Here is a 72,089-nt window from a genome sequence, read left to right as displayed (position 1 = left end):
AGTAGTAATTCAGAGGAAATACTAATGAATATCATAGAATTTTGTGAGAACAAGTGGAAAACCATCAAAATGTAAGTTTCTAGGCTAGAAAGGATGTTGTACACTGAAGAAATCCTTGAAATAGAGTTAGTTCACATGAAACCAGTGTTTCAAACCATGGGAATTCACTGAAAAGTAGTATTCAACTGTAAAACAGTTGAAAGACAAGTTTATATAGATTCACAAGTTCAGAGAAGAATATACAAAGTTGTTTCCACATGTGGTGAAGTCCCACAAGTATACCAGAAGGCCCATTATAGGACACTGCAAGAAAGCATTAGTAATTCAGAGCAAATACTAATGAATATCACAGAATAGTGAGAGAACAAGTGTAAAAGACATCAAAATGTAAGTCTCTAGTCTAGAAAGGATGTTGTACACTGCAGAACTCCTTGAAATAGAATTAGTTCACATGAAACCAGTGTTTGAAACCACCAGAATTCACTGAAAAGTAGTATTCAACTGTAAAACAGTTGAAAGACAAGTGTGTATAGCTTCTCACGTTCAGAGAAGAGTGTATAAAGTTGTTTCTACATGTGGTGAAGTCCCACAAGTAGAAAAGAAGGCCCATTATGGGAAACAGCTAGAAATCAGTAGTCATTCAGAGCAAATACTAATGAATATAACAGAATAGTGAGAGAACAAATGTAAAAGACATCAAAATGTAAGTCTGAAGTGTAGAAAGGATGTTTTACACAGCAGAAATCCTTGAAATAGAGTTAGTTCACATGAAACCAGTGTTTCAAACCAACTGAATTCACTGAAAAGTAGTATTTAACTGTAAAACAGTTGAAAGACAAGTTTACATAGTTTCGCAAGTCTAGAGAAGAGTGTATAAAGTAGTTTCTACATGTGGTGAAGTCCCACAAGTAGAAAAGAAGGCCCATTATAGGAAACAGCTAGAAATCAGTAGTAATTCAGAGGAAATACTAATGAATATCATAGAATTTTGTGAGAACAAGTGGAAAACCATCAAAATGTAAGTTTCTAGGCTAGAAAGGATGTTGTACACTGAAGAAATCCTTGAAATAGAGTTAGTTCACATGAAACCAGTGTTTCAAACCATGGGAATTCACTGAAAAGTAGTATTCAACTGTAAAACAGTTGAAAGACAAGTTTATATAGCTTCGCAAGTCCAGAGAAGAGTGTATAAAGTTGTTTCTACATGTGGTGAAGTCCCACAAGTAGAAAAGAAGGCCCATTATAGTAAACAGCTAGAAATCAGTAGTCATTCAGAGCAAATACTAATGAATATCACAGAATAGTGAGAGAACAAGTGTAAAAGACATCAAAATGTAAGTCTCTAGTCTAGAAAGGATGTTGTACACGGCACAAATCCTTGAAATAGAGTTGGTTCACATGAAACCAGTGTTTGAAACCAACAGAATTCACTGAAAAGTAGTATTTAACTGTAAAACAGTTGAAAGAAGTTTACATAGTTTCGCAAGTCTAGAGAAGAGTGTATAAAGTAGTTTCTACATGTGGTGAAGTCCCACAAGTAGAAAAGAAGGCCCATTATAGGAAACAGCTAGAAATCAGTAGTAATTCAGAGGAAATACTAATGAATATCATAGAATTTTGTGAGAACAAGTGGAAAACCATCAAAATGTAAGTTTCTAGGCTAGAAAGGATGTTGTACACTGAAGAAATCCTTGAAATAGAGTTAGTTCACATGAAACCAGTGTTTCAAACCATGGGAATTCACTGAAAAGTAGTATTCAACTGTAAAACAGTTGAAAGACAAGTTTATATAGATTCACAAGTTCAGAGAAGAGTATACAAAGTTGTTTCCACATGTGGTGAAGTCCCACAAGTATACCAGAAGGCCCATTATAGTACACTGCAAGAAAGCATTAGTAATTCAGAGCAAATACTAATGAATATCACAGAATAGTGAGAGAACAAGTGTAAAAGACATCAAAATGTAAGTCTCTAGTCTAGAAAGGATGTTGTACACTGCAGAACTCCTTGAAATAGAGTTAGTTCACATGAAACCAGTGTTTCAAACCATGGGAATTCACTGAAAAGTAGTATTCAACTGTAAAACAGTTGAAAGACAAGTTTATATAGATTCACAAGTTCAGAGAAGAGTATACAAAGTTGTTTCCACATGTGGTGAAGTCCCACAAGTATACCAGAAGGCCCATTATAGTACACTGCAAGAAAGCATTAGTAATTCAGAGCAAATACTAATGAATATCACAGAATAGTGAGAGAACAAGTGTAAAAGACATCAAAATGTAAGTCTCTACTCTAGAAATGATGTTGTACACTGCAGAAATCCTTGAAATAGAGTTAGTTCACATGAAACCAGTGTTTTAAACCACCGGAATTCACTGAAAAGTAGTATTTAATTATAAAACAGTTGAAAGACAAGTGTATATAGCTTCTCAAGTTCAGAGAAGAATGTATAAAGTTGTTTCTACATGTGGTGAAGCCCCAGAAGTAGAAAAGAAGGCCCATTATAGGAAACAGCTAGAAATCAGTAGAAATTCAGAGGAAATACTAATGAATATCATAGAATTTTGTGAGAAAAAGTGGAAAACCATCAAAATGTAAGTTTCTAGGCTAGAAAGGATGTTGTACACTGAAGAAATCCTTGAAATAGAGTTAGGTCATATGAAACCAGTGTTTCAAACCACCGGAATTCACTGAAAAGTAGTATTCAACTGTAAAACAGTTGAAAGACAAGTTTATATAGCTTCGCAAGTCCAGAGAAGAGTGTATAAAGTTGTTTCTACATGTGGTGAAGTCCCACAAGTAGAAAAGAAGGCCCATTATAGGAAACAGCTAGAAATCAGTAGTCATTCAGAGCAAATACTAATGAATATCACAGAATAGTGAGAGAACAAGTGTAAAAGACATCAAAATGTAAGTCTCTAGTCTAGAAAGGATGTTGTACACGGCACAAATCCTTGAAATAGAGTTGGTTCACATGAAACCAGTGTTTGAAACCTACAGAATTCACTGAAAAGTAGTATTTAACTGTAAAACAGTTGAAAGACAAGTTTACATAGTTTCGCAAGTCTAGAGAAGAGTGTATAAAGTAGTTTCTACATGTGGTGAAGTCCCACAAGTAGAAAAGAAGGCCCATTATAGGAAACAGCTAGAAATCAGTAGTAATTCAGAGGAAATACTAATGAATATCATAGAATTTTGTGAGAACAAGTGGAAAACCATCAAAATGTAAGTTTCTAGGCTAGAAAGGATGTTGTACACTGAAGAAATCCTTGAAATAGAGTTAGTTCACATGAAACCAGTGTTTCAAACCATGGGAATTCACTGAAAAGTAGTATTCAACTGTAAAACAGTTGAAAGACAAGTTTATATAGATTCACAAGTTCAGAGAAGAGTATACAAAGTTGTTTCCACATGTGGTGAAGTCCCACAAGTATACCAGAAGGCCCATTATAGGACACTGCAAGAAAGCATTAGTAATTCAGAGTAAATACTAATGAATATCACAGAATAGTGAGAGAACAAGTGTAAAAGACATCAAAATGTAAGTCTCTAGTCTAGAAAGGATGTTGTACACTGCAGAACTCCTTGAAATAGAATTAGTTCACATGAAACCAGTGTTTGAAACCACCAGAATTCACTGAAAAGTAGTATTCAACTGTAAAACAGTTGAAAGACAAGTGTGTATAGCTTCTCACGTTCAGAGAAGAGTGTATAAAGTTGTTTCTACATGTGGTGAAGTCCCACAAGTAGAAAAGAAGGCCCATTATGGGAAACAGCTAGAAATCAGTAGTCATTCAGAGCAAATACTAATGAATATAACAGAATAGTGAGAGAACAAATGTAAAAGACATCAAAATGTAAGTCTGAAGTGTAGAAAGGATGTTTTACACAGCAGAAATCCTTGAAATAGAGTTAGTTCACATGAAACCAGTGTTTCAAACCAACTGAATTCACTGAAAAGTAGTATTTAACTGTAAAACAGTTGAAAGACAAGTTTACATAGTTTCGCAAGTCTAGAGAAGAGTGTATAAAGTAGTTTCTACATGTGGTGAAGTCCCACAAGTAGAAAAGAAGGCCCATTATAGGAAACAGCTAGAAATCAGTAGTAATTCAGAGGAAATACTAATGAATATCATAGAATTTTGTGAGAACAAGTGGAAAACCATCAAAATGTAAGTTTCTAGGCTAGAAAGGATGTTGTACACTGAAGAAATCCTTGAAATAGAGTTAGTTCACATGAAACCAGTGTTTCAAACCATGGGAATTCACTGAAAAGTAGTATTCAACTGTAAAACAGTTGAAAGACAAGTTTATATAGCTTCGCAAGTCCAGAGAAGAGTGTATAAAGTTGTTTCTACATGTGGTGAAGTCCCACAAGTAGAAAAGAAGGCCCATTATAGTAAACAGCTAGAAATCAGTAGTCATTCAGAGCAAATACTAATGAATATCACAGAATAGTGAGAGAACAAGTGTAAAAGACATCAAAATGTAAGTCTCTAGTCTAGAAAGGATGTTGTACACGGCACAAATCCTTGAAATAGAGTTGGTTCACATGAAACCAGTGTTTGAAACCAACAGAATTCACTGAAAAGTAGTATTTAACTGTAAAACAGTTGAAAGAAGTTTACATAGTTTCGCAAGTCTAGAGAAGAGTGTATAAAGTAGTTTCTACATGTGGTGAAGTCCCACAAGTAGAAAAGAAGGCCCATTATAGGAAACAGCTAGAAATCAGTAGTAATTCAGAGGAAATACTAATGAATATCATAGAATTTTGTGAGAACAAGTGGAAAACCATCAAAATGTAAGTTTCTAGGCTAGAAAGGATGTTGTACACTGAAGAAATCCTTGAAATAGAGTTAGTTCACATGAAACCAGTGTTTCAAACCATGGGAATTCACTGAAAAGTAGTATTCAACTGTAAAACAGTTGAAAGACAAGTTTATATAGATTCACAAGTTCAGAGAAGAGTATACAAAGTTGTTTCCACATGTGGTGAAGTCCCACAAGTATACCAGAAGGCCCATTATAGTACACTGCAAGAAAGCATTAGTAATTCAGAGCAAATACTAATGAATATCACAGAATAGTGAGAGAACAAGTGTAAAAGACATCAAAATGTAAGTCTCTAGTCTAGAAAGGATGTTGTACACTGCAGAACTCCTTGAAATAGAGTTAGTTCACATGAAACCAGTGTTTCAAACCATGGGAATTCACTGAAAAGTAGTATTCAACTGTAAAACAGTTGAAAGACAAGTTTATATAGATTCACAAGTTCAGAGAAGAGTATACAAAGTTGTTTCCACATGTGGTGAAGTCCCACAAGTATACCAGAAGGCCCATTATAGTACACTGCAAGAAAGCATTAGTAATTCAGAGCAAATACTAATGAATATCACAGAATAGTGAGAGAACAAGTGTAAAAGACATCAAAATGTAAGTCTCTACTCTAGAAATGATGTTGTACACTGCAGAAATCCTTGAAATAGAGTTAGTTCACATGAAACCAGTGTTTTAAACCACCGGAATTCACTGAAAAGTAGTATTTAATTATAAAACAGTTGAAAGACAAGTGTATATAGCTTCTCAAGTTCAGAGAAGAATGTATAAAGTTGTTTCTACATGTGGTGAAGCCCCAGAAGTAGAAAAGAAGGCCCATTATAGGAAACAGCTAGAAATCAGTAGAAATTCAGAGGAAATACTAATGAATATCATAGAATTTTGTGAGAAAAAGTGGAAAACCATCAAAATGTAAGTTTCTAGGCTAGAAAGGATGTTGTACACTGAAGAAATCCTTGAAATAGAGTTAGGTCATATGAAACCAGTGTTTCAAACCACCGGAATTCACTGAAAAGTAGTATTCAACTGTAAAACAGTTGAAAGACAAGTTTATATAGCTTCGCAAGTCCAGAGAAGAGTGTATAAAGTTGTTTCTACATGTGGTGAAGTCCCACAAGTAGAAAAGAAGGCCCATTATAGGAAACAGCTAGAAATCAGTAGTCATTCAGAGCAAATACTAATGAATATCACAGAATAGTGAGAGAACAAGTGTAAAAGACATCAAAATGTAAGTCTCTAGTCTAGAAAGGATGTTGTACACGGCACAAATCCTTGAAATAGAGTTGGTTCACATGAAACCAGTGTTTGAAACCTACAGAATTCACTGAAAAGTAGTATTTAACTGTAAAACAGTTGAAAGACAAGTTTACATAGTTTCGCAAGTCTAGAGAAGAGTGTATAAAGTAGTTTCTACATGTGGTGAAGTCCCACAAGTAGAAAAGAAGGCCCATTATAGGAAACAGCTAGAAATCAGTAGTAATTCAGAGGAAATACTAATGAATATCATAGAATTTTGTGAGAACAAGTGGAAAACCATCAAAATGTAAGTTTCTAGGCTAGAAAGGATGTTGTACACTGAAGAAATCCTTGAAATAGAGTTAGTTCACATGAAACCAGTGTTTCAAACCATGGGAATTCACTGAAAAGTAGTATTCAACTGTAAAACAGTTGAAAGACAAGTTTATATAGATTCACAAGTTCAGAGAAGAGTATACAAAGTTGTTTCCACATGTGGTGAAGTCCCACAAGTATACCAGAAGGCCCATTATAGGACACTGCAAGAAAGCATTAGTAATTCAGAGTAAATACTAATGAATATCACAGAATAGTGAGAGAACAAGTGTAAAAGACATCAAAATGTAAGTCTCTAGTCTAGAAAGGATGTTGTACACTGCAGAACTCCTTGAAATAGAATTAGTTCACATGAAACCAGTGTTTGAAACCACCAGAATTCACTGAAAAGTAGTATTCAACTGTAAAACAGTTGAAAGACAAGTGTGTATAGCTTCTCACGTTCAGAGAAGAGTGTATAAAGTTGTTTCTACATGTGGTGAAGTCCCACAAGTAGAAAAGAAGGCCCATTATGGGAAACAGCTAGAAATCAGTAGTCATTCAGAGCAAATACTAATGAATATAACAGAATAGTGAGAGAACAAATGTAAAAGACATCAAAATGTAAGTCTGTAGTCTAGAAAGGATGTTTTACACAGCAGAAATCCTTGAAATAGAGTTAGTTCACATGAAACCAGTGTTTCAAACCAACTGAATTCACTGTAAAGTAGTATTTAACTGTAAAACAGTTGAAAGACAAGTTTACATAGTTTCGCAAGTCTAGAGAAGAGTGTATAAAGTAGTTTCTACATGTGGTGAAGTCCCACAAGTAGAAAAGAAGGCCCATTATAGGAAACAGCTAGAAATCAGTAGTAATTCAGAGGAAATACTAATGAATATCATAGAATTTTGTGAGAACAAGTGGAAAACCATCAAAATGTAAGTTTCTAGGCTAGAAAGGATGTTGTACACTGAAGAAATCCTTGAAATAGAGTTAGTTCACATGAAACCAGTGTTTCAAACCATGGGAATTCACTGAAAAGTAGTATTCAACTGTAAAACAGTTGAAAGACAAGTTTATATAGCTTCGCAAGTCCAGAGAAGAGTGTATAAAGTTGTTTCTACATGTGGTGAAGTCCCACAAGTAGAAAAGAAGGCCCATTATAGTAAACAGCTAGAAATCAGTAGTCATTCAGAGCAAATACTAATGAATATCACAGAATAGTGAGAGAACAAGTGTAAAAGACATCAAAATGTAAGTCTCTAGTCTAGAAAGGATGTTGTACACGGCACAAATCCTTGAAATAGAGTTGGTTCACATGAAACCAGTGTTTGAAACCAACAGAATTCACTGAAAAGTAGTATTTAACTGTAAAACAGTTGAAAGACAAGTTTACATAGTTTCGCAAGTCTAGAGAAGAGTGTATAAAGTAGTTTCTACATGTGGTGAAGTCCCACAAGTAGAAAAGAAGGCCCATTATAGGAAACAGCTAGAAATCAGTAGTAATTCAGAGGAAATACTAATGAATATCATAGAATTTTGTGAGAACAAGTGGAAAACCATCAAAATGTAAGTTTCTAGGCTAGAAAGGATGTTGTACACTGAAGAAATCCTTGAAATAGAGTTAGTTCACATGAAACCAGTGTTTCAAACCATGGGAATTCACTGAAAAGTAGTATTCAACTGTAAAACAGTTGAAAGACAAGTTTATATAGATTCACAAGTTCAGAGAAGAGTATACAAAGTTGTTTCCACATGTGGTGAAGTCCCACAAGTATACCAGAAGGCCCATTATAGTACACTGCAAGAAAGCATTAGTAATTCAGAGCAAATACTAATGAATATCACAGAATAGTGAGAGAACAAGTGTAAAAGACATCAAAATGTAAGTCTCTAGTCTAGAAAGGATGTTGTACACTGCAGAACTCCTTGAAATAGAGTTAGTTCACATGAAACCAGTGTTTGAAACCACCAGAATTCACTGAAAAGTAGTATTCAACTGTAAAACAGTTGAAAGACAAGTGTGTATAGCTTCTCACGTTCAGAGAAGAGTGTATAAAGTTGTTTCTACATGTGGTGAAGTCCCAAAAGTAGAAAAGAAGGCACATTATAGGAAACAGCTAGAAATCAGTAGTCATTCAGAGCAAATACTAATGAATATCACAGAATAGTGAGAGAACAAGTGTAAAAGACATCAAAATGTAAGTCTCTACTCTAGAAATGATGTTGTACACTGCAGAAATCCTTGAAATAGAGTTAGTTCACATGAAACCAGTGTTTTAAACCACCGGAATTCACTGAAAAGTAGTATTTAATTATAAAACAGTTCAAAGACAAGTGTATATAGCTTCTCAAGTTCAGAGAAGAATGTATAAAGTTGTTTCTACATGTGGTGAAGCCCCACAAGTAGAAAAGAAGGCCCATTATAGGAAACAGCTAGAAATCAGTAGAAATTCAGAGGAAATACTAATGAATATCATAGAATTTTGTGAGAAAAACTGGAAAACCATCAAAATATGTTTCTAGGCTAGAAAGGATGTTGTACACTGAAGAAATCCTTGAAATAGAGTTAGGTCATATGAAACCAGTGTTTCAAACCACCGGAATTCACTGAAAAGTAGTATTTAACTGTAAAACAGTTGAAAGACAAGTTTATATAGCTTCGCAAGTCCAGAGAAGAGTGTATAAAGTAGTTTCTACATTTGGTGAAGTCCCACAAGTAGAAAAGAAGGCCCATTATAGGAAACAACTAGAAATCAGTAGTCATTCAGAGCAAATACTAATGAATATCACAGAATAGTGAGAGAACAAGTGTAAAAGACATCAAAATGTAAGTCTCTAGTCTAGAAAGGATGTTGTACACGGCACAAATCCTTGAAATAGAGTTGGTTCACATGAAACCAGTGTTTGAAACCTACAGAATTCACTGAAAAGTAGTATTTAACTGTAAAACAGTTGAAAGACAAGTTTACATAGTTTCGCAAGTCTAGAGAAGAGTGTATAAAGTAGTTTCTACATGTGGTGAAGTCCCACAAGTAGAAAAGAAGGCCCATTATAGGAAACAGCTAGAAATCAGTAGTAATTCAGAGGAAATACTAATGAATATCATAGAATTTTGTGAGAACAAGTGGAAAACCATCAAAATGTAAGTTTCTAGGCTAGAAAGGATGTTGTACACTGAAGAAATCCTTGAAATAGAGTTAGTTCACATGAAACCAGTGTTTCAAACCATGGGAATTCACTGAAAAGTAGTATTCAACTGTAAAACAGTTGAAAGACAAGTTTATATAGATTCACAAGTTCAGAGAAGAGTATACAAAGTTGTTTCCACATGTGGTGAAGTCCCACAAGTATACCAGAAGGCCCATTATAGGACACTGCAAGAAAGCATTAGTAATTCAGAGCAAATACTAATGAATATCACAGAATAGTGAGAGAACAAGTGTAAAAGACATCAAAATGTAAGTCTCTAGTCTAGAAAGGATGTTGTACACTGCAGAACTCCTTGAAATAGAATTAGTTCACATGAAACCAGTGTTTGAAACCACCAGAATTCACTGAAAAGTAGTATTCAACTGTAAAACAGTTGAAAGACAAGTGTGTATAGCTTCTCACGTTCAGAGAAGAGTGTATAAAGTTGTTTCTACATGTGGTGAAGTCCCACAAGTAGAAAAGAAGGCCCATTATGGGAAACAGCTAGAAATCAGTAGTCATTCAGAGCAAATACTAATGAATATAACAGAATAGTGAGAGAACAAATGTAAAAGACATCAAAATGTAAGTCTGTAGTCTAGAAAGGATGTTTTACACAGCAGAAATCCTTGAAATAGAGTTAGTTCACATGAAACCAGTGTTTCAAACCAACTGAATTCACTGAAAAGTAGTATTTAACTGTAAAACAGTTGAAAGACAAGTTTACACAGTTTCGCAAGTCTAGAGAAGAGTGTATAAAGTAGTTTCTACATGTGGTGAAGTCCCACAAGTAGAAAAGAAGGCCCATTATAGGAAACAGCTAGAAATCAGTAGTAATTCAGAGGAAATACTAATGAATATCATAGAATTTTGTGAGAACAAGTGGAAAACCATCAAAATGTAAGTTTCTAGGCTAGAAAGGATGTTGTACACTGAAGAAATCCTTGAAATAGAGTTAGTTCACATGAAACCAGTGTTTCAAACCATGGGAATTCACTGAAAAGTAGTATTCAACTGTAAAACAGTTGAAAGACAAGTTTATATAGCTTCGCAAGTCCAGAGAAGAGTGTATAAAGTTGTTTCTACATGTGGTGAAGTCCCACAAGTAGAAAAGAAGGCCCATTATAGTAAACAGCTAGAAATCAGTAGTCATTCAGAGCAAATACTAATGAATATCACAGAATAGTGAGAGAACAAGTGTAAAAGACATCAAAATGTAAGTCTCTAGTCTAGAAAGGATGTTGTACACGGCACAAATCCTTGAAATAGAGTTGGTTCACATGAAACCAGTGTTTGAAACCAACAGAATTCACTGAAAAGTAGTATTTAACTGTAAAACAGTTGAAAGACAAGTTTACATAGTTTCGCAAGTCTAGAGAAGAGTGTATAAAGTAGTTTCTACATGTGGTGAAGTCCCACAAGTAGAAAAGAAGGCCCATTATAGGAAACAGCTAGAAATCAGTAGTAATTCAGAGGAAATACTAATGAATATCATAGAATTTTGTGAGAACAAGTGGAAAACCATCAAAATGTAAGTTTCTAGGCTAGAAAGGATGTTGTACACTGAAGAAATCCTTGAAATAGAGTTAGTTCACATGAAACCAGTGTTTCAAACCATGGGAATTCACTGAAAAGTAGTATTCAACTGTAAAACAGTTGAAAGACAAGTTTATATAGATTCACAAGTTCAGAGAAGAGTATACAAAGTTGTTTCCACATGTGGTGAAGTCCCACAAGTATACCAGAAGGCCCATTATAGGACACTGCAAGAAAGCATTAGTAATTCAGAGCAAATACTAATGAATATCACAGAATAGTGAGAGAACAAGTGTAAAAGACATCAAAATGTAAGTCTCTAGTCTAGAAAGGATGTTGTACACTGCAGAACTCCTTGAAATAGAGTTAGTTCACATGAAACCAGTGTTTGAAACCACCAGAATTCACTGAAAATTAGTATTCAACTGTAAAACAGTTGAAAGACAAGTGTGTATAGCTTCTCACGTTCAGAGAAGAGTGTATAAAGTTGTTTCTACATGTGGTGAAGTCCCACAAGTAGAAAAGAAGGCCCATTATGGGAAACAGCTAGAAATCAGTAGTCATTCAGAGCAAATACTAATGAATATAACAGAATAGTGAGAGAACAAATGTAAAAGACATCAAAATGTAAGTCTGTAGTCTAGAAAGGATGTTTTACACAGCAGAAATCCTTGAAATAGAGTTAGTTCACATGAAACCAGTGTTTCAAACCAACTGAATTCACTGAAAAGTAGTATTTAACTGTAAAACAGTTGAAAGACAAGTTTACATAGTTTCGCAAGTCTAGAGAAGAGTGTATAAAGTAGTTTCTACATGTGGTGAAGTCCCACAAGTAGAAAAGAAGGCCCATTATAGGAAACAGCTAGAAATCAGTAGTAATTCAGAGGAAATACTAATGAATATCATAGAATTTTGTGAGAACAAGTGGAAAACCATCAAAATGTAAGTTTCTAGGCTAGAAAGGATGTTGTACACTGAAGAAATCCTTGAAATAGAGTTAGTTCACATGAAACCAGTGTTTCAAACCATGGGAATTCACTGAAAAGTAGTATTCAACTGTAAAACAGTTGAAAGACAAGTTTATATAGATTCACAAGTTCAGAGAAGAGTATACAAAGTTGTTTCCACATGTGGTGAAGTCCCACAAGTATACCAGAAGGCCCATTATAGGACACTGCAAGAAAGCATTAGTAATTCAGAGCAAATACTAATGAATATCACAGAATAGTGAGAGAACAAGTGTAAAAGACATCAAAATGTAAGTCTCTAGTCTAGAAAGGATGTTGTACACGGCACAAATCCTTGAAATAGAGTTGGTTCACATGAAACCAGTGTTTGAAACCAACAGAATTCACTGAAAAGTAGTATTTAACTGTAAAACAGTTGAAAGACAAGTTTACATAGTTTCGCAAGTCTAGAGAAGAGTGTATAAAGTAGTTTCTACATGTGGTGAAGTCCCACAAGTAGAAAAGAAGGCCCATTATAGGAAACAGCTAGAAATCAGTAGTAATTCAGAGGAAATACTAATGAATATCATAGAATTTTGTGAGAACAAGTGGAAAACCATCAAAATGTAAGTTTCTAGGCTAGAAAGGATGTTGTACACTGAAGAAATCCTTGAAATAGAGTTAGTTCACATGAAACCAGTGTTTCAAACCATGGGAATTCACTGAAAAGTAGTATTCAACTGTAAAACAGTTGAAAGACAAGTTTATATAGATTCACAAGTTCAGAGAAGAGTATACAAAGTTGTTTCCACATGTGGTGAAGTCCCACAAGTATATTAGAAGGCCCATTATAGTACACTGCAAGAAAGCATTAGTAATTCAGAGCAAATACTAATGAATATCACAGAATAGTGAGAGAACAAGTGTAAAAGACATCAAAATGTAAGTCTCTAGTCTAGAAAGGATGTTGTACACTGCAGAACTCCTTGAAATAGAGTTAGTTCACATGAAACCAGTGTTTGAAACCACCAGAATTCACTGAAAATTAGTATTCAACTGTAAAACAGTTGAAAGACAAGTGTGTATAGCTTCTCACGTTCAGAGAAGAGTGTATAAAGTTGTTTCTACATGTGGTGAAGTCCCAAAAGTAGAAAAGAAGGCCCATTATAGGAAACAGCTAGAAATCAGTAGTCATTCAGAGCAAATACTAATGAATATCACAGAATAGTGAGAGAACAAGTGTAAAAGACATCAAAATGTAAGTCTCTAGTCTAGAAAGGATGTTGTACACTGCAGAACTCCTTGAAATAGAGTTAGTTCACATGAAACCAGTGTTTGAAACCACCAGAATTCACTGAAAATTAGTATTCAACTGTAAAACAGTTGATAGACAAGTGTGTATAGCTTCTCACGTTCAGAGAAGAGTGTATAAAGTTGTTTCTACATGTGGTGAAGTCCCACAAGTAGAAAAGAAGGCCCATTATGGGAAACAGCTAGAAATCAGTAGTCATTCAGAGCAAATACTAATGAATATAACAGAATAGTGAGAGAACAAGTGTAAAAGACATCAAAATGTAAGTCTCTAGTCTAGAAAGGATGTTGTACACGGCACAAATCCTTGAAATAGAGTTAGTTCACATGAAACCAGTGTTTCAAACCACCGGAATTCACTGAAAAGTAGTATTTAACTGTAAAACAGTTGAAAGACAAGTTTATATAGCTTCGCAAGTCCAGAGAAGAGTGTATAAAGTAGTTTCTACATTTGGTGAAGTCCCACAAGTAGAAAAGAAGGCCCATTATAGGAAACAACTAGAAATCAGTAGTCATTCAGAGCAAATACTAATGAATATCACAGAATAGTGAGAGAACAAGTGTAAAAGACATCAAAATGTAAGTCTCTAGTCTAGAAAGGATGTTGTACACGGCACAAATCCTTGAAATAGAGTTAGTTCACATGAAACCAGTGTTTGAAAACACCAGAATTCACTGAAAAGTAGTATTCAACTGTAAAACAGTTGAAAGACAAGTGTGTATAGCTTCTCAAGTTCAGAGAAGAATGTATAAAGTTGTTTCTACATGTGGTGAAGCCCCACAAGTAGAAAAGAAGGCCCATTATAGGAAACAGCTAGAAATCAGTAGAAATTCAGAGGAAATACTAATGAATATCATAGAATTTTGTGAGAACAAGTGGAAAACCATCAAAATGTAAGTTTCTAGGCTAGAATGGATGTTGTACACTGAAGAAATCCTTGAAATAGAGTTAGTTCCCATGAAACCAGTGTTTCAAACCACCGGAATTCACTGAAAAGTAGTATTTAACTGTAAAACAGTTGAAAGACAAGTTTATATAGCTTCGCAAGTCTAGAGAAGAGTGCATAAAGTTGTTTCTACATGTGGTGAAGTCCCACAAGTAGAAAAGAAGGCCCATTATAGGAAACAGCTAGAAATCAGTAGTCATTCAGAGCAAATACTAATGAATATCACAGAATAGTGAGAGAACAAGTGTAAAAGACATCAAAATGTAAGTCTCTAGTCTAGAAAGGATGTTGTACACGGCACAAATCCTTGAAATAGAGTTGGTTCACATGAAACCAGTGTTTGAAACCAACAGAATTCACTGAAAAGTAGTATTTAACTGTAAAACAGTAGAAAGACAAGTTTAGATAGTTTCGCAAGTCTAGAGAAGAGTGTATAAAGTAGTTTCTACATGTGGTGAAGTCCCACAAGTAGAAAAGAAGGCCCATTATAGGAAACAGCTAGAAATCAGTAGTAATTCAGAGGAAATACTAATGAATATCATAGAATTTTGTGAGAACAAGTGGAAAACCATCAAAATGTAAGTTTCTAGGCTAGAAAGGATGTTGTACACTGAAGAAATCCTTGAAATAGAGTTAGTTCACATGAAACCAGTGTTTCAAACCATGGGAATTCACTGAAAAGTAGTATTCAACTGTAAAACAGTTGAAAGACAAGTTTATATAGCTTCGCAAGTCCAGAGAAGAGTGTATAAAGTTGTTTCTACATGTGGTGAAGTCCCACAAGTAGAAAAGAAGGCCCATTATAGGAAACAGCTAGAAATCAGTAGTCATTCAGAGCAAATACTAATGAATATCACAGAATAGTGAGAGAACAAGTGTAAAAGACATCAAAATGTAAGTCTCTAGTCTAGAAAGGATGTTGTACACGGCACAAATCCTTGAAATAGAGTTGGTTCACATGAAACCAGTGTTTGAAACCAACAGAATTCACTGAAAAGTAGTATTTAACTGTAAAACAGTTGAAAGACAAGTTTACATAGTTTCGCAAGTCTAGAGAAGAGTGTATAAAGTAGTTTCTACATGTGGTGAAGTCCCACAAGTAGAAAAGAAGGCCCATTATAGGAAACAGCTAGAAATCAGTAGTAATTCAGAGGAAATACTAATGAATATCATAGAATTTTGTGAGAACAAGTGGAAAACCATCAAAATGTAAGTTTCTAGGCTAGAAAGGATGTTGTACACTGAAGAAATCCTTGAAATAGAGTTAGTTCACATGAAACCAGTGTTTCAAACCATGGGAATTCACTGAAAAGTAGTATTCAACTGTAAAACAGTTGAAAGACAAGTTTATATAGATTCACAAGTTCAGAGAAGAGTATACAAAGTTGTTTCCACATGTGGTGAAGTCCCACAAGTATACCAGAAGGCCCATTATAGGACACTGCAAGAAAGCATTAGTAATTCAGAGCAAATACTAATGAATATCACAGAATAGTGAGAGAACAAGTGTAAAAGACATCAAAATGTAAGTCTCTAGTCTAGAAAGGATGTTGTACACGGCACAAATCCTTGAAATAGAGTTGGTTCACATGAAACCAGTGTTTGAAACCACCAGAATTCACTGAAAATTAGTATTCAACTGTAAAACAGTTGAAAGACAAGTGTGTATAGCTTCTCACGTTCAGAGAAGAGTGTATAAAGTTGTTTCTACATGTGGTGAAGTCCCAAAAGTAGAAAAGAAGGCCCATTATAGGAAACAGCTAGAAATCAGTAGTCATTCAGAGCAAATACTAATGAATATCACAGAATAGTGAGAGAACAAGTGTAAAAGACATCAAAATGTAAGTCTCTAGTCTAGAAAGGATGTTGTACACTGCAGAACTCCTTGAAATAGAGTTAGTTCACATGAAACCAGTGTTTGAAACCACCAGAATTCACTGAAAATTAGTATTCAACTGTAAAACAGTTGAAAGACAAGTGTGTATAGCTTCTCACGTTCAGAGAAGAGTGTATAAAGTTGTTTCTACATGTGGTGAAGTCCCACAAGTAGAAAAGAAGGCCCATTATGGGAAACAGCTAGAAATCAGTAGTCATTCAGAGCAAATACTAATGAATATAACAGAATAGTGAGAGAACAAGTGTAAAAGACATCAAAATGTAAGTCTCTAGTCTAGAAAGGATGTTGTACACGGCACAAATCCTTGAAATAGAGTTGGTTTACATGAAACCAGTGTTTGAAACCAACAGAATTCACTGAAAAGTAGTATTTAACTGTAAAACAGTTGAAAGACAAGTTTATATAGCTTCGCAAGTCCAGAGAAGAGTGTATAAAGTAGTTTCTACATTTGGTGAAGTCCCACAAGTAGAAAAGAAGGCCCATTATAGGAAACAACTAGAAATCAGTAGTCATTCAGAGCAAATACTAATGAATATCACAGAATAGTGAGAGAACAAGTGTAAAAGACATCAAAATGTAAGTCTCTAGTCTAGAAAGGATGTTGTACACGGCACAAATCCTTGAAATAGAGTTAGTTCACATGAAACCAGTGTTTGAAACCACCAGAATTCACTGAAAAGTAGTATTCAACTGTAAAACAGTTGAAAGACAAGTGTGTATAGCTTCTCAAGTTCAGAGAAAAGTGTGTAAAGTTGTTTCTACATGTGGTGAAGTCCCACAAGTAGAAAAGAAGGCCCATTATAGGAAACAGCTAGAAATCAGTAGTAATTCAGAGGAAATACTAATGAATATCATAGAATTTTGTGAGAACAAGTGGAAAACCATCAAAATGTAAGTTTCTAGGCTAGAAAGGATGTTGTACACTGAAGAAATCCTTGAAATAGAGTTAGTTCACATGAAACCAGTGTTTCAAACCATGGGAATTCACTGAAAAGTAGTATTCAATTGTAAAACAGTTGAAAGACAAGTTTATATAGATTCACAAGTTCAGAGAAGAGTATACAAAGTTGTTTCCACATGTGGTGAAGTCCCACAAGTATACCAGAAGGCCCATTATAGGACACTGCAAGAAAGCATTAGTAATTCAGAGCAAATACTAATGAATATCACAGAATAGTGAGAGAACAAGTGTAAAAGACATCAAAATGTAAGTCTCTAGTCTAGAAAGGATGTTGTACACGGCACAAATCCTTGAAATAGAGTTGGTTCACATGAAACCAGTGTTTGAAACCAACAGAATTCACTGAAAAGTAGTATTTAACTGTAAAACAGTTGACAAACAAGTTTACATCGTTTCGCAAGTCTAGAGAAGAGTGTATAAAGTAGTTTCTACATGTGGTGAAGTCCCACAAGTAGAAAAGAAGGCCCATTATAGGAAACAGCTAGAAATCAGTAGTAATTCAGAGGAAATACTAATGAATATCATAGAATTTTGTGAGAACAAGTGGAAAACCATCAAAATGTAAGTTTCTAGGCTAGAAAGGATGTTGTACACTGAAGAAATCCTTGAAATAGAGTTAGTTCACATGAAACCAGTGTTTCAAACCATGGGAATTCACTGAAAAGTAGTATTCAACTGTAAAACAGTTGAAAGACAAGTTTATATAGATTCACAAGTTCAGAGAAGAGTATACAAAGTTGTTTCCACATGTGGTGAAGTCCCACAAGTATACCAGAAGGCCCATTATAGTACACTGCAAGAAAGCATTAGTAATTCAGAGCAAATACTAATGAATATCACAGAATAGTGAGAGAACAAGTGTAAAAGACATCAAAATGTAAGTCTCTAGTCTAGAAAGGATGTTGTACACTGCAGAACTCCTTGAAATAGAGTTAGTTCACATGAAACCAGTGTTTGAAACCACCAGAATTCACTGTAAAGTAGTATTCAACTGTAAAACAGTTGAAAGACAAGTGTGTATAGCTTCTCACGTTCAGAGAAGAGTGTATAAAGTTGTTTCTACATGTGGTGAAGTCCCAAAAGTAGAAAAGAAGGCCCATTATAGGAAACAGCTAGAAATCAGTAGTCATTCAGAGCAAATACTAATGAATATCACAGAATAGTGAGAGAACAAGTGTAAAAGACATCAAAATGTATGTCTCTATTCTAGAAATGATGTTGTACACTGCAGAAATCCTTGAAATAGAGTTAGTTCACATGAAACCAGTGTTTTAAACCACCGGAATTCACTGAAAAGTAGTATTTAATTATAAAACAGTTGAAAGACAAGTGTATATAGCTTCTCAAGTTCAGAGAAGAATGTATAAAGTTGTTTCTACATGTGGTGAAGCCCCACAAGTAGAAAAGAAGGCCCATTATAGGAAACAGCTAGAAATCAGTAGAAATGCAGAGGAAATACTAATGAATATCATAGAATTTTGTGAGAACAAGTGGAAAACCATCAAAATGTAAGTTTCTAGGCTAGAAAGGATGTTGTACACTGAAGAAATCCTTGAAATAGAGTTAGTTCACATGAAACCAGTGTTTCAAACCACCGGAATTCACTGAAAAGTAGTATTTAACTGTAAAACAGTTGAAAGACAAGTTTATATAGCTTCGCAAGTCCAGAGAAGAGTGTATAAAGTAGTTTCTACATTTGGTGAAGTCCCACAAGTAGAAAAGAAGGCCCATTATAGGAAACAACTAGAAATCAGTAGTCATTCAGAGCAAATACTAATGAATATCACAGAATAGTGAGAGAACAAGTGTAAAAGACATCAAAATGTAAGTCTCTAGTCTAGAAAGGATGTTGTACACGGCACAAATCCTTGAAATAGAGTTAGTTCACATGAAACCAGTGTTTGAAAACACCAGAATTCACTGAAAAGTAGTATTCAACTGTAAAACAGTTGAAAGACAAGTGTGTATAGCTTCTCAAGTTCAGAGAAGAATGTATAAAGTTGTTTCTACATGTGGTGAAGCCCCACAAGTAGAAAAGAAGGCCCATTATAGGAAACAGCTAGAAATCAGTAGAAATTCAGAGGAAATACTAATGAATATCATAGAATTTTGTGAGAACAAGTGGAAAACCATCAAAATGTAAGTTTCTAGGCTAGAATGGATGTTGTACACTGAAGAAATCCTTGAAATAGAGTTAGTTCCCATGAAACCAGTGTTTCAAACCACCGGAATTCACTGAAAAGTAGTATTTAACTGTAAAACAGTTGAAAGACAAGTTTATATAGCTTCGCAAGTCTAGAGAAGAGTGCATAAAGTTGTTTCTACATGTGGTGAAGTCCCACAAGTAGAAAAGAAGGCCCATTATAGGAAACAGCTAGAAATCAGTAGTCATTCAGAGCAAATACTAATGAATATCACAGAATAGTGAGAGAACAAGTGTAAAAGACATCAAAATGTAAGTCTCTAGTCTAGAAAGGATGTTGTACACGGCACAAATCCTTGAAATAGAGTTGGTTCACATGAAACCAGTGTTTGAAACCAACAGAATTCACTGAAAAGTAGTATTTAACTGTAAAACAGTAGAAAGACAAGTTTAGATAGTTTCGCAAGTCTAGAGAAGAGTGTATAAAGTAGTTTCTACATGTGGTGAAGTCCCACAAGTAGAAAAGAAGGCCCATTATAGGAAACAGCTAGAAATCAGTAGTAATTCAGAGGAAATACTAATGAATATCATAGAATTTTGTGAGAACAAGTGGAAAACCATCAAAATGTAAGTTTCTAGGCTAGAAAGGATGTTGTACACTGAAGAAATCCTTGAAATAGAGTTAGTTCACATGAAACCAGTGTTTCAAACCATGGGAATTCACTGAAAAGTAGTATTCAACTGTAAAACAGTTGAAAGACAAGTTTATATAGCTTCGCAAGTCCAGAGAAGAGTGTATAAAGTTGTTTCTACATGTGGTGAAGTCCCACAAGTAGAAAAGAAGGCCCATTATAGGAAACAGCTAGAAATCAGTAGTCATTCAGAGCAAATACTAATGAATATCACAGAATAGTGAGAGAACAAGTGTAAAAGACATCAAAATGTAAGTCTCTAGTCTAGAAAGGATGTTGTACACGGCACAAATCCTTGAAATAGAGTTGGTTCACATGAAACCAGTGTTTGAAACCAACAGAATTCACTGAAAAGTAGTATTTAACTGTAAAACAGTTGAAAGACAAGTTTACATAGTTTCGCAAGTCTAGAGAAGAGTGTATAAAGTAGTTTCTACATGTGGTGAAGTCCCACAAGTAGAAAAGAAGGCCCATTATAGGAAACAGCTAGAAATCAGTAGTAATTCAGAGGAAATACTAATGAATATCATAGAATTTTGTGAGAACAAGTGGAAAACCATCAAAATGTAAGTTTCTAGGCTAGAAAGGATGTTGTACACTGAAGAAATCCTTGAAATAGAGTTAGTTCACATGAAACCAGTGTTTCAAACCATGGGAATTCACTGAAAAGTAGTATTCAACTGTAAAACAGTTGAAAGACAAGTTTATATAGATTCACAAGTTCAGAGAAGAGTATACAAAGTTGTTTCCACATGTGGTGAAGTCCCACAAGTATACCAGAAGGCCCATTATAGGACACTGCAAGAAAGCATTAGTAATTCAGAGCAAATACTAATGAATATCACAGAATAGTGAGAGAACAAGTGTAAAAGACATCAAAATGTAAGTCTCTAGTCTAGAAAGGATGTTGTACACTGCAGAACTCCTTGAAATAGAGTTAGTTCACATGAAACCAGTGTTTGAAACCACCAGAATTCACTGAAAATTAGTATTCAACTGTAAAACAGTTGAAAGACAAGTGTGTATAGCTTCTCACGTTCAGAGAAGAGTGTATAAAGTTGTTTCTACATGTGGTGAAGTCCCAAAAGTAGAAAAGAAGGCCCATTATAGGAAACAGCTAGAAATCAGTAGTCATTCAGAGCAAATACTAATGAATATCACAGAATAGTGAGAGAACAAGTGTAAAAGACATCAAAATGTAAGTCTCTAGTCTAGAAAGGATGTTGTACACTGCAGAACTCCTTGAAATAGAGTTAGTTCACATGAAACCAGTGTTTGAAACCACCAGAATTCACTGAAAATTAGTATTCAACTGTAAAACAGTTGAAAGACAAGTGTGTATAGCTTCTCACGTTCAGAGAAGAGTGTATAAAGTTGTTTCTACATGTGGTGAAGTCCCACAAGTAGAAAAGAAGGCCCATTATGGGAAACAGCTAGAAATCAGTAGTCATTCAGAGCAAATACTAATGAATATAACAGAATAGTGAGAGAACAAGTGTAAAAGACATCAAAATGTAAGTCTCTAGTCTAGAAAGGATGTTGTACACGGCACAAATCCTTGAAATAGAGTTGGTTTACATGAAACCAGTGTTTGAAACCAACAGAATTCACTGAAAAGTAGTATTTAACTGTAAAACAGTTGAAAGACAAGTTTATATAGCTTCGCAAGTCCAGAGAAGAGTGTATAAAGTAGTTTCTACATTTGGTGAAGTCCCACAAGTAGAAAAGAAGGCCCATTATAGGAAACAACTAGAAATCAGTAGTCATTCAGAGCAAATACTAATGAATATCACAGAATAGTGAGAGAACAAGTGTAAAAGACATCAAAATGTAAGTCTCTAGTCTAGAAAGGATGTTGTACACGGCACAAATCCTTGAAATAGAGTTAGTTCACATGAAACCAGTGTTTGAAACCACCAGAATTCACTGAAAAGTAGTATTCAACTGTAAAACAGTTGAAAGACAAGTGTGTATAGCTTCTCAAGTTCAGAGAAAAGTGTGTAAAGTTGTTTCTACATGTGGTGAAGTCCCACAAGTAGAAAAGAAGGCCCATTATAGGAAACAGCTAGAAATCAGTAGTAATTCAGAGGAAATACTAATGAATATCATAGAATTTTGTGAGAACAAGTGGAAAACCATCAAAATGTAAGTTTCTAGGCTAGAAAGGATGTTGTACACTGAAGAAATCCTTGAAATAGAGTTAGTTCACATGAAACCAGTGTTTCAAACCATGGGAATTCACTGAAAAGTAGTATTCAATTGTAAAACAGTTGAAAGACAAGTTTATATAGATTCACAAGTTCAGAGAAGAGTATACAAAGTTGTTTCCACATGTGGTGAAGTCCCACAAGTATACCAGAAGGCCCATTATAGGACACTGCAAGAAAGCATTAGTAATTCAGAGCAAATACTAATGAATATCACAGAATAGTGAGAGAACAAGTGTAAAAGACATCAAAATGTAAGTCTCTAGTCTAGAAAGGATGTTGTACACGGCACAAATCCTTGAAATAGAGTTGGTTCACATGAAACCAGTGTTTGAAACCAACAGAATTCACTGAAAAGTAGTATTTAACTGTAAAACAGTTGACAAACAAGTTTACATCGTTTCGCAAGTCTAGAGAAGAGTGTATAAAGTAGTTTCTACATGTGGTGAAGTCCCACAAGTAGAAAAGAAGGCCCATTATAGGAAACAGCTAGAAATCAGTAGTAATTCAGAGGAAATACTAATGAATATCATAGAATTTTGTGAGAACAAGTGGAAAACCATCAAAATGTAAGTTTCTAGGCTAGAAAGGATGTTGTACACTGAAGAAATCCTTGAAATAGAGTTAGTTCACATGAAACCAGTGTTTCAAACCATGGGAATTCACTGAAAAGTAGTATTCAACTGTAAAACAGTTGAAAGACAAGTTTATATAGATTCACAAGTTCAGAGAAGAGTATACAAAGTTGTTTCCACATGTGGTGAAGTCCCACAAGTATACCAGAAGGCCCATTATAGTACACTGCAAGAAAGCATTAGTAATTCAGAGCAAATACTAATGAATATCACAGAATAGTGAGAGAACAAGTGTAAAAGACATCAAAATGTAAGTCTCTAGTCTAGAAAGGATGTTGTACACTGCAGAACTCCTTGAAATAGAGTTAGTTCACATGAAACCAGTGTTTGAAACCACCAGAATTCACTGTAAAGTAGTATTCAACTGTAAAACAGTTGAAAGACAAGTGTGTATAGCTTCTCACGTTCAGAGAAGAGTGTATAAAGTTGTTTCTACATGTGGTGAAGTCCCAAAAGTAGAAAAGAAGGCCCATTATAGGAAACAGCTAGAAATCAGTAGTCATTCAGAGCAAATACTAATGAATATCACAGAATAGTGAGAGAACAAGTGTAAAAGACATCAAAATGTATGTCTCTATTCTAGAAATGATGTTGTACACTGCAGAAATCCTTGAAATAGAGTTAGTTCACATGAAACCAGTGTTTTAAACCACCGGAATTCACTGAAAAGTAGTATTTAATTATAAAACAGTTGAAAGACAAGTGTATATAGCTTCTCAAGTTCAGAGAAGAATGTATAAAGTTGTTTCTACATGTGGTGAAGCCCCACAAGTAGAAAAGAAGGCCCATTATAGGAAACAGCTAGAAATCAGTAGAAATGCAGAGGAAATACTAATGAATATCATAGAATTTTGTGAGAACAAGTGGAAAACCATCAAAATGTAAGTTTCTAGGCTAGAAAGGATGTTGTACACTGAAGAAATCCTTGAAATAGAGTTAGTTCACATGAAACCAGTGTTTCAAACCACCGGAATTCACTGAAAAGTAGTATTTAACTGTAAAACAGTTGAAAGACAAGTTTATATAGCTTCGCAAGTCCAGAGAAGAGTGTATAAAGTAGTTTCTACATTTGGTGAAGTCCCACAAGTAGAAAAGAAGGCCCATTATAGGAAACAACTAGAAATCAGTAGTCATTCAGAGCAAATACTAATGAATATCACAGAATAGTGAGAGAACAAGTGTAAAAGACATCAAAATGTAAGTCTCTAGTCTAGAAAGGATGTTGTACACGGCACAAATCCTTGAAATAGAGTTAGTTCACATGAAACCAGTGTTTGAAAACACCAGAATTCACTGAAAAGTAGTATTCAACTGTAAAACAGTTGAAAGACAAGTGTGTATAGCTTCTCAAGTTCAGAGAAGAATGTATAAAGTTGTTTCTACATGTGGTGAAGCCCCACAAGTAGAAAAGAAGGCCCATTATAGGAAACAGCTAGAAATCAGTAGAAATTCAGAGGAAATACTAATGAATATCATAGAATTTTGTGAGAACAAGTGGAAAACCATCAAAATGTAAGTTTCTAGGCTAGAATGGATGTTGTACACTGAAGAAATCCTTGAAATAGAGTTAGTTCCCATGAAACCAGTGTTTCAAACCACCGGAATTCACTGAAAAGTAGTATTTAACTGTAAAACAGTTGAAAGACAAGTTTATATAGCTTCGCAAGTCTAGAGAAGAGTGCATAAAGTTGTTTCTACATGTGGTGAAGTCCCACAAGTAGAAAAGAAGGCCCATTATAGGAAACAGCTAGAAATCAGTAGTCATTCAGAGCAAATACTAATGAATATCACAGAATAGTGAGAGAACAAGTGTAAAAGACATCAAAATGTAAGTCTCTAGTCTAGAAAGGATGTTGTACACGGCACAAATCCTTGAAATAGAGTTGGTTCACATGAAACCAGTGTTTGAAACCAACAGAATTCACTGAAAAGTAGTATTTAACTGTAAAACAGTAGAAAGACAAGTTTAAATAGTTTCGCAAGTCTAGAGAAGAGTGTATAAAGTAGTTTCTACATGTGGTGAAGTCCCACAAGTAGAAAAGAAGGCCCATTATAGGAAACAGCTAGAAATCAGTAGTAATTCAGAGGAAATACTAATGAATATCATAGAATTTTGTGAGAACAAGTGGAAAACCATCAAAATGTAAGTTTCTAGGCTAGAAAGGATGTTGTACACTGAAGAAATCCTTGAAATAGAGTTAGTTCACATGAAACCAGTGTTTCAAACCATGGGAATTCACTGAAAAGTAGTATTCAACTGTAAAACAGTTGAAAGACAAGTTTATATAGATTCACAAGTTCAGAGAAGAGTATACAAAGTTGTTTCCACATGTGGTGAAGTCCCACAAGTATACCAGAAGGCCCATTATAGTACACTGCAAGAAAGCATTAGTAATTCAGAGCAAATACTAATGAATATCACAGAATAGTGAGAGAACAAGTGTAAAAGACATCAAAATGTAAGTCTCTAGTCTAGAAAGGATGTTGTACACTGCAGAACTCCTTGAAATAGAGTTAGTTCACATGAAACCAGTGTTTGAAACCACCAGAATTCACTGTAAAGTAGTATTCAACTGTAAAACAGTTGAAAGACAAGTGTGTATAGCTTCTCACGTTCAGAGAAGAGTGTATAAAGTTGTTTCTACATGTGGTGAAGTCCCAAAAGTAGAAAAGAAGGCCCATTATAGGAAACAGCTAGAAATCAGTAGTCATTCAGAGCAAATACTAATGAATATCACAGAATAGTGAGAGAACAAGTGTAAAAGACATCAAAATGTATGTCTCTACTCTAGAAATGATGTTGTACACTGCAGAAATCCTTGAAATAGAGTTAGTTCACATGAAACCAGTGTTTTAAACCACCGGAATTCACTGAAAAGTAGTATTTAATTATAAAACAGTTGAAAGACAAGTGTATATAGCTTCTCAAGTTCAGAGAAGAATGTATAAAGTTGTTTCTACATGTGGTGAAGCCCCACAAGTAGAAAAGAAGGCCCATTATAGGAAACAGCTAGAAATCAGTAGAAATGCAGAGGAAATACTAATGAATATCATAGAATTTTGTGAGAACAAGTGGAAAACCATCAAAATGTAAGTTTCTAGGCTAGAAAGGATGTTGTACACTGAAGAAATCCTTGAAATAGAGTTAGTTCACATGAAACCAGTGTTTCAAACCACCGGAATTCACTGAAAAGTAGTATTTAACTGTAAAACAGTTGAAAGACAAGTTTATATAGCTTCGCAAGTCCAGAGAAGAGTGTATAAAGTAGTTTCTACATTTGGTGAAGTCCCACAAGTAGAAAAGAAGGCCCATTATAGGAAACAACTAGAAATCAGTAGTCATTCAGAGCAAATACTAATGAATATCACAGAATAGTGAGAGAACAAGTGTAAAAGACATCAAAATGTAAGTCTCTAGTCTAGAAAGGATGTTGTACACGGCACAAATCCTTGAAATAGAGTTAGTTCACATGAAACCAGTGTTTGAAAACACCAGAATTCACTGAAAAGTAGTATTCAACTGTAAAACAGTTGAAAGACAAGTGTGTATAGCTTCTCAAGTTCAGAGAAGAATGTATAAAGTTGTTTCTACATGTGGTGAAGCCCCACAAGTAGAAAAGAAGGCCCATTATAGGAAACAGCTAGAAATCAGTAGAAATTCAGAGGAAATACTAATGAATATCATAGAATTTTGTGAGAACAAGTGGAAAACCATCAAAATGTAAGTTTCTAGGCTAGAATGGATGTTGTACACTGTAGAAATCCTTGAAATAGAGTTAGTTCCCATGAAACCAGTGTTTCAAACCACCGGAATTCACTGAAAAGTAGTATTTAACTGTAAAACAGTTGAAAGACAAGTTTATATAGCTTCGCAAGTCTAGAGAAGAGTGCATAAAGTTGTTTCTACATGTGGTGAAGTCCCACAAGTAGAAAAGAAGGCCCATTATAGGAAACAGCTAGAAATCAGTAGTCATTCAGAGCAAATACTAATGAATATCACAGAATAGTGAGAGAACAAGTGTAAAAGACATCAAAATGTAAGTCTCTAGTCTAGAAAGGATGTTGTACACGGCACAAATCCTTGAAATAGAGTTGGTTCACATGAAACCAGTGTTTGAAACCAACAGAATTCACTGAAAAGTAGTATTTAACTGTAAAACAGTAGAAAGACAAGTTTAGATAGTTTCGCAAGTCTAGAGAAGAGTGTATAAAGTAGTTTCTACATGTGGTGAAGTCCCACAAGTAGAAAAGAAGGCCCATTATAGGAAACAGCTAGAAATCAGTAGTAATTCAGAGGAAATACTAATGAATATCATAGAATTTTGTGAGAACAAGTGGAAAACCATCAAAATGTAAGTTTCTAGGCTAGAAAGGATGTTGTACACTGAAGAAATCCTTGAAATAGAGTTAGTTCACATGAAACCAGTGTTTCAAACCATGGGAATTCACTGAAAAGTAGTATTCAACTGTAAAACAGTTGAAAGACAAGTTTATATAGCTTCGCAAGTCCAGAGAAGAGTGTATAAAGTTGTTTCTACATGTGGTGAAGTCCCACAAGTAGAAAAGAAGGCCCATTATAGTAAACAGCTAGAAATCAGTAGTCATTCAGAGCAAATACTAATGAATATCACAGAATAGTGAGAGAACAAGTGTAAAAGACATCAAAATGTAAGTCTCTAGTCTAGAAAGGATGTTGTACACGGCACAAATCCTTGAAATAGAGTTGGTTCACATGAAACCAGTGTTTGAAACCAACAGAATTCACTGAAAAGTAGTATTTAACTGTAAAACAGTTGAAAGACAAGTTTACATAGTTTCGCAAGTCTAGAGAAGAGTGTATAAAGTAGTTTCTACATGTGGTGAAGTCCCACAAGTAGAAAAGAAGGCCCATTATAGGAAACAGCTAGAAATCAGTAGTAATTCAGAGGAAATACTAATGAATATCATAGCATTTTGTGAGAACAAGTGGAAAACCATCAAAATGTAAGTTTCTAGGCTAGAATGGATGTTGTACACTGAAGAAATCCTTGAAATAGAGTTAGTTCACATGAAACCAGTGTTTCAAACCATGGGAATTCACTGAAAAGTAGTATTCAACTGTAAAACAGTTGAAAGACAAGTTTATATAGATTCACAAGTTCAGAGAAGAGTATACAAAGTTGTTTCCACATGTGGTGAAGTCCCACAAGTATACCAGAAGGCCCATTATAGGACACTGCAAGAAAGCATTAGTAATTCAGAGCAAATACTAATGAATATCACAGAATAGTGAGAGAACAAGTGTAAAAGACATCAAAATGTAAGTCTCTAGTCTAGAAAGGATGTTGTACACTGCAGAACTCCTTGAAATAGAGTTAGTTCACATGAAACCAGTGTTTGAAACCACCAGAATTCACTGAAAAGTAGTATTCAACTGTAAAACAGTTGAAAGACAAGTGTGTATAGCTTCTCACGTTCAGAGAAGAGTGTATAAAGTTGTTTCTACATGTGGTGAAGTCCCACAAGTAGAAAAGAAGGCCCATTATGGGAAACAGCTAGAAATCAGTAGTCATTCAGAGCAAATACTAATGAATATAACAGAATAGTGAGAGAACAAATGTAAAAGACATCAAAATGTAAGTCTGTAGTCTAGAAAGGATGTTTTACACAGCAGAAATCCTTGAAATAGAGTTAGTTCACATGAAACCAGTGTTTCAAACCAACTGAATTCACTGAAAAGTAGTATTTAACTGTAAAACAGTTGAAAGACAAGTTTACATAGTTTCGCAAGTCTAGAGAAGAGTGTATAAAGTAGTTTCTACATGTGGTGAAGTCCCACAAGTAGAAAAGAAGGCCCATTATAGGAAACAGCTAGAAATCAGTAGAAATGCAGAGGAAATACTAATGAATATCATAGAATTTTGTGAGAACAAGTGGAAAACCATCAAAATGTAAGTTTCTAGGCTAGAAAGGATGTTGTACACTGAAGAAATCCTTGAAATAGAGTTAGTTCACATGAAACCAGTGTTTCAAACCATGGGAATTCACTGAAAAGTAGTATTCAACTGTAAAACAGTTGAAAGACAAGTTTATATAGCTTCGCAAGTCCAGAGAAGAGTGTATAAAGTTGTTTCTACATGTGGTGAAGTCCCACAAGTAGAAAAGAAGGCCCATTATAGTAAACAGCTAGAAATCAGTAGTCATTCAGAGCAAATACTAATGAATATCACAGAATAGTGAGAGAACAAGTGTAAAAGACATCAAAATGTAAGTCTCTAGTATAGAAAGGATGTTGTACACGGCACAAATCCTTGAAATAGAGTTGGTTTACATGAAACCAGTGTTTGAAACCAACAGAATTCACTGAAAAGTAGTATTTAACTGTAAAACAGTTGAAAGACAAGTTTATATAGCTTCGCAAGTCTAGAGAAGAGTGTATAAAGTAGTTTCTACATTTGGTGAAGTCCCACAAGTAGAAAAGAAGGCTCATTATAGGAAGCAACTAGAAATCAGTAGTCATTCAGAGCAAATACTAATGAATATCACAGAATAGTGAGAGAACAAGTGTAAAAGACATCAAAATGTAAGTCTCTAGTCTAGAAAGGATGTTGTACACGGCACAAATCCTTGAAATAGAGTTAGTTCACATGAAACCAGTGTTTGAAACCACCAGAATTCACTGAAAAGTAGTATTCAACTGTAAAACAGTTGAAAGACAAGTGTGTATAGCTTCTCAAGTTCAGAGAAAAGTGTGTAAAGTTGTTTCTACATGTGGTGAAGTCCCACAAGTAGAAAAGAAGGCCCATTATGGGAAACAGCTAGAAATCAGTAGTCATTCAGAGCAAATACTAATGAATATCACAGAATAGTGAGAGAACAAATGTAAAAGACATCAAAATGTAAGTCTCTAGTCTAGAAAGGATGTTGTACACTGCACAAATCCTTGAAATAGATTTAGTTCTCATGAAACCAGTGTTTCAAACCAACAGAATTCACTGAAAAGTAGTATGAAACTGTAAAACAGTTTAAAGACAAGTTTATATAGCTTCACAACTCCAGAGAAGAGTACATAAAGTTGTTTCTACATGTGGTGAAGTCCCACAAGTAGAAAAGAATGCACATTATAGGAAACAGCTAGAAATCAGTAGTCATTCAGAGCAAATACTAATGAATATCACAGAATAGTTAGAGAACAACTATAAAAGATATCAAAATGTAAGTCTCTAGTCTAGAAATGATGTTGTACACTGCAGAAATCCTTGAAATAGAGTTAGTTCACATGAAACCAGTGTTTCAAACCAACTGAATTCACTGAAAAGTAGTATTTAACTGTAAAACAGTTGAAAGACAAGTTTACATAGTTTCGCAAGTCTAGAGAAGAGTGTATAAAGTAGTTTCTACATGTGGTGAAGTCCCACAAGTAGAAAAGAAGGCCCATTATAGGAAACAGCTAGAAATCAGTAGTAATTCAGAGGAAACACTAATGAATATCATAGAATTTTGTGAGAACAAGTGGAAAACCATCAAAATGTAAGTTTCTAGGCTAGAAAGGATGTTGTACACTGAAGAAATCCTTGAAATAGAGTTAGTTCACATGAAACCAGTGTTTCAAACCATGGGAATTCACTGAAAAGTAGTATTCAACTGTAAAACAGTTGAAAGACAAGTTTATATACCTTCGCAAGTCCAGAGAAGAGTGTATAAAGTTGTTTCTACATGTGGTGAAGTCCCACAAGTAGAAAAGAAGGCCCATTATAGTAAACAGCTAGAAATCAGTAGTCATTCAGAGCAAATACTAATGAATATCACAGAATAGTGAGAGAACAAGTGTAAAAGACATCAAAATGTAAGTCTCTAGTCTAGAAAGGATGTTGTACACGGCACAAATCCTTGAAATAGAGTTGGTTCACATGAAACCAGTGTTTGAAACCAACAGAATTCACTGAAAAGTAGTATTTAACTGTAAAACAGTTGAAAGACAAGTTTACATAGTTTCGCAAGTCTAGAGAAGAGTGTATAAAGTTGTTTCTACATGTGGTGAAGTCCCACAAGTAGAAAAGAAGGCCCATTATGGGAAACAGCTAGAAATCAGTAGAAATGCAGAGGAAATACTAATGAATATCATAGAATTTTGTGAGAACAAGTGGAAAACCATCAAAATGTAAGTTTCTAGGCTAGAAAGGATGTTGTACACTGAAGAAATCCTTGAAATAGAGTTAGTTCACATGAAACCAGTGTTTCAAACCACCGGAATTCACTGAAAAGTAGTATTTAACTGTAAAACAGTTGAAAGACAAGTTTATATAGCTTCGCAAGTCCAGAGAAGAGTGTATAAAGTAGTTTCTACATTTGGTGAAGTCCCACAAGTAGAAAAGAAGGCCCATTATAGGAAACAACTAGAAATCAGTAGTCATTCAGAGCAAATACTAATGAATATCACAGAATAGTGAGAGAACAAGTGTAAAAGACATCAAAATGTAAGTCTCTAGTCTAGAAAGGATGTTGTATACGGCACAAATCCTTGAAATAGAGTTAGTTCACATGAAACCAGTGTTTGAAAACACCAGAATTCACTGAAAAGTAGTATTCAACTGTAAAACAGTTGAAAGACAAGTGTGTATAGCTTCTCAAGTTCAGAGAAGAATGTATAAAGTTGTTTCTACATGTGGTGAAGCCCCACAAGTAGAAAAGAAGGCCCATTATAGGAAACAGCTAGAAATCAGTAGAAATTCAGAGGAAATACTAATGAATATCATAGAATTTTGTGAGAACAAGTGGAAAACCATCAAAATGTAAGTTTCTAGGCTAGAATGGATGTTGTACACTGAAGAAATTTTTGAAATAGAGTTAGTTCCCATGAAACCAGTGTTTCAAACCACCGGAATTCACTGAAAAGTAGTATTTAACTGTAAAACAGTTGAAAGACAAGTTTATATAGCTTCGCAAGTCTAGAGAAGAGTGCATAAAGTTGTTTCTACATGTGGTGAAGTCCCACAAGTAGAAAAGAAGGCCCATTATAGGAAACAGCTAGAAATCAGTAGTCATTCAGAGCAAATACTAATGAATATCACAGAATAGTGAGAGAACAAGTGTAAAAGACATCAAAATGTAAGTCTCTAGTCTAGAAAGGATGTTGTACACGGCACAAATCCTTGAAATAGAGTTGGTTCACATGAAACCAGTGTTTGAAACCAACAGAATTCACTGAAAAGTAGTATTTAACTGTAAAACAGTAGAAAGACAAGTTTAAATAGTTTCGCAAGTCTAGAGAAGAGTGTATAAAGTAGTTTCTACATGTGGTGAAGTCCCACAAGTAGAAAAGAAGGCCCATTATAGGAAACAGCTAGAAATCAGTAGTAATTCAGAGGAAATACTAATGAATATCATAGAATTTTGTGAGAACAAGTGGAAAACCATCAAAATGTAAGTTTCTAGGCTAGAAAGGATGTTGTACACTGAAGAAATCCTTGAAATAGAGTTAGTTCACATGAAACCAGTGTTTCAAACCATGGGAATTCACTGAAAAGTAGTATTCAACTGTAAAACAGTTGAAAGACAAGTTTATATAGCTTCGCAAGTCCAGAGAAGAGTGTATAAAGTTGTTTCTACATGTGGTGAAGTCCCACAAGTAGAAAAGAAGGCCCATTATAGTAAACAGCTAGAAATCAGTAGTCATTCAGAGCAAATACTAATGAATATCACAGAATAGTGAGAGAACAAGTGTAAAAGACATCAAAATGTAAGTCTCTAGTCTAGAAAGGATGTTGTACACGGCACAAATCCTTGAAATAGAGTTGGTTCACATGAAACCAGTGTTTGAAACCAACAGAATTCACTGAAAAGTAGTATTTAACTGTAAAACAGTTGAAAGACAAGTTTACATAGTTTCGCAAGTCTAGAGAAGAGTGTATAAAGTAGTTTCTACATGTGGTGAAGTCCCACAAGTAGAAAAGAAGGCCCATTATAGGAAACAGCTAGAAATCAGTAGTAATTCAGAGGAAATACTAATGAATATCATAGCATTTTGTGAGAACAAGTGGAAAACCATCAAAATGTAAGTTTCTAGGCTAGAATGGATGTTGTACACTGAAGAAATCCTTGAAATAGAGTTAGTTCACATGAAACCAGTGTTTCAAACCATGGGAATTCACTGAAAAGTAGTATTCAACTGTAAAACAGTTGAAAGACAAGTTTATATAGATTCACAAGTTCAGAGAAGAGTATACAAAGTTGTTTCCACATGTGGCGAAGTCCCACAAGTATACCAGAAGGCCCATTATAGGACACTGCAAGAAAGCATTAGTAATTCAGAGCAAATACTAATGAATATCACAGAATAGTGAGAGAACAAGTGTAAAAGACATCAAAATGTAAGTCTCTAGTCTAGAAAGGATGTTGTACACTGCAGAACTCCTTGAAATAGAGTTAGTTCACATGAAACCAGTGTTTGAAACCACCAGAATTCACTGAAAAGTAGTATTCAACTGTAAAACAGTTGAAAGAAAAGTGTGTATAGCTTCTCACGTTCAGAGAAGAGTGTATAAAGTTGTTTCTACATGTGGTGAAGTCCCACAAGTAGAAAAGAAGGCCCATTATGGGAAACAGCTAGAAATCAGTAGTCATTCAGAGCAAATACTAATGAATATAACAGAATAGTGAGAGAACAAATGTAAAAGACATCAAAATGTAAGTCTGTAGTCTAGAAAGGATGTTTTACACAGCAGAAATCCTTGAAATAGAGTTAGTTCACATGAAACCAGTGTTTCAAACCAACTGAATTCACTGAAAAGTAGTATTTAACTGTAAAACAGTTGAAAGACAAGTTTACATAGTTTCGCAAGTCTAGAGAAGAGTGTATAAAGTAGTTTCTACATGTGGTGAAGTCCCACAAGTAGAAAAGAAGGCCCATTATAGGAAACAGCTAGAAATCAGTAGTAATTCAGAGGAAATACTAATGAATATCATAGAATTTTGTGAGAACAAGTGGAAAACCATCAAAATGTAAGTTTCTAGGCTAGAAAGGATGTTGTACACTGAAGAAATCCTTGAAATAGAGTTAGTTCACATGAAACCAGTGTTTCAAACCATGGGAATTCACTGAAAAGTAGTATTCAACTGTAAAACAGTTGACAGACAAGTTTATATAGCTTCGCAAGTCCAGAGAAGAGTGTATAAAGTTGTTTCTACATGTGGTGAAGTCCCACAAGTAGAAAAGAAGGCCCATTATAGTAAACAGCTAGAAATCAGTAGTCATTCAGAGCAAATACGAATGAATATCACAGAATAGTGAGAGAACAAGTGTAAAAGACATCAAAATGTAAGTCTCTAGTATAGAAAGGATGTTGTACACGGCACAAATCCTTGAAATAGAGTTGGTTTACATGAAACCAGTGTTTGAAACCAACAGAATTCACTGAAAAGTAGTATTTAACTGTAAAACAGTTGAAAGACAAGTTTATATAGCTTCGCAAGTCTAGAGAAGAGTGTATAAAGTAGTTTCTACATTTGGTGAAGTCCCACAAGTAGAAAAGAAGGCTCATTATAGGAAGCAACTAGAAATCAGTAGTCATTCAGAGCAAATACTAATGAATATCACAGAATAGTGAGAGAACAAGTGTAAAAGACATCAAAATGTAAGTCTCTAGTCTAGAAAGGATGTTGTACACGGCACAAATCCTTGAAATAGAGTTAGTTCACATGAAACCAGTGTTTGAAACCACCAGAATTCACTGAAAAGTAGTATTCAACTGTAAAACAGTTGAAAGACAAGTGTGTATAGCTTCTCAAGTTCAGAGAAAAGTGTGTAAAGTTGTTTCTACATGTGGTGAAGTCCCACAAGTAGAAAAGAAGGCCCATTATGGGAAACAGCTAGAAATCAGTAGTCATTCAGAGCAAATACTAATGAATATCACAGAATAGTGAGAGAACAAATGTAAAAGACATCAAAATGTAAGTCTCTAGTCTAGAAAGGATGTTGTACACTGCACAAATCCTTGAAATAGATTTAGTTCTCATGAAACCAGTGTTTCAAACCAACAGAATTCACTGAAAAGTAGTATTCAACTGTAAAACAGTTGAAAGACAAGTTTATATAGCTTCACAACTCCAGAGAAGAGTACATAAAGTTGTTTCTACATGTGGTGAAGTCCCACAAGTAGAAAAGAATGCACATTATAGGAAACAGCTAGAAATCAGTAGTCATTCAGAGCAAATACTAATGAATATCACAGAATAGTGAGAGAACAACTATAAAAGATATCAAAATGTAAGTCTCTAGTCTAGAAATGATGTTGTACACTGCAGAAATCCTTGAAATAGAGTTAGTTCACATGAAACCAGTGTTTCAAACCAACTGAATTCACTGAAAAGTAGTATTTAACTGTAAAACAGTTGAAAGACAAGTTTACATAGTTTCGCAAGTCTAGAGAAGAGTGTATAAAGTAGTTTCTACATGTGGTGAAGTCCCACAAGTAGAAAAGAAGGCCCATTATAGGAAACAGCTAGAAATCAGTAGTAATTCAGAGGAAACACTAATGAATATCATAGAATTTTGTGAGAACAAGTGGAAAACCATCAAAATGTAAGTTTCTAGGCTAGAAAGGATGTTGTACACTGAAGAAATCCTTGAAATAGAGTTAGTTCACATGAAACCAGTGTTTCAAACCATGGGAATTCACTGAAAAGTAGTATTCAACTGTAAAACAGTTGAAAGACAAGTTTATATACCTTCGCAAGTCCAGAGAAGAGTGTATAAAGTTGTTTCTACATGTGGTGAAGTCCCACAAGTAGAAAAGAAGGCCCATTATAGTAAACAGCTAGAAATCAGTAGTCATTCAGAGCAAATACTAATGAATATCACAGAATAGTGAGAGAACAAGTGTAAAAGACATCAAAATGTAAGTCTCTAGTCTAGAAAGGATGTTGTACACGGCACAAATCCTTGAAATAGAGTTGGTTCACATGAAACCAGTGTTTGAAACCAACAGAATTCACTGAAAAGTAGTATTTAACTGTAAAACAGTTGAAAGACAAGTTTACATAGTTTCGCAAGTCTAGAGAAGAGTGTATAAAGTTGTTTCTACATGTGGTGAAGTCCCACAAGTAGAAAAGAAGGCCCATTATGGGAAACAGCTAGAAATCAGTAGTCATTCAGAGCAAATACTAATGAATATAACAGAATAGTGAGAGAACAAATGTAAAAGACATCAAAATGTAAGTCTCTAGTCTAGAAAGGTTGTTGTACACGGCACAAATCCTTGAAATAGATTTAGTTCACATGAAACCAGTGTTTCAAACCAACAGAATTCACTGAAAAGTAGTATTCAACTGTAAAACAGTTGAAAGACAAGTGTGTATAGCTTCACAACTCCAGAGAAGAGTACATAAAGTTGTTTCTACATGTGGTGAAGTCCCACAAGTAGAAAAGAATGCACATTATAGGAAACAGCTAGAAATCAGTAGTCATTCAGAGCAAATACTAATGAATATCACAGAATAGTGAGAGAACAAGTGTAAAAGACATCAAAATGTAAGTCTCTAGTCTAGAAAGGATGTTGTACACTGCAGAACTCCTTGAAATAGAGTTAGTTCACATGAAACCAGTGTTTCAAACCACCGGAATTCACTGAAAAGTAGTTTTTAACTGTAAAACAGTTGAAAGACAAGTTTATATAGCTTCCCAAGTCCAGAGAAGAGTGTATAAAGTTGTTTCTACATGTGGTGAAGTCCCACATGTAGAAAAGAAGGTCCATTATAGTAAACAGCTAGAAATCAGTAGTCATTCAGAGCAAATACTAATGAATATCACAGAATAGTGAGAGAACAAGTGTAAAAGACATCAAAATGTAAGTCTCTAGTCTAGAAAGGATGTTGTACACGGCACAAATCCTTGAAATAGAGTTAGTTCACATGAAACCAGTGTTTCAAACCAACAGAATTCACTGAAAAGTAGTATTCAACTGTAAAACAGTTGAAAGACAAGTTTATATAGCTTCACAACTCCAGAGAAGAGTACATAAAGTTGTTTCTACATGTGGTGAAGTCCCACAAGTAGAAAAGAATGCACATTACAGGAATCAGCTAGAAATCAGTAGTCATTCAGAGCAAATACTAATGAATATCACAGAATAGTGAGAGAACAACTATAAAAGATATCAAAATGTAAGTCTCTAGTCTAGAAATGATGTTGTACACTGCAGAAATCCTTGAAATAGAGTTAGTTCACATGAAACCAGTGTTTCAAACCACCGGAATTCACTGAAAAGTAGTATTTAACTGTAAAACAGTTGAAAGACAAGTTTATATAGTTTCGCAAGTATAGAGAAGAGTGTATAAAGTAGTTTCTACATGTGGTGAAGTCCCACAAGTAGAAAAGAAGGCCCATTATAGGAAACAGCTAGAAATCAGTAGTAATTCAGAGGAAATACTAATGAATATCATAGAATTTTGTGAGAACAAGTGGAAAACCATCAAAATGTAAGTTTCTAGGCTAGAAAGGATGTTGTACACTGAAGAAATCCTTGAAATAGAGTTAGTTCACATGAAACCAGTGTTTCAAACCATGGGAATTCACTGAAAAGTAGTATTCAACTGTAAAACAGTTGAAAGACAAGTTTATATAGATTCACAAGTTCAGAGAAGAGTATACAAAGTTGTTTCCACATGTGGTGAAGTCCCACAAGTATACCAGAAGGCCCATTATAGGACACTGCAAGAAAGCATTAGTAATTCAGAGCAAATACTAATGAATATCACAGAATAGTGAGAGAACAAGTGTAAAAGACATCAAAATGTAAGTCTCTAGTCTAGAAAGGATGTTGTACACTGCAGAACTCCTTGAAATAGAGTTAGTTCACATGAAACCAGTGTTTGAAACCACCAGAATTCACTGAAAAGTAGTATTCAACTGTAAAACAGTTGAAAGTCAAGAGTGTATAGCTTCTCACGTTCAGAGAAGAGTGTATAAAGTTGTTTCTACATGTGGTGAAGTCCCACAAGTAGAAAAGAAGGCCCATTATGGGAAACAGCTAGAAATCAGTAGTCATTCAGAGCAAATACTAATGAATATAACAGAATAGTGAGAGAACAAATGTAAAAGACATCAAAATGTAAGTCTCTAGTCTAGAAAGGATGTTTTACACAGCAGAAATCCTTGAAATAGAGTTAGTTCACATGAAACCAGTGTTTCAAACCAACTGAATTCACTGAAAAGTAGTATTTAACTGTAAAACAGTTGAAAGACAAGTTTATATAGCTTCGCAAGTCTAGAGAAGAGTGTATAAAGTAGTTTCTACATTTGGTGAAGTCCCACAAGTAGAAAAGAAGGCTCATTATAGGAAACAACTAGAAATCAGTAGTCATTCAGAGGAATTACTAATGAATATCACAGAATAGTGAGAGAACAAGTGTAAAAGACATCAAAATGTAAGTCTCTAGTCTAGAAAGGATGTTGTACACGGCACAAATCCTTGAAATAGAGTTAGTTCACATGAAACCAGTGTTTGAAACCACCAGAATTCACTGAAAAGTAGTATTCAACTGTAAAACAGTTGAAAGACAAGTGTGTATAGCTTCTCAAGTTCAGAGAAGAGTGTATAAAGTTGTTTCTACATGTAGTGAAGTCCCACAAGTAGAAAAGAAGGCCCATTATGGGAAACAGCTAGAAATCAGTAGTCATTCAGAGCAAATACTAATGAATATAACAGAATAGTGAGAGAACAAATGTAAAAGACATCAAAATGTAAGTCTCTAGTCTAGAAAGGTTGTTTTACACAGCAGAAAATCTTGAAATAGATTTAGTTCACATGAAACCAGTGTTTCAAACCAACAGAATTCACTGAAAAGTAGTATTTAACTGTAAAACAGTTGAAAGACAAGTTTATATAGCTTTGCAAGTCCAGAGAAGAGTGTATAAAGTTGTTTCTACATGTGGTGAAGTCCCACAAGTAGAAAAGAAGGCCCATTATAGTAAACAGCTAGAAATCAGTAGTCATTCAGAGCAAATACTAATGAATATCACAGAATAGTGAGAGAACAAGTGTAAAAGACATCAAAATGTAAGTCTCTAGTCTAGAAAGGATGTTGTACACGGCACAAATCCTTGAAATAGAGTTGGTTCACATGAAACCAGTGTTTGAAACTAACAGAATTCACTGAAAAGTAGTATTTAACTATAAAACAGTTGAAAGACAAGTTTACATAGTTTCGCAAGTCTAGAGAAGAGTGTATAAAGTAGTTTCTACATGTGGTGAAGTCCCACAAGTAGAAAAGAAGGCCCATTATAGGAAACAGTTAGAAATCAGTAGTAATTCAGAGGAAATACTAATGAATATCATAGAATTTTGTGAGAACAAGTGGAAAACCATCAAAATGTAAGTTTCTAGGCTAGAAAGGATGTTGTACACTGAAGAAATCCTTGAAATAGAGTTAGTTCACATGAAACCAGTGTTTCAAACCATGGGAATTCACTGAAAAGTAGTATTCAACTGTAAAACAGTTGAAAGACAAGTTTATATAGATTCACAAGTTCAGAGAAAAGTATACAAAGTTGTTTCCACATGTGGTGAAGTCCCACAAGTATACCAGAAGGCCCATTATGGGAAACAGCTAGAAATCAGTAGTCATTCAGAGCAAATACTAATGAATATCACAGAATAGTGAGAGAACAAGTGTAAAAGACATCAAAATGTAAGTCTCTAGTCTAGAAAGGATGTTGTACACTGCAGAACTCCTTGAAATAGAGTTAGTTCACATGAAACCAGTGTTTGAAACCACCAGAATTCACTGAAAAGTAGTATTCAACTGTAAAACAGTTGAAAGACAAGTGTGTATAGCTTCTCACGTTCAGAGAAGAGTGTATAAAGTTGTTTCTACATGTGGTGAAGTCCCACAAGTAGAAAAGAAGGCCCATTATGGGAAACAGCTAGAAATCAGTAGTCATTCAGAGGAAATACTAATGAATATCACAGAATAGTGAGAGAACAAGTGTAAAAGACATCAAAATGTAAGTCTCTAGTCTAGAAAGGATGTTGTACACGGCACAAATCCTTGAAATAGAGTTAGTTCACATGAAACCAGTGTTTGAAACCACCAGAATTCATTGAAAAGTAGTATTCAACTGTAAAACAGTTGAAAGACAAGTGTGTATAGCTTCTCAAGTTCAGAGAAGAGTGTATAAAGTTGTTTCTACATGTGGTGAAGTCCCACAAGTAGAAAAGAAGGCCCATTATGGGAAACAGCTAGAAATCAGTAGTCATTCAGAGCAAATACTAATGAATATAACAGAATAGTGAGAGAACAAATGTAAAGGACATCAAAATGTAAGTCTCTAGTCTAGAAAGGATGTTGTACACTGCAGAACTCCTTGAAATAGAGTTAGTTCACATGAAACCAGTGTTTGAAACCACCAGAATTCACTGAAAAGTAGTATTCAACTGTAAAACAGTTGAAAGAAAAGTGTGTATAGCTTCTCACGTTCAGAGAAGAGTGTATAAAGTTGTTTCTACATGTGGTGAAGTCCCACAAGTAGAAAAGAAGGCCCATTATGGGAAACAGCTAGAAATCAGTAGTCATTCAGAGCAAATACTAATGAATATAACAGAATAGTGAGAGAACAAATGTAAAGGACATCAAAATGTAAGTCTCTAGTCTAGAAAGGATGTTGTACACTGCAGAACTCCTTGAAATAGAGTTAGTTCACATGAAACCAGTGTTTGAAACCACCAGAATTCACTGAAAAGTAGTATTCAACTGTAAAACAGTTGAAAGAAAAGTGTGTATAGCTTCTCACGTTCAGAGAAGAGTGTATAAAGTTGTTTCTACATGTGGTGAAGTCCCACAAGTAGAAAAGAAGGCCCATTATGGGAAACAGCTAGAAATCAGTAGTCATTCAGAGCAAATACTAATGAATATAACAGAATAGTGAGAGAACAAATGTAAAAGACATCAAAATGTAAGTCTGTAGTCTAGAAAGGATGTTTTACACAGCAGAAATCCTTGAAATAGAGTTAGTTCACATGAAACCAGTGTTTCAAACCAACTGAATTCACTGAAAAGTAGTATTTAACTGTAAAACAGTTGAAAGACAAGTTTACATAGTTTCGCAAGTCTAGAGAAGAGTGTATAAAGTAGTTTCTACATGTGGTGAAGTCCCACAAGTAGAAAAGAAGGCCCATTATAGGAAACAGCTAGAAATCAGTAGTAATTCAGAGGAAATACTAATGAATATCATAGAATTTTGTGAGAACAAGTGGAAAACCATCAAAATGTAAGTTTCTAGGCTAGAAAGGATGTTGTACACTGAAGAAATCCTTGAAATAGAGTTAGTTCACATGAAACCAGTGTTTCAAACCATGGGAATTCACTGAAAAGTAGTATTCAACTGTAAAACAGTTGACAGACAAGTTTATATAGCTTCGCAAGTCCAGAGAAGAGTGTATAAAGTTGTTTCTACATGTGGTGAAGTCCCACAAGTAGAAAAGAAGGCCCATTATAGTAAACAGCTAGAAATCAGTAGTCATTCAGAGCAAATACTAATGAATATCACAGAATAGTGAGAGAACAAGTGTAAAAGACATCAAAATGTAAGTCTCTAGTATAGAAAGGATGTTGTACACGGCACAAATCCTTGAAATAGAGTTGGTTTACATGAAACCAGTGTTTGAAACCAACAGAATTCACTGAAAAGTAGTATTTAACTGTAAAACAGTTGAAAGACAAGTTTATATAGCTTCGCAAGTCTAGAGAAGAGTGTATAAAGTAGTTTCTACATTTGGTGAAGTCCCACAAGTAGAAAAGAAGGCTCATTATAGGAAGCAACTAGAAATCAGTAGTCATTCAGAGCAAATACTAATGAATATCACAGAATAGTGAGAGAACAAGTGTAAAAGACATCAAAATGTAAGTCTCTAGTCTAGAAAGGATGTTGTACACGGCACAAATCCTTGAAATAGAGTTAGTTCACATGAAACCAGTGTTTGAAACCACCAGAATTCACTGAAAAGTAGTATTCAACTGTAAAACAGTTGAAAGACAAGTGTGTATAGCTTCTCAAGTTCAGAGAAAAGTGTGTAAAGTTGTTTCTACATGTGGTGAAGTCCCACAAGTAGAAAAGAAGGCCCATTATGGGAAACAGCTAGAAATCAGTAGTCATTCAGAGCAAATACTAATGAATATCACAGAATAGTGAGAGAACAAATGTAAAAGACATCAAAATGTAAGTCTCTAGTCTAGAAAGGATGTTGTACACTGCACAAATCCTTGAAATAGATTTAGTTCTCATGAAACCAGTGTTTCAAACCAACAGAATTCACTGAAAAGTAGTATTCAACTGTAAAACAGTTGAAAGACAAGTTTATATAGCTTCACAACTCCAGAGAAGAGTACATAAAGTTGTTTCTACATGTGGTGAAGTCCCACAAGTAGAAAAGAATGCACATTATAGGAAACAGCTAGAAATCAGTAGTCATTCAGAGCAAATACTAATGAATATCACAGAATAGTGAGAGAACAACTATAAAAGATATCAAAATGTAAGTCTCTAGTCTAGAAATGATGTTGTACACTGCAGAAATCCTTGAAATAGAGTTAGTTCACATGAAACCAGTGTTTCAAACCAACTGAATTCACTGAAAAGTAGTATTTAACTGTAAAACAGTTGAAAGACAAGTTTACATAGTTTCGCAAGTCTAGAGAAGAGTGTATAAAGTAGTTTCTACATGTGGTGAAGTCCCACAAGTAGAAAAGAAGGCCCATTATAGGAAACAGCTAGAAATCAGTAGTAATTCAGAGGAAACACTAATGAATATCATAGAATTTTGTGAGAACAAGTGGAAAACCATCAAAATGTAAGTTTCTAGGCTAGAAAGGATGTTGTACACTGAAGAAATCCTTGAAATAGAGTTAGTTCACATGAAACCAGTGTTTCAAACCATGGGAATTCACTGAAAAGTAGTATTCAACTGTAAAACAGTTGAAAGACAAGTTTATATACCTTCGCAAGTCCAGAGAAGAGTGTATAAAGTTGTTTCTACATGTGGTGAAGTCCCACAAGTAGAAAAGAAGGCCCATTATAGTAAACAGCTAGAAATCAGTAGTCATTCAGAGCAAATACTAATGAATATCACAGAATAGTGAGAGAACAAGTGTAAAAGACATCAAAATGTAAGTCTCTAGTCTAGAAAGGATGTTGTACACGGCACAAATCCTTGAAATAGAGTTGGTTCACATGAAACCAGTGTTTGAAACCAACAGAATTCACTGAAAAGTAGTATTTAACTGTAAAACAGTTGAAAGACAAGTTTACATAGTTTCGCAAGTCTAGAGAAGAGTGTATAAAGTTGTTTCTACATGTGGTGAAGTCCCACAAGTAGAAAAGAAGGCCCATTATGGGAAACAGCTAGAAATCAGTAGTCATTCAGAGCAAATACTAATGAATATAACAGAATAGTGAGAGAACAAATGTAAAAGACATCAAAATGTAAGTCTCTAGTCTAGAAAGGTTGTTGTACACGGCACAAATCCTTGAAATAGATTTAGTTCACATGAAACCAGTGTTTCAAACCAACAGAATTCACTGAAAAGTAGTATTCAACTGTAAAACAGTTGAAAGACAAGTGTGTATAGCTTCACAACTCCAGAGAAGAGTACATAAAGTTGTTTCTACATGTGGTGAAGTCCCACAAGTAGAAAAGAATGCACATTATAGGAAACAGCTAGAAATCAGTAGTCATTCAGAGCAAATACTAATGAATATCACAGAATAGTGAGAGAACAAGTGTAAAAGACATCAAAATGTAAGTCTCTAGTCTAGAAAGGATGTTGTACACTGCAGAACTCCTTGAAATAGAGTTAGTTCACATGAAACCAGTGTTTCAAACCACCGGAATTCACTGAAAAGTAGTATTTAACTGTAAAACAGTTGAAAGACAAGTTTATATAGCTTCCCAAGTCCAGAGAAGAGTGTATAAAGTTGTTTCTACATGTGGTGAAGTCCCACATGTAGAAAAGAAGGTCCATTATAGTAAACAGCTAGAAATCAGTAGTCATTCAGAGCAAATACTAATGAATATCACAGAATAGTGAGAGAACAAGTGTAAAAGACATCAAAATGTAAGTCTCTAGTCTAGAAAGGATGTTGTACACGGCACAAATCCTTGAAATAGAGTTAGTTCACATGAAACCAGTGTTTCAAACCAACAGAATTCACTGAAAAGTAGTATTCAACTGTAAAACAGTTGAAAGACAAGTTTATATAGCTTCACAACTCCAGAGAAGAGTACATAAAGTTGTTTCTACATGTGGTGAAGTCCCACAAGTAGAAAAGAATGCACATTACAGGAATCAGCTAGAAATCAGTAGTCATTCAGAGCAAATACTAATGAATATCACAGAATAGTGAGAGAACAACTATAAAAGATATCAAAATGTAAGTCTCTAGTCTAGAAATGATGTTGTACACTGCAGAAATCCTTGAAATAGAGTTAGTTCACATGAAACCAGTGTTTCAAACCACCGGAATTCACTGAAAAGTAGTATTTAACTGTAAAACAGTTGAAAGACAAGTTTATATAGTTTCGCAAGTATAGAGAAGAGTGTATAAAGTAGTTTCTACATGTGGTGAAGTCCCACAAGTAGAAAAGAAGGCCCATTATAGGAAACAGCTAGAAATCAGTAGTAATTCAGAGGAAATACTAATGAATATCATAGAATTTTGTGAGAACAAGTGGAAAACCATCAAAATGTAAGTTTCTAGGCTAGAAAGGATGTTGTACACTGAAGAAATCCTTGAAATAGAGTTAGTTCACATGAAACCAGTGTTTCAAACCATGGGAATTCACTGAAAAGTAGTATTCAACTGTAAAACAGTTGAAAGACAAGTTTATATAGATTCACAAGTTCAGAGAAGAGTATACAAAGTTGTTTCCACATGTGGTGAAGTCCCACAAGTATACCAGAAGGCCCATTATAGGACACTGCAAGAAAGCATTAGTAATTCAGAGCAAATACTAATGAATATCACAGAATAGTGAGAGAACAAGTGTAAAAGACATCAAAATGTAAGTCTCTAGTCTAGAAAGGATGTTGTACACTGCAGAACTCCTTGAAATAGAGTTAGTTCACATGAAACCAGTGTTTGAAACCACCAGAATTCACTGAAAAGTAGTATTCAACTGTAAAACAGTTGAAAGTCAAGAGTGTATAGCTTCTCACGTTCAGAGAAGAGTGTATAAAGTTGTTTCTACATGTGGTGAAGTCCCACAAGTAGAAAAGAAGGCCCATTATGGGAAACAGCTAGAAATCAGTAGTCATTCAGAGCAAATACTAATGAATATAACAGAATAGTGAGAGAACAAATGTAAAAGACATCAAAATGTAAGTCTCTAGTCTAGAAAGGATGTTTTACACAGCAGAAATCCTTGAAATAGAGTTAGTTCACATGAAACCAGTGTTTCAAACCAACTGAATTCACTGAAAAGTAGTATTTAACTGTAAAACAGTTGAAAGACAAGTTTATATAGCTTCGCAAGTCTAGAGAAGAGTGTATAAAGTAGTTTCTACATTTGGTGAAGTCCCACAAGTAGAAAAGAAGGCTCATTATAGGAAACAACTAGAAATCAGTAGTCATTCAGAGGAATTACTAATGAATATCACAGAATAGTGAGAGAACAAGTGTAAAAGACATCAAAATGTAAGTCTCTAGTCTAGAAAGGATGTTGTACACGGCACAAATCCTTGAAATAGAGTTAGTTCACATGAAACCAGTGTTTGAAACCACCAGAATTCACTGAAAAGTAGTATTCAACTGTAAAACAGTTGAAAGACAAGTGTGTATAGCTTCTCAAGTTCAGAGAAGAGTGTATAAAGTTGTTTCTACATGTAGTGAAGTCCCACAAGTAGAAAAGAAGGCCCATTATGGGAAACAGCTAGAAATCAGTAGTCATTCAGAGCAAATACTAATGAATATAACAGAATAGTGAGAGAACAAATGTAAAAGACATCAAAATGTAAGTCTCTAGTCTAGAAAGGTTGTTTTACACAGCAGAAAATCTTGAAATAGATTTAGTTCACATGAAACCAGTGTTTCAAACCAACAGAATTCACTGAAAAGTAGTATTTAACTGTAAAACAGTTGAAAGACAAGTTTATATAGCTTTGCAAGTCCAGAGAAGAGTGTATAAAGTTGTTTCTACATGTGGTGAAGTCCCACAAGTAGAAAAGAAGGCCCATTATAGTAAACAGCTAGAAATCAGTAGTCATTCAGAGCAAATACTAATGAATATCACAGAATAGTGAGAGAACAAGTGTAAAAGACATCAAAATGTAAGTCTCTAGTCTAGAAAGGATGTTGTACACGGCACAAATCCTTGAAATAGAGTTGGTTCACATGAAACCAGTGTTTGAAACTAACAGAATTCACTGAAAAGTAGTATTTAACTGTAAAACAGTTGAAAGACAAGTTTACATAGTTTCGCAAGTCTAGAGAAGAGTGTATAAAGTAGTTTCTACATGTGGTGAAGTCCCACAAGTAGAAAAGAAGGCCCATTATAGGAAACAGTTAGAAATCAGTAGTAATTCAGAGGAAATACTAATGAATATCATAGAATTTTGTGAGAACAAGTGGAAAACCATCAAAATGTAAGTTTCTAGGCTAGAAAGGATGTTGTACACTGAAGAAATCCTTGAAATAGAGTTAGTTCACATGAAACCAGTGTTTCAAACCATGGGAATTCACTGAAAAGTAGTATTCAACTGTAAAACAGTTGAAAGACAAGTTTATATAGATTCACAAGTTCAGAGAAAAGTATACAAAGTTGTTTCCACATGTGGTGAAGTCCCACAAGTATACCAGAAGGCCCATTATGGGAAACAGCTAGAAATCAGTAGTCATTCAGAGCAAATACTAATGAATATCACAGAATAGTGAGAGAACAAGTGTAAAAGACATCAAAATGTAAGTCTCTAGTCTAGAAAGGATGTTGTACACTGCAGAACTCCTTGAAATAGAGTTAGTTCACATGAAACCAGTGTTTGAAACCACCAGAATTCACTGAAAAGTAGTATTCAACTGTAAAACAGTTGAAAGACAAGTGTGTATAGCTTCTCACGTTCAGAGAAGAGTGTATAAAGTTGTTTCTACATGTGGTGAAGTCCCACAAGTAGAAAAGAAGGCCCATTATGGGAAACAGCTAGAAATCAGTAGTCATTCAGAGGAAATACTAATGAATATCACAGAATAGTGAGAGAACAAGTGTAAAAGACATCAAAATGTAAGTCTCTAGTCTAGAAAGGATGTTGTACACGGCACAAATCCTTGAAATAGAGTTAGTTCACATGAAACCAGTGTTTGAAACCACCAGAATTCATTGAAAAGTAGTATTCAACTGTAAAACAGTTGAAAGACAAGTGTGTATAGCTTCTCAAGTTCAGAGAAGAGTGTATAAAGTTGTTTCTACATGTGGTGAAGTCCCACAAGTAGAAAAGAAGGCCCATTATGGGAAACAGCTAGAAATCAGTAGTCATTCAGAGCAAATACTAATGAATATAACAGAATAGTGAGAGAACAAATGTAAAAGACATCAAAATGTAAGTCCCTAGTCTAGAAAGGTTGTTGTACACTGCACAAATCCTTGAAATAGATTTAGTTCACATGAAACCAGTGTTTCAAACCAACAGAATTCACTGAAAAGTAGTATTCAACTGTAAAACAGTTGAAAGACAAGTTTATATAGCTTCACAACTCCAGAGAAGAGTACATAAAGTTGTTTCTACATGTGGTTAAGTCCCACAAGTAGAAAAGAATGCACATTATAGGAAACAGCTAGAAATCAGTAGTCATTCATAGGAAATACTAATGAATAATACAGAATAGTGAGAGAACAAGTGTAAAAGACACCAAAATGTAAGTCTCTAGTCTGGAAAGGATGTTTTACATTGCAGAAATCCTTGAAATAGAGTTAGTTCACATGAATCCAGTGTTTTAAACCAACAGAATTCACTGAAAAGTAGTATTTAACTGTAAAACAGTTGAAAGACAAGTCTACATAGTTTCGCAAGTCTAGAGAAGAGTGTATAAAGTAGTTTCTACATGTGGTGAAGTCCCACAAGTAGAAAAGAAGGCCCATTATAGGAAACAGCTAGAAATCAGTAGTAATTCAGAGGAAATACTAATGAATATCATAGAATTTTGTGAGAACAAGTGGAAAACCATCAAAATGTAAGTTTCTAGGCTAGAAAGGATGTTGTACACTGAAGAAATCCTTGAAATAGTGTTAGTTCACATGAAACCAGTGTTTCAAACCATGGGAATTCACTGAAAAGTAGTATTCAACTGTAAAACAGTTGAAAGACAAGTTTATATAGATTCACAAGTTCAGAGAAGAGTATACAAAGTTGTTTCCACATGTGGTGAAGTCCCACAAGTATACCAGAAGGCCCATTATAGGACACTGCAAGAAAGCATTAGTAATTCAGAGCAAATACTAATGAATATCACAGAATAGTGAGAGAACAAGTGTAAAAGACATCAAAATGTAAGTCTCTAGTCTAGAAAGGATGTTGTACACTGCAGAACTCCTTGAAATAGAGTTAGTTCACATGAAACCAGTGTTTGAAACCACCAGAATTCACTGAAAAGTAGTATTCAACAGTAAAACAGTTGAAAGACAAGTGTGTATAGCTTCTCACGTTCAGAGAAGAGTGTATAAAGTTGTTTCTACATGTGGTGAAGTCCCACAAGTAGAAAAGAAGGCCCATTATGGGAAACAGCTAGAAATCAGTAGTCATTCAGAGCAAATACTAATGAATATAACAGAATAGTGAGAGAACAAATGTAAAAGACATCAAAATGTAAGTTTCTAGGCTAGAAAGGATGTTGTACACTGAAGAAATCCTTGAAATAGAGTTAGTTCACATGAAACCAGTGTTTCAAACCATGGGAATTCACTGAAAAGTAGTATTCAACTGTAAAACAGTTGAAAGACAAGTTTATATAGCTTCACAACTCCAGAGAAGAGTACATAAAGTTGTTTCTACATGTGGTGAAGTCCCACAAGTAGAAAAGAATGCACATTATAGGAAACAGCTAGAAATCAGTAGTCATTCAGAGCAAATACTAATGAATATCACAGAATAGTGAGAGAACAAGTGTAAAAGACATCAAAATGTAAGTCTCAAGTCTAGAAAGGATGTTGTACACGGCACAAATCCTTGAAATATAGTTGGTTCACATGAAACCAGTGTTTGAAACCACCAGAATTCACTGAAAAGTAGTATTCAACTGTAAAACAGTTGAAAGACAAGTGTGTATAGCTTCTCAAGTTCAGAGAAGAGTGTATAAAGTTGTTTCTACATGTGGTGAAGTCCCACAAGTAGAAAAGAAGGCCTATTATGGGAAACAGCTAGAAATCAGTAGTCATTCAGAGCAAATACTAATGAATATAACAGAATAGTGAGAGAACAAATGTAAAAGACATCAAAATGTAAGTCTCTAGTCTAGAAAGGATGTTGTACACTGCACAAATCCTTGAAATAGAGTTAGTTCACATGAAACCAGTGTTTCAAACCAACAGAATTCACTGAAAAGTAGTATTCAACTGTAAAACAGTTGAAAGACAAGTTTATATAGCTTCACAACTCCAGAGAAGAGTACATAAAGTTGTTTCTACATGTGGTGAAGTCCCACAATAGAAAAGAATGCACATTACAGGAATCAGCTAGAAATCAGTAGTCATTCAGAGCAAATACTAATGAATATCACAGAATAGTGAGAGAACAACTATAAAAGATATCAAAATGTAAGTCTCTAGTCTAGAAATGATGTTGTACACTGCAGAAATCCTTGAAATAGAGTTAGTTCACATGAAACCAGTGTTTCAAACCACCGGAATTCACTGAAAAGTAGTATTTAACTGTAAAACAGTTGAAAGACAAGTTTATATAGTTTCGCAAGTATAGAGAAGAGTGTATAAAGTAGTTTCTACATGTGGTGAAGTCCCACAAGTAGAAAAGAAGGCCCATTATAGGAAACAGCTAGAAATCAGTAGTAATTCAGAGGAAATACTAATGAATATCATAGAATTTTGTGAGAACAAGTGGAAAACCATCAAAATGTAAGTTTCTAGGCTAGAAAGGATGTTGTACACTGAAGAAATCCTTGAAATAGAGTTAGTTCACATGAAACCAGTGTTTCAAACCATGGGAATTCACTGAAATGTAGTATTCAACTGTAAAACAGTTGAAAGACAAGTTTATATAGATTCACAAGTTCAGAGAAGAGTATACAAAGTTGTTTCCACATGTGGTGAAGTCCCACAAGTATACCAGAAGGCCCATTATAGGACACTGCAAGAAAGCATTAGTAATTCAGAGCAAATACTAATGAATATCACAGAATAGTGAGAGAACAAGTGTAAAAGACATCAAAATGTAAGTCTCTAGTCTAGAAAGGATGTTGTACACTGCAGAACTCCTTGAAATAGAGTTAGTTCACATGAAACCAGTGTTTGAAACCACCAGAATTCACTGAAAAGTAGTATTCAACTGTAAAACAGTTGAAAGTCAAGAGTGTATAGCTTCTCACGTTCAGAGAAGAGTGTATAAAGTTGTTTCTACATGTGGTGAAGTCCCACAAGTAGAAAAGAAGGCCCATTATGGGAAACAGCTAGAAATCAGTAGTCATTCAGAGCAAATACTAATGAATATAACAGAATAGTGAGAGAACAAATGTAAAAGACATCAAAATGTAAGTCTCTAGTCTAGAAAGGATGTTTTACACAGCAGAAATCCTTGAAATAGAGTTAGTTCACATGAAACCAGTGTTTCAAACCAACTGAATTCACTGAAAAGTAGTATTTAACTGTAAAACAGTTGAAAGACAAGTTTATATAGCTTCGCAAGTCTAGAGAAGAGTGTATAAAGTAGTTTCTACATTTGGTGAAGTCCCACAAGTAGAAAAGAAGGCTCATTATAGGAAACAACTAGAAATCAGTAGTCATTCAGAGGAATTACTAATGAATATCACAGAATAGTGAGAGAACAAGTGTAAAAGACATCAAAATGTAAGTCTCTAGTCTAGAAAGGATGTTGTACACGGCACAAATCCTTGAAATAGAGTTAGTTCACATGAAACCAGTGTTTGAAACCACCAGAATTCACTGAAAAGTAGTATTCAACTGTAAAACAGTTGAAAGACAAGTGTGTATAGCTTCTCAAGTTCAGAGAAGAGTGTATAAAGTTGTTTCTACATGTAGTGAAGTCCCACAAGTAGAAAAGAAGGCCCATTATGGGAAACAGCTAGAAATCAGTAGTCATTCAGAGCAAATACTAATGAATATAACAGAATAGTGAGAGAACAAATGTAAAAGACATCAAAATGTAAGTCTCTAGTCTAGAAAGGTTGTTTTACACAGCAGAAAATCTTGAAATAGATTTAGTTCACATGAAACCAGTGTTTCAAACCAACAGAATTCACTGAAAAGTAGTATTTAACTGTAAAACAGTTGAAAGACAAGTTTATATAGCTTTGCAAGTCCAGAGAAGAGTGTATAAAGTTGTTTCTACATGTGGTGAAGTCCCACAAGTAGAAAAGAAGGCCCATTATAGTAAACAGCTAGAAATCAGTAGTCATTCAGAGCAAATACTAATGAATATCACAGAATAGTGAGAGAACAAGTGTAAAAGACATCAAAATGTAAGTCTCTAGTCTAGAAAGGATGTTGTACACGGCACAAATCCTTGAAATAGAGTTGGTTCACATGAAACCAGTGTTTGAAACTAACAGAATTCACTGAAAAGTAGTATTTAACTGTAAAACAGTTGAAAGACAAGTTTACATAGTTTCGCAAGTCTAGAGAAGAGTGTATAAAGTAGTTTCTACATGTGGTGAAGTCCCACAAGTAGAAAAGAAGGCCCATTATAGGAAACAGCTAGAAATCAGTAGTAATTCAGAGGAAATACTAATGAATATCATAGAATTTTGTGAGAACAAGTGGAAAACCATCAAAATGTAAGTTTCTAGGCTAGAAAGGATGTTGTACACTGAAGAAATCCTTGAAATAGAGTTAGTTCACATGAAACCAGTGTTTCAAACCATGGGAATTCACTGAAAAGTAGTATTCAACTGTAAAACAGTTGAAAGACAAGTTTATATAGATTCACAAGTTCAGAGAAAAGTATACAAAGTTGTTTCCACATGTGTTGAAGTCCCACAAGTATACCAGAAGGCCCATTATAGGACACTGCAAGAAAGCATTAGTAATTCAGAGCAAATACTAATGAATATCACAGAATAGTGAGAGAACAAGTGTAAAAGACATCAAAATGTAAGTCTCTAGTCTAGAAAGGATGTTGTACACTGCAGAACTCCTTGAAATAGAGTTAGTTCACATGAAACCAGTGTTTGAAACCACCAGAATTCACTGAAAAGTAGTATTCAACTGTAAAACAGTTGAAAGACAAGTGTGTATAGCTTCTCACGTTCAGAGAAGAGTGTATAAAGTTGTTTCTACATGTGGTGAAGTCCCACAAGTAGAAAAGAAGGCCCATTATGGGAAACAGCTAGAAATCAGTAGTCATTCAGAGGAAATACTAATGAATATCACAGAATAGTGAGAGAACAAGTGTAAAAGACATCAAAATGTAAGTCTCTAGTCTAGAAAGGATGTTGTACACGGCACAAATCCTTGAAATAGAGTTAGTTCACATGAAACCAGTGTTTGAAACCACCAGAATTCATTGAAAAGTAGTATTCAACTGTAAAACAGTTGAAAGACAAGTGTGTATAGCTTCTCAAGTTCAGAGAAGAGTGTATAAAGTTGTTTCTACATGTGGTGAAGTCCCACAAGTAGAAAAGAAGGCCCATTATGGGAAACAGCTAGAAATCAGTAGTCATTCAGAGCAAATACTAATGAATATCACAGAATAGTGAGAGAACAAATGTAAAAGACATCAAAATGTAAGTCCCTAGTCTAGAAAGGTTGTTGTACACTGCACAAATCCTTGAAATAGATTTAGTTCACATGAAACCAGTGTTTCAAACCAACAGAATTCACTGAAAAGTAGTATTCAACTGTAAAACAGTTGAAAGACAAGTTTATATAGCTTCACAACTCCAGAGAAGAGTACATAAAGTTGTTTCTACATGTGGTTAAGTCCCACAAGTAGAAAAGAATGCACATTATAGGAAACAGCTAGAAATCAGTAGTCATTCATAGGAAATACTAATGAATAATACAGAATAGTGAGAGAACAAGTGTAAAAGACACCAAAATGTAAGTCTCTAGTCTGGAAAGGATGTTTTACATTGCAGAAATCCTTGAAATAGAGTTAGTTCACATGAAACCAGTGTTTTAAACCAACAGAATTCACTGAAAAGTAGTATTTAACTGTAAAACAGTTGAAAGACAAGTCTACATAGTTTCGCAAGTCTAGAGAAGAGTGTATAAAGTAGTTTCTACATGTGGTGAAGTCCCACAAGTAGAAAAGAAGGCCCATTATAGGAAACAGCTAGAAATCAGTAGTAATTCAGAGGAAATACTAATGAATATCATAGAATTTTGTGAGAACAAGTGGAAAACCATCAAAATGTAAGTTTCTAGGCTAGAAAGGATGTTGTACACTGAAGAAATCCTTGAAATAGTGTTAGTTCACATGAAACCAGTGTTTCAAACCATGGGAATTCACTGAAAAGTAGTATTCAACTGTAAAACAGTTGAAAGACAAGTTTATATAGATTCACAAGTTCAGAGAAGAGTATACAAAGTTGTTTCCACATGTGGTGAAGTCCCACAAGTATACCAGAAGGCCCATTATAGGACACTGCAAGAAAGCATTAGTAATTCAGAGCAAATACTAATGAATATCACAGAATAGTGAGAGAACAAGTGTAAAAGACATCAAAATGTAAGTCTCTAGTCTAGAAAGGATGTTGTACACTGCAGAACTCCTTGAAATAGAGTTAGTTCACATGAAACCAGTGTTTGAAACCACCAGAATTCACTGAAAAGTAGTATTCAACAGTAAAACAGTTGAAAGACAAGTGTGTATAGCTTCTCACGTTCAGAGAAGAGTGTATAAAGTTGTTTCTACATGTGGTGAAGTCCCACAAGTAGAAAAGAAGGCCCATTATGGGAAACAGCTAGAAATCAGTAGTCATTCAGAGCAAATACTAATGAATATAACAGAATAGTGAGAGAACAAATGTAAAAGACATCAAAATGTAAGTTTCTAGGCTAGAAAGGATGTTGTACACTGAAGAAATCCTTGAAATAGAGTTAGTTCACATGAAACCAGTGTTTCAAACCATGGGAATTCACTGAAAAGTAGTATTCAACTGTAAAACAGTTGAAAGACAAGTTTATATAGCTTCACAACTCCAGAGAAGAGTACATAAAGTTGTTTCTACATGTGGTGAAGTCCCACAAGTAGAAAAGAATGCACATTATAGGAAACAGCTAGAAATCAGTAGTCATTCAGAGCAAATACTAATGAATATCACAGAATAGTGAGAGAACAAGTGTAAAAGTCATCAAAATGTAAGTCTCTAGTCTAGAAAGGATGTTGTACACTGCAGAACTCCTTGAAATAGAGTTAGTTCACATGAAACCAGTGTTTCAAACCACCGGAATTCACTGAAAAGTAGTATTTAACTGTAAAACAGTTGAAAGACAAGTTTATATAGCTTCCCAAGTCCAGAGAAGAGTGTATAAAGTTGTTTCTACATGTGGTGAAGTCCCACAAGTAGAAAAGAAGGCCCATTATAGTAAACAGCTAGAAATCAGTAGTCATTCAGAGCAAATACTAATGAATATCACAGAATAGTGAGAGAACAAGTGTAAAAGACATCAAAATGTAAGTCTCAAGTCTAGAAAGGATGTTGTACACGGCACAAATCCTTGAAATATAGTTGGTTCACATGAAACCAGTGTTTGAAACCACCAGAATTCACTGAAAAGTAGTATTCAACTGTAAAACAGTTGAAAGACAAGTGTGTATAGCTTCTCAAGTTCAGAGAAGAGTGTATAAAGTTGTTTCTACATGTGGTGAAGTCCCACAAGTAGAAAAGAAGGCCTATTATGGGAAACAGCTAGAAATCAGTAGTCATTCAGAGCAAATACTAATGAATATAACAGAATAGTGAGAGAACAAATGTAAAAGACATCAAAATGTAAGTCTCTAGTCTAGAAAGGATGTTGTACACTGCACAAATCCTTGAAATAGAGTTAGTTCACATGAAACCAGTGTTTCAAACCAACAGAATTCACTGAAAAGTAGTATTCAACTGTAAAACAGTTGAAAGACAAGTTTATATAGCTTCACAACTCCAGAGAAGAGTACATAAAGTTGTTTCTACATGTGGTGAAGTCCCACAAGTAGAAAAGAATGCACATTATAGGAAACAGCTAGAAATCAGTAGTCATTCATAGGAAATACTAATGAATAATACAGAATAGTGAGAGAACAAGTGTAAAAGACACCAAAATGTAAGTTTCTAGTCTGGAAAGGATGTTTCACACTGCAGAAATCCTTGAAATAGAGTTAGTTCACATGAAACCAGTGTTTTAAACCAACAGAATTCACTGAAAAGTAGTATTTAACTGTAAAACAGTTGAAAGACAAGTCTACATAGTTTCGCAAGTCTAGAGAAGAGGGTATAAAGTAGTTTCTACATGTGGTGAAGTCCCACAAGTAGAAAAGAAGGCCCATTATAGGAAACAGCTAGAAATCAGTAGTAATTCAGAGGAAATACTAATGAATATCATAGAATTTTGTGAGAACAAGTGGAAAACCATCAAAATGTAAGTTTCTAGGCTAGAAAGGATGTTGTACACTGAAGAAATCCTTGAAATAGAGTTAGTTCACATGAAACCAGTGTTTCAAACCATGGGAATTCACTGAAAAGTAGTATTCAACTGTAAAACAGTTGAAAGACAAGTTTATATAGATTCACAAGTTCAGAGAAGAGTATACAAAGTTGTTTCCACATGTGGTGAAGTCCCACAAGTATACCAGAAGGCCCATTATAGGACACTGCAAGAAAGCATTAGTAATTCAGAGCAAATACTAATGAATATCACAGAATAGTGAGAGAACAAGTGTAAAAGACATCAAAATGTAAGTCTCTAGTCTAGAAAAGATGTTGTACACTGCAGAACTCCTTGAAATAGAGTTAGTTCACGTGAAACCAGTGTTTGAAACCACCAGAATTCACTGAAAAGTAGTATTCAACAGTACAACAGTTGAAAGACAAGTGTGTATAGCTTCTCACGTTCAGAGAAGAGTGTATAAAGTTGTTTCTACATGTGGTGAAGTCCCACAAGTAGAAAAGAAGGCCCATTATGGGAAACAGCTAGAAATCAGTAGTCATTCAGAGCAAATACTAATGAATATAACAGAATAGTGAGAGAACAAATGTAAAAGACATCAAAATGTAAGTTTCTAGGCTAGAAAGGATGTTGTACACTGAAGAAATCCTTGAAATAGAGTTAGTTCACATGAAACCAGTGTTTCAAACCATGGGAATTCACTGAAAAGTAGTATTCAACTGTAAAACAGTTGAAAGACAAGTTTATATAGCTTCACAACTCCAGAGAAGAGTACATAAAGTTGTTTCTACATGTGGTGAAGTCCCACAAGTAGAAAAGAATGCACATTATAGGAAACAGCTAGAAATCAGTAGTCATTCAGAGCAAATACTAATGAATATCACAGAATAGTGAGAGAACAAGTGTAAAAGTCATCAAAATGTAAGTCTCTAGTCTAGAAAGGATGTTGTACACTGCAGAACTCCTTGAAATAGAGTTAGTTCACATGAAACCAGTGTTTCAAACCACCGGAATTCACTGAAAAGTAGTATTTAACTGTAAAACAGTTGAAAGACAAGTTTATATAGCTTCCCAAGTCCAGAGAAGAGTGTATAAAGTTGTTTCTACATGTTGTGAAGTCCCACAAGTAGAAAAGAAGGCCCATTATAGTAAACAGCTAGAAATCAGTAGTCATTCAGAGCAAATACTAATGAATATCACAGAATAGTGAGAGAACAAGTGTAAAAGACATCAAAATGTAAGTCTCTAGTCTAGAAAGGATGTTGTACACGGCACAAATCCTTGAAATATAGTTGGTTCACATGAAACCAGTGTTTGAAACCACCAGAATTCACTGAAAAGTAGTATTCAACTGTAAAACAGTTGAAAGACAAGTGTGTATAGCTTCTCAAGTTCAGAGAAGAGTGTATAAAGTTGTTTCTACATGTGGTGAAGTCCCACAAGTAGAAAAGAAGGCCCATTATGGGAAACAGCTAGAAATCAGTAGTCATTCAGAGCAAATACTAATGAATATAACAGAATAGTGAGAGAACAAATGTAAAAGACATCAAAATGTAAGTCTCTAGTCTAGAAAGGATGTTGTACACTGCACAAATCCTTGAAATAGAGTTAGTTCACATGAAACCAGTGTTTCAAACCAACAGAATTCACTGAAAAGTAGTATTCAACTGTAAAACAGTTGAAAGACAAGTTTATATAGCTTCACAACTCCAGAGAAGAGTCCATAAAGTTGTTTCTACATGTGGTGAAGTCCCACAAGTAGAAAAGAATGCACATTATAGGAAACAGCTAGAAATCAGTAGTCATTCATAGGAAATACTAATGAATAATACAGAATAGTGAGAGAACAAGTGTAAAAGACACCAAAATGTAAGTTTCTAGTCTGGAAAGGATGTTTCACACTGCAGAAATCCTTGAAATAGAGTTAATTCACATGAAACCAGTGTTTTAAACCAACAGAATTCACTGAAAAGTAGTATTTAACTGTAAAACAGTTGAAAGACAAGTCTACATAGTTTCGCAAGTCTAGAGAAGAGGGTATAAAGTAGTTTCTACATGTGGTGAAGTCCCACAAGTAGAAAAGAAGGCCCATTATAGGAAACAGCTAGAAATCAGTAGTAATTCAGAGGAAATACTAATGAATATCATAGAATTTTGTGAGAACAAGTGGAAAACCATCAAAATGTAAGTTTCTAGGCTAGAAAGGATGTTGTACACTGAAGAAATCCTTGAAATAGAGTTAGTTCACATGAAACCAGTGTTTCAAACCATGGGAATTCACTGAAAAGTAGTATTCAACTGTAAAACAGTTGAAAGACAAGTTTATATAGATTCACAAGTTCAGAGAAGAGTATACAAAGTTGTTTCCACATGTGGTGAAGTCCCACAAGTATACCAGAAGGCCCATTATAGGACACTGCAAGAAAGCATTAGTAATTCAGAGCAAATACTAATGAATATCACAGAATAGTGAGAGAACAAGTGTAAAAGACATCAAAATGTAAGTCTCTAGTCTAGAAAAGATGTTGTACACTGCAGAACTCCTTGAAATAGAGTTAGTTCACGTGAAACCAGTGTTTGAAACCACCAGAATTCACTGAAAAGTAGTATTCAACAGTACAACAGTTGAAAGACAAGTGTGTATAGCTTCTCACGTTCAGAGAAGAGTGTATAAAGTTGTTTCTACATGTGGTGAAGTCCCACAAGTAGAAAAGAAGGCCCATTATGGGAAACAGCTAGAAATCAGTAGTCATTCAGAGCAAATACTAATGAATATAACAGAATAGTGAGAGAACAAATGTAAAAGACATCAAAATGTAAGTTTCTAGGCTAGAAAGGATGTTGTACACTGAAGAAATCCTTGAAATAGAGTTAGTTCACATGAAACCAGTGTTTCAAACCATGGGAATTCACTGAAAAGTAGTATTCAACTGTAAAACAGTTGAAAGACAAGTTTATATAGCTTCACAACTCCAGAGAAGAGTACATAAAGTTGTTTCTACATGTGGTGAAGTCCCACAAGTAGAAAAGAATGCACATTATAGGAAACAGCTAGAAATCAGTAGTCATTCAGAGCAAATACTAATGAATATCACAGAATAGTGAGAGAACAAGTGTAAAAGTCATCAAAATGTAAGTCTCTAGTCTAGAAAGGATGTTGTACACTGCAGAACTCCTTGAAATAGAGTTAGTTCACATGAAACCAGTGTTTCAAACCACCGGAATTCACTGAAAAGTAGTATTTAACTGTAAAACAGTTGAAAGACAAGTTTATATAGCTTCCCAAGTCCAGAGAAGAGTGTATAAAGTTGTTTCTACATGTTGTGAAGTCCCACAAGTAGAAAAGAAGGCCCATTATAGTAAACAGCTAGAAATCAGTAGTCATTCAGAGCAAATACTAATGAATATCACAGAATAGTGAGAGAACAAGTGTAAAAGACATCAAAATGTAAGTCTCTAGTCTAGAAAGGATGTTGTACACGGCACAAATCCTTGAAATATAGTTGGTTCACATGAAACCAGTGTTTGAAACCACCAGAATTCACTGAAAAGTAGTATTCAACTGTAAAACAGTTGAAAGACAAGTGTGTATAGCTTCTCAAGTTCAGAGAAGAGTGTATAAAGTTGTTTCTACATGTGGTGAAGTCCCACAAGTAGAAAAGAAGGCCCATTATGGGAAACAGCTAGAAATCAGTAGTCATTCAGAGCAAATACTAATGAATATAACAGAATAGTGAGAGAACAAATGTAAAAGACATCAAAATGTAAGTCTCTAGTCTAGAAAGGATGTTGTACACTGCACAAATCCTTGAAATAGAGTTAGTTCACATGAAACCAGTGTTTCAAACCAACAGAATTCACTGAAAAGTAGTATTCAACTGTAAAACAGTTGAAAGACAAGTTTATATAGCTTCACAACTCCAGAGAAGAGTCCATAAAGTTGTTTCTACATGTGGTGAAGTCCCACAAGTAGAAAAGAATGCACATTATAGGAAACAGCTAGAAATCAGTAGTCATTCATAGGAAATACTAATGAATAATACAGAATAGTGAGAGAACAAGTGTAAAAGACACCAAAATGTAAGTTTCTAGTCTGGAAAGGATGTTTCACACTGCAGAAATCCTTGAAATAGAGTTAATTCACATGAAACCAGTGTTTTAAACCAACAGAATTCACTGAAAAGTAGTATTTAACTGTAAAACAGTTGAAAGACAAGTCTACATAGTTTCGCAAGTCTAGAGAAGAGGGTATAAAGTAGTTTCTACATGTGGTGAAGTCCCACAAGTAGAAAAGAAGGCCCATTATAGGAAACAGCTAGAAATCAGTAGTAATTCAGAGGAAATACTAATGAATATCATAGAATTTTGTGAGAACAAGTGGAAAACCATCAAAATGTAAGTTTCTAGGCTAGAAAGGATGTTGTACACTGAAGAAATCCTTGAAATAGAGTTAGTTCACATGAAACCAGTGTTTCAAACCATGGGAATTCACTGAAAAGTAGTATTCAACTGTAAAACAGTTGAAAGACAAGTTTATATAGATTCACAAGTTCAGAGAAGAGTATACAAAGTTGTTTCCACATGTGGTGAAGTCCCACAAGTATACCAGAAGGCCCATTATAGGACACTGCAAGAAAGCATTAGTAATTCAGAGCAAATACTAATGAATATCACAGAATAGTGAGAGAACAAGTGTAAAAGACATCAAAATGTAAGTCTCTAGTCTAGAAAGGATGTTGTACACTGCAGAACTCCTTGAAATAGAGTTAGTTCACATGAAACCAGTGTTTGAAACCACCAGAATTCACTGAAAAGTAGTATTCAACAGTAAAACAGTTGAAAGACAAGTGTGTATAGCTTCTCACGTTCAGAGAAGAGTGTATAAAGTTGTTTCTACATGTGGTGAAGTCCCACAAGTAGAAAAGAAGGCCCATTATGGGAAACAGCTAGAAATCAGTAGTCATTCAGAGCAAATACTAATGAATATAACAGAATAGTGAGAGAACAAATGTAAAAGACATCAAAATGTAAGTTTCTAGGCTAGAAAGGATGTTGTACACTGAAGAAATCCTTGAAATAGAGTTAGTTCACATGAAACCAGTGTTTCAAACCATGGGAATTCACTGAAAAGTAGTATTCAACTGTAAAACAGTTGAAAGACAAGTTTATATAGCTTCACAACTCCAGAGAAGAGTACATAAAGTTGTTTCTACATGTGGTGAAGTCCCACAAGTAGAAAAGAATGCACATTATAGGAAACAGCTAGAAATCAGTAGTCATTCAGAGCAAATACTAATGAATATCACAGAATAGTGAGAGAACAAGTGTAAAAGTCATCAAAATGTAAGTCTCTAGTCTAGAAAGGATGTTGTACACTGCAGAACTCCTTGAAATAGAGTTAGTTCACATGAAACCAGTGTTTTAAACCACCGGAATTCACTGAGAAGTAGTATTTAATTGTAAAACAGTTGAAAGACAAGTGTGTATAGCTTCTCAAGTTCAGAGAAGAATGTATAAAGTTGTTTCTACATGTGGTGAAGTCCCACAAGTAGAAAAGAAGGCCCATTATAGGAAACAGCTAGAAATCAGTAGAAATTCAGAGGAAATACTAATGAATATCATAGAATTTTGTGAGAACAAGTGGAAAACCATTAAAATGTAAGTTTCTAGGCTAGAAAGGATGTTGTACACTGAAGAAATCCTTGAAATAGAGTTAGTTCACATGAAACCAGTGTTTCAAACCACCGGAATTCACTGAAAAGTAGTATTTAACTGTAAAACAGTTGAAAGACAAGTTTATATAGCTTCGCAAGTCCAGAGAAGAGTGTATAAAGTTGTTTCTACATGTGGTGAAGTCCCACAAGTAGAAAAGAAGGCCCATTATAGGAAACAGCTAGAAATCAGTAGTCATTCAGAGCAAATACTAATGAATATCACAGAATAGTGAGAGAACAAGTGTAAAAGACATCAAAATGTAAGTGTCTAGTCTAGAAAGGATGTTTTACACAGCAGAAATCCTTGAAATAGAGTTAGTTCACATGAAACCAGTGTTTCAAACCAACTGAATTCACTGAAAAGTAGTATTTAACTGTAAAATAGTTGAAAGACAAGTTTATATAGCTTCGCAAGTCTAGAGAAGAGTGTATAAAGTTGTTTCTACATGTGGTGAAGTCCCACAAGTAGAAAAGAAGGCCCATTATAGGAAACAGCTAGAAATCAGTAGTCATTCAGAGCAAATACTAATGAATATCACAGAATAGTGAGAGAACAAGTGTAAAAGACATCAAAATGTAAGTCTCTAGTCTGGAAAGGATGTTGTACACGACACAAATCCTTGAAATAGAGTTGGTTCACATGAAACCAGTGTTTGAAACCAACAGAATTCACTGAAAAGTAGTATTTAACTGTAAAACAGTTGAAAGACAAGTTTACATAGTTTCGCAAGTCTAGAGAAGAGTGTATAAAGTAGTTTCTACATGTGGTGAAGTCCCACAATTAGAAAAGAAGCCCCATTATAGGAAACAGCTAGAAATCAGTAGTCATTCAGAGCAAATACTAATGAATATCACAGAATAGTGAGAGAACAAGTGTAAAAGACATCAAAATGTAAGTCTCTAGTCTAGAAATGATGTTGTACACTGCAGAAATCCTTGAAATAGAGTTAGTTCACATGAAACCAGTGTTTTAAACCACCGGAATTCACTGAAAATTAGTATTTAATTGTAAAACAGTTGGAAGACAAGTGTATATAGCTTCTCAAGTTCAGAGAAGAATGTATAAAGTTGTTTCTACATGTGGTGAAGTCCCACAAGTAGAAAAGAAAGCCCATTATAGGAAACAGCTAGAAATCAGTAGAAATTCAGAGGAAATACTAATGAATATCATAGAATTTTGTGAGAACAAGTGGAAAACCATTAAAATGTAAGTTTCTAGGCTGGAAAGGATGTTGTACACTGAAGAAATCCTTGAAATAGAGTTAGTTCACATGAAACCAGTGTTTCAAACCACCGGAATTCACTGAAAAGTAGTATTTAACTGTAAAACAGTTGAAAGACAAGTTTATATAGCTTCGCAAGTCCAGAGAAGAGTGTATAAAGTTGTTTCTACATGTGGTGAAGTCCCACAGGTAGAAAAGAAGGCCCATTATAGGAAACAGCTAGAAATCAGTAGTCATTCAGAGCAAATACTAATGAATATCACAGAATAGTGAGAGAACAAGTGTAAAAGACATCAAAATGTAAGTCTCTAGTCTAGAAAGGATGTTTTACACAGCAGAAATCCTTGAAATAGAGTTAGTTCACATGAAAGCAGTGTTTCAAACCAACTGAATTCACTGAAAAGTAGTATTTAACTGTAAAACAGTTGAAAGACAAGTTTATATAGCTTCGCAAGTCTAGAGAAGAGTGTATAAAGTTGTTTCTACATGTGGTGAAGTCCCACAAGTAGAAAAGAAGGCCCATTATAGGAAACAGCTAGAAATCAGTAGTCATTCAGAGCAAATACTAATGAATATCACAGAATAGTGAGAGAACAAGTGTAAAAGACATCAAAATGTAAGTCTCTAGTCTAGAAAGGATGTTGTACACGGCACAAATCCTTGAAATAGAGTTGGTTCACATGAAACCAGTGTTTGAAACCAACAGAATTCACTGAAAAGTAGTATTTAACTGTAAAACAGTTGAAAGACAAGTTTACATAGTTTCGCAAGTCTAGAGAAGAGTGTATAAAGTAGTTTCTACATGTGGTGAAGTCCCACAATTAGAAAAGAAGCCCCATTATAGGAAACAGCTAGAAATCAGTAGTCATTCAGAGCAAATACTAATGAATATTACAGAATAGTGAGAGAACAAGTGTAAAAGACATCAAAATGTAAGTCTCTAGTCTAGAAAGGATGTTGTACACTGCAGAAATCCTTGAAATAGAGTTAGTTCACATGAAACCAGTGTTTTAAACCACCGGAATTCACTGAAAATTAGTATTTAATTGTAAAACAGTTGAAAGACAAGTGTATATAGCTTCTCAAGTTCAGAGAAGAATGTATAAAGTTGTTTCTACATGTGGTGAAGTCCCACAAGTAGAAAAGAAGGCCCATTATAGGAAACAGCTAGAAATCAGTAGAAATTCAGAGGAAATACTAATGAATATCATAGAATTTTGTGAGAACAAGTGGAAAACCATTAAAATGTAAGTTTCTAGGCTAGAAAGGATGTTGTACACTGAAGAAATCCTTGAAATAGAGTTAGTTCACATGAAACCAGTGTTTCAAACCACCGGAATTCACTGAAAAGTAGTATTTAACTGTAAAACAGTTGAAAGACAAGTTTATATAGCTTCGCAAGTCCAGAGAAGAGTGTATAAAGTTGTTTCTACATGTGGTGAAGTCCCACAAGTAGAAAAGAAGGCCCATTATAGGAAACAGCTAGAAATCAGTAGTCATTCAGAGCAAATACTAATGAATATCACAGAATAGTGAGAGAACAAGTGTAAAAGACATCAAAATGTAAGTCTCTAGTCTAGAAAGGATGTTTTACACAGCAGAAATCCTTGAAATAGAGTTAGTTCACATGAAACCAGTGTTTCAAACCAACTGAATTCACTGAAAAGTAGTATTTAACTGTAAAACAGTTGAAAGACAAGTTTATATAGCTTCGCAAGTCTAGAGAAGAGTGTATAAAGTTGTTTCTACATGTGGTGAAGTCCCACAAGTAGAAAAGAAGGCCCATTATAGGAAACAGCTAGAAATCAGTAGTCATTCAGAGCAAATACTAATGAATATCACAGAATAGTGAGAGAACAAGTGTAAAAGACATCAAAATGTAAGTCTCTAGTCTACAAAGGATGTTGTACACGGCACAAATCCTTGAAATAGAGTTGGTTCACATGAAACCAGTGTTTGAAACCAACAGAATTCACTGAAAAGTAGTATTTAACTGTAAAACAGTTGAAAGACAAGTTTACATAGTTTCGCAAGTCTAGAGAAGAGTGTATAAAGTAGTTTCTACATGTGGTGAAGTCCCACAAGTAGAAAAGAAGGCCCATTATGGGAAACAGCTAGAAATCAGTAGTCATTCAGAGCAAATACTAATGAATATAACAGAATAGTGAGAGAACAAATGTAAAAGACATCAAAATGTAAGTCTCTAGTCTAGAAAGGATGTTTTACACAGCAGAAATCATTGAAATAGAGTTAGTTCACATGAAACCAGTGTTTCAAACCAACAGAATTCACTGAAAAGTAGTATTCAACTGTAAAACAGTTGAAAGACAAGTTTATATAGCTTCACAACTCCAGAGAAGAGTACATAAAGTTGTTTCTACATGTGGTGAAGTCGCACAAGTAGAAAAGAAGGCCCATTATGGGAAACAGCTAGAAATCAGTAGTCATTCAGAGAAAATACTAATGAATATAACAAAATAGTGAGAGAACAAATGTAAAAGACATCAAAATGTAAGTCTCTAGTCTAGAAAGGATGTTGTACACTGCACAAATCCTTGAAATAGAGTTAGTTCACATGAAACCAGGGTTTCAATTCAACAGAATTCACTGAAAAGTAGTATTCAACTGTAAAACAGTTGAAAGACAAGTGTGTATAGCTTCTGAAGTTCAGAGAAGAGTGTGTAAAGTAGTTTCTACATGTGGTGAAGTCCCACAAGTAGAAAAGAAGGCCCATTATAGGAAACAGCTAGAAATCAGTAGTCATTCAGAGCAAATACTAATGAATATCACAGAATAGTGAGAGAACACGTGTAAAAGACATCAAAATGTAAGTCTCTAGTCTAGAAATGATGTTGTACACTGCAGAAATCCTTGAAATAGAGTTAGTTCACATGAAACCAGTGTTTTAAACCACCGGAATTCACTGAAAAGTAGTATTTAATTGTAAAACAGTTGAAAGACAAGTGTATATAGCTTCTCAAGTTCAGAGAAGAATGTATAAAGTTGTTTCTACATGTGGTGAAGTCCCACAAGTAGAAAAGAAGGCCCATTATAGGAAACAGCTAGAAATCAGTAGAAATTCAGAGGAAATACTAATGAATATCATAGAATTTTTGAGAACAAGTGGAAAACCATCAAAATGTAAGTTTCTAGGCTAGAAAGGATGTTGTACACTGAAGAAATCCTTGAAATAGAGTTAGTTCACATGAAACCAGTGTTTCAAACCATGGGAATTCACTGAAAAGTAGTATTCAACTGTAAAACAGTTGAAAGACAAGTGTATATAGCTTCTCAAGTTCAGAGAAGAATGTATAAAGTTGTTTCTACATGTGGTGAAGCCCCACAAGTAGAAAAGAAGGCCCATTATAGGAAACAGCTAGAAATCAGTAGAAATTCAGAGGAAATACTAATGAATATCATAGAATTTTGTGAGAACAAGTGGAAAACCATCAAAATGTAAGTTTCTAGGCTAGAAAGGATGTTGTGCACTTTAGAAATCCTTGAAATAGAGTTAGTTCACATGAAACCAGTGTTTCAAACCACCGGAATTCACTGAAAAGTAGTATTTAATTGTAAAACAGTTGAAAGACAAGTGTATATAGCTTCTCAAGTTCAGAGAAGAATGTATAAAGTTGTTTCTACATGTGGTGAAGTCCCACAAGTAGAAAAGAAGGCCCATTATAGGAAACAGCTAGAAATCAGTAGTCATTCAGAGCAAATACTAATGAATATCACAGAATAGTGAGAGAACAAGTGTAAAAGACATCAAAATGTAAGTGTCTAGTCTAGAAAGGATGTTTTACACAGCAGAAATCCTTGAAATAGAGTTAGTTCACATGAAACCAGTGTTTCAAACCAACTGAATTCACTGAAAAGTAGTATTTAACTGTAAAATAGTTGAAAGACAAGTTTATATAGCTTCGCAAGTCTAGAGAAGAGTGTATAAAGTTGTTTCTACATGTGGTGAAGTCCCACAAGTAGAAAAGAAGGCCCATTATAGGAAACAGCTAGAAATCAGTAGTCATTCAGAGCAAATACTAATGAATATCACAGAATAGTGAGAGAACAAGTGTAAAAGACATCAAAATGTAAGTCTCTAGTCTGGAAAGGATGTTGTACACGACACAAATCCTTGAAATAGAGTTGGTTCACATGAAACCAGTGTTTGAAACCAACAGAATTCACTGAAAAGTAGTATTTAACTGTAAAACAGTTGAAAGACAAGTTTACATAGTTTCGCAAGTCTAGAGAAGAGTGTATAAAGTAGTTTCTACATGTGGTGAAGTCCCACAATTAGAAAAGAAGCCCCATTATAGGAAACAGCTAGAAATCAGTAGTCATTCAGAGCAAATACTAATGAATATCACAGAATAGTGAGAGAACAAGTGTAAAAGACATCAAAATGTAAGTCTCTAGTCTAGAAAGGTTGTTGTACACTGCAGAAATCCTTGAAATAGAGTTACTTCACAAGAAAACAGTGTTTCAACCCACTAGAATTCACTGAAAAGTAGTATTCAACTCTAAAACAGTTGAAAGACAAGTGTATATAGCTTCTCAAGTTCAGAGAAGAGTGTATAAAGTTGTTTCTACATGTGGTGATGTCCCACAAGTAGAAAAGAAGGCCCATTATGGGAAACGGCTAGAAATCAGTAGTCATTCAGAGCAAATACTAATGAATATCACAGAATAGTGAGAGAACAAGTGTAAAAGACATCAAAATGTAAGTCTCTAGTCTAGAAAGGATGTTGTACACTGCACAAATCCTTGCAATAGAGTTAGTTCACATGAAACCGGTGTTTGAAACGACCAGAATTCACTGAAAAGTAGTATTCAACTGTAAAACAGTTGAAAGACAAGTGTATATAGCCTCTCAAGTTCAGAGAAGAGTGTATAAAGTTGTTTCTACATGTGGGGAAGTCCCACAAGTAGAAAAGAAGGCCCATTATGGGAAACAGCTAGAAATCAGTAGTCATTCAGAGCAAATACTAATGAATATCACAGAATAGTGAGAGAACAAGTGTAAAAGACATCAAAATGTAAGTCTCTAGTCTAGAAAGGATGTTGTACCCTGCAGAAATCCTTGAAATAGAGTTAGTTCACATGAAACCAGTGTTTCAAACCACCAGAATTCACTGAAAAGTAGTACTCAACTGTAAAACAGTTGAAAGACAAGTTTATATAGCTTCGTAATTCCAGAGAAGAGTGTATAAAGTTGTTTCTACATGTGGGGAAGTCCCACAAGTAGAAAAGAAGGCCCATTATGGGAAACAGCTAGAAATCAGTAGTCATTCAGAGCAAATACTAATGAATATCACAGAATAGTGATAGAACAAGTGTAAAAGACATCAAAATGTAAGTCTCTAGTCTAGAAAGGATGTTGTACCCTGCACAAATCCTTGAAATAGAGTTAGTTCACATGAAACTAGTGTTTGAAACGACCAGAATTCACTGAAAAGTAGTATTCAACTGTAAAACAGTTGAAAGGCAAGTGTATATAGCTTCTCAAGTTCAGAGAAGAGTGTATAAAGTTGTTTCTACATGTGGGGAAGTCCCACAAGTAGAAAAGAAGGCCCATTATGGGAAACAGCTAGAAATCAGTAGTCATTCAGAGCAAATACTAATGAATATCACAGAATAGTGAGAGAACAAGTGTAAAAGACATCAAAATGTAAGTCTCTAGTCTAGAAAGGTTGTTGTACACTGCAGAAATCCTTGAAATAGAGTTACTTCACAAGAAAACAGTGTTTCAACCCACTAGAATTCACTGAAGAGTAGTATTCAACTCTAAAACAGTTGAAAGACAAGTGTATATAGCTTCTCAAGTTCAGAGAAGAGTGTATAAAGTTGTTTCTACATGTGGTGATGTCCCACAAGTAGAAAAGAAGGCCCATTATGGGAAACGGCTAGAAATCAGTAGTCATTCAGAGCAAATACTAATGAATATCACAGAATAGTGAGAGAACAAGTGTAAAAGACATCAAAATGTAAGTCTCTAGTCTAGAAAGGATGTTGTACACTGCACAAATCCTTGCAATAGAGTTAGTTCACATGAAACCGGTGTTTGAAACGACCAGAATTCACTGAAAAGTAGTATTCAACTGTAAAACAGTTGAAAGACAAGTGTATATAGCTTCTCAAGTTCAGAGAAGAGTGTATAAAGTTGTTTCTACATGTGGTGATGTCCCACAAGTAGAAAAGAAGGCCCATTATGGGAAACGGCTAGAAATCAGTAGTCTTTCAGAGCAAATACTAATGAATATCACAGAATTATGAGAGAACAAGTGTAAAAGACATCAAAATGTAAGTCTCTAGTCTAGAAAGGATGTTGTACACTGCAGAAATCTTTGAAATAGAGTTAGTTCACATGAAACCAGTGTTTGAAACCACCAGAATTCACTGAGGAGTAGTATTCAACTGTAAACCAGTTGAAAGACAAGTTTATATAGCTTCGTAAGTGCAGAGAAGAGTGTATAAAGTTGTTCCTACATGTGGGGAAGTCCCACAAGTAGAAAAGAAGGCCTATTATGGGAAACAGCTAGAAATCAGTAGTCATTCAGAGCAAATACTAATGAATATCACAGAATAGTGAGAGAACAAGTGTAAAGACAACAAAATGAAAGTGTCTAGTGTAGAAAGGATGTTGTACACTGCAGAAATACTTGAAATAGAGTTAGTTCACATGAAACCAGTGTTTCAAACCACCAGAATTCACTGAAAAGTAGTATTCAACTGTAAAACAGTTGAAAGACAAGTTTATATAGCTTCGCAATTCCAGAGAAGAGAGTATAAAGTTGTTTCTACATGTGGTGAAGTCCCACAAGTAGAAAAGAAGGCCCATTATAGGAAACAGCTAGAAATCAGTAGTCATTCAGGGCAAATACTAATGAATATCAAAGAATAGTGATAGAACAAGTGTAAAAGGCATCAAATGTAAGTCTTTAGTCTAGAAAGGATGTTGTACACTGCACAAATCCTTGAAATAGAGTTAGTTCACATGAAACTGGTGTTTGAAACGACCAGAATTCACTGAAAAGTAGTATTCAACTGCAAAACAGTTGAAAGACACGTGTATATAGCTTCTCAAGTTCAGAGAAGAGTGTGTAAAGTTGTTTCTACATGTGGTGAAGTCCCACAAGTAGAAAAGAAGGCCCATTATGGGAAACAGCTGGAAATCAGTAGTCATTCAGAGCAAATACTAATGAATATCACAGAATAGTGAGAGAACAAATGTAAAAGACTTCAAAATGTAAGTCTCTAGTCTAGAAAGGTTGTTGTACCCTGCAGAAATCCTTGAAATAGAGTTAGTTCACATGAAACCAGTGTTTCAAACCACCAGAATTCACTGAAAAGTAGTACTCAACTGTAAAACTGTTGAAAGACAAGTTTATATAGCTTCGAAATTCGAGAGAAGAGTGTATAAAGTTGTTTCTACATGTTGTGAAGTCCCACAAGTAGAAAAGAAGGCCCATTATGGGAAACAGCTAGAAATCAGTAGTCATTCAGAGCAAATACTAATGAATATCACAGAATAGTGATAGAACAAGTGTAAAAGGCATCAAATGTAAGTCTTTAGTCTAGAAAGGATATTGTACACTGCACAAATCCTTGAAATAGAGTTAGTTCACATGAAACTAGTGTTTGAAACGACCAGAATTCACTGAAAAGTTTTATTCAACTGAAAAACAGTTGAAAGGCAAGTGTATATAGCTTCTCAAGTTCAGAGAAGAGTGTATGAAGTTGTTTCTACATGTGGTGAAGTCCCACAAGTAGAAAAGAAGGCCCATTATGGGAAACAGCTAGAAATCAGTAGTCATTCAGAGCAAATACTAATGAATATCACAGAATAGTGAGAGAACAAGTGTAAAAGACATTAAAATGTAAGTTTCTAGTCTAGAAAGGATGCAATACACTGCAGAATTCCTTGAAATAAAGTTACTTCACAAGAAAACAGTGTTTCAACCCACTAGAATTCACTGAAAAGTAGTATTCAACTGTAAAACAGTTGAAAGACAAGTTTATATAGCTTCGCAAGTCTAGAGAAGAGTGTATAAAGTTGTTTCTACATGTGGTGAAGTCCCACAAGTAGAAAAGAAGGCCCATTATAGGAAACAGCTAGAAATCAGTAGTCATTCAGAGCAAATACTAATGAATATCACAGAATAGTGAGAGAACAAGTGTAAAAGACATCAAAATGTAAGTCTCTAGTCTGGAAAGGATGTTGTACACGACACAAATCCTTGAAATAGAGTTGGTTCACATGAAACCAGTGTTTGAAACCAACAGAATTCACTGAAAAGTAGTATTTAACTGTAAAACAGTTGAAAGACAAGTTTACATAGTTTCGCAAGTCTAGAGAAGAGTGTATAAAGTAGTTTCTACATGTGGTGAAGTCCCACAATTAGAAAAGAAGCCCCATTATAGGAAACAGCTAGAAATCAGTAGTCATTCAGAGCAAATACTAATGAATATCACAGAATAGTGAGAGAACAAGTGTAAAAGACATCAAAATGTAAGTCTCTAGTTTAGAAAGGTTGTTGTACACTGCAGAAATCCTTGAAATAGAGTTACTTCACAAGAAAACAGTGTTTCAACCCACTAGAATTCACTGAAAAGTAGTATTCAACTCTAAAACAGTTGAAAGACAAGTGTATATAGCTTCTCAAGTTCAGAGAAGAGTGTATAAAGTTGTTTCTACATGTGGTGATGTCCCACAAGTAGAAAAGAAGGCCCATTATGGGAAACGGCTAGAAATCAGTAGTCATTCAGAGCAAATACTAATGAATATCACAGAATAGTGAGAGAACAAGTGTAAAAGACATCAAAATGTAAGTCTCTAGTCTAGAAAGGATGTTGTACACTGCACAAATCCTTGCAATAGAGTTAGTTCACATGAAACCGGTGTTTGAAACGACCAGAATTCACTGAAAAGTAGTATTCAACTGTAAAACAGTTGAAAGACAAGTGTATATAGCCTCTCAAGTTCAGAGAAGAGTGTATAAAGTTGTTTCTACATGTGGGGAAGTCCCACAAGTAGAAAAGAAGGCCCATTATGGGAAACAGCTAGAAATCAGTAGTCATTCAGAGCAAATACTAATGAATATCACAGAATAGTGAGAGAACAAGTGTAAAAGACATCAAAATGTAAGTCTCTAGTCTAGAAAGGATGTTGTACCCTGCAGAAATCCTTGAAATAGAGTTAGTTCACATGAAACCAGTGTTTCAAACCACCAGAATTCACTGAAAAGTAGTACTCAACTGTAAAACAGTTGAAAGACAAGTTTATATAGCTTCGTAATTCCAGAGAAGAGTGTATAAAGTTGTTTCTACATGTGGGGAAGTCCCACAAGTAGAAAAGAAGGCCCATTATGGGAAACAGCTAGAAATCAGTAGTCATTCAGAGCAAATACTAATGAATATCACAGAATAGTGATAGAACAAGTGTAAAAGACATCAAAATGTAAGTCTCTAGTCTAGAAAGGATGTTGTACCCTGCACAAA

Source organism: Cnephaeus nilssonii, assembly GCF_951640355.1.
Source record: "Cnephaeus nilssonii genome assembly, chromosome: 5".
Taxonomy (NCBI): domain Eukaryota; kingdom Metazoa; phylum Chordata; class Mammalia; order Chiroptera; family Vespertilionidae; genus Cnephaeus; species Cnephaeus nilssonii.
The sequence above is the reverse complement of the archived record's forward strand: the minus strand, read 5'-3'. Positions refer to the sequence as shown.